The 71,442-nt window shown below is 35.4% G+C and overlaps 8 protein-coding genes and 2 pseudogenes across 8 annotated transcripts; 9 read left to right on the top strand and 1 right to left on the bottom strand.

The window, feature by feature from the left end:
- Nucleotides 1-1,185, top strand: part of LOC120126850 — a 1,357-nt pseudogene extending 172 nt beyond the window's left edge.
- A 20,155-nt stretch (nt 1,186-21,340) lies between these two features.
- On the top strand, nt 21,341-22,104 carry LOC120126928 (F-box protein SNE-like). Its single transcript, XM_039144962.1, has one exon. The coding sequence runs from the start codon at nt 21,505-21,507 to the stop codon at nt 22,000-22,002; it is 498 nt and encodes a 165-aa protein (XP_039000893.1). The 5' UTR covers nt 21,341-21,504; the 3' UTR covers nt 22,003-22,104.
- A 3,534-nt stretch (nt 22,105-25,638) lies between these two features.
- On the top strand, nt 25,639-28,560 carry LOC120127075. Its single transcript, XM_039145079.1, has 3 exons — nt 25,639-25,997; nt 27,674-27,866; nt 28,378-28,560. The coding sequence occupies exons 1-3, from the start codon at nt 25,944-25,946 to the stop codon at nt 28,506-28,508; spliced, it is 378 nt and encodes a 125-aa protein (XP_039001010.1). The 5' UTR covers nt 25,639-25,943; the 3' UTR covers nt 28,509-28,560.
- A 1,982-nt stretch (nt 28,561-30,542) lies between these two features.
- On the top strand, nt 30,543-37,779 carry LOC120127072 (nuclear pore complex protein NUP133-like). Its single transcript, XM_039145077.1, is given in 10 exon segments — nt 30,543-30,841; nt 31,810-31,934; nt 32,028-32,081; nt 32,084-32,866; nt 32,869-33,846; nt 34,403-35,124; nt 35,210-35,362; nt 35,972-36,308; nt 36,674-36,741; nt 37,145-37,779. Coding segments are annotated over 10 exon segments (3,972 nt in total). The 5' UTR covers nt 30,543-30,644; the 3' UTR covers nt 37,700-37,779.
- A 371-nt stretch (nt 37,780-38,150) lies between these two features.
- LOC120127074 (chlorophyll a-b binding protein 151, chloroplastic-like) lies at nt 38,151-39,181 on the top strand. Its single transcript, XM_039145078.1, has 2 exons — nt 38,151-38,323; nt 38,410-39,181. The coding sequence occupies exons 1-2, from the start codon at nt 38,178-38,180 to the stop codon at nt 39,059-39,061; spliced, it is 798 nt and encodes a 265-aa protein (XP_039001009.1). The 5' UTR covers nt 38,151-38,177; the 3' UTR covers nt 39,062-39,181.
- Nucleotides 39,182-42,615: 3,434 nt separating this feature from the next.
- On the top strand, nt 42,616-47,912 carry LOC120126911 (heat shock protein 90-6, mitochondrial-like). The gene is made up of 20 exons (XM_039144951.1): nt 42,616-42,801; nt 43,086-43,274; nt 43,364-43,437; nt 43,844-43,969; nt 44,049-44,142; nt 44,223-44,306; nt 44,391-44,534; nt 44,625-44,738; nt 44,835-44,894; nt 44,983-45,057; nt 45,153-45,257; nt 45,384-45,524; nt 45,619-45,711; nt 45,813-45,890; nt 46,145-46,399; nt 46,494-46,596; nt 46,780-46,954; nt 47,028-47,133; nt 47,211-47,300; nt 47,450-47,912. Exons 1-20 carry the CDS (start codon nt 42,688-42,690, stop codon nt 47,615-47,617), a joined length of 2,388 nt encoding a protein of 795 aa, XP_039000882.1. The 5' UTR covers nt 42,616-42,687; the 3' UTR covers nt 47,618-47,912.
- Nucleotides 47,913-49,096: 1,184 nt separating this feature from the next.
- Nucleotides 49,097-53,201, top strand: LOC120127171 (periodic tryptophan protein 2-like). Its single transcript, XM_039145157.1, has 7 exons — nt 49,097-50,334; nt 50,529-50,780; nt 50,863-50,955; nt 51,171-51,542; nt 52,139-52,483; nt 52,555-52,782; nt 52,860-53,201. The coding sequence occupies exons 1-7, from the start codon at nt 49,129-49,131 to the stop codon at nt 53,028-53,030; spliced, it is 2,667 nt and encodes an 888-aa protein (XP_039001088.1). The 5' UTR covers nt 49,097-49,128; the 3' UTR covers nt 53,031-53,201.
- A 1,160-nt stretch (nt 53,202-54,361) lies between these two features.
- Nucleotides 54,362-57,521, top strand: LOC120126983 (OBERON-like protein). The gene is made up of 3 exons (XM_039145005.1): nt 54,362-54,497; nt 55,199-56,357; nt 56,764-57,521. The coding sequence occupies exons 2-3, from the start codon at nt 55,265-55,267 to the stop codon at nt 57,381-57,383; spliced, it is 1,713 nt and encodes a 570-aa protein (XP_039000936.1). The 5' UTR covers nt 54,362-54,497; nt 55,199-55,264; the 3' UTR covers nt 57,384-57,521.
- A 1,259-nt stretch (nt 57,522-58,780) lies between these two features.
- LOC120126896 lies at nt 58,781-61,053 on the top strand (annotated as a pseudogene).
- Nucleotides 61,054-62,069: 1,016 nt separating this feature from the next.
- Nucleotides 62,070-63,809, bottom strand: LOC120126929 (cytochrome b561 and DOMON domain-containing protein At5g35735-like). Its single transcript, XM_039144963.1, is given in 5 exon segments — nt 62,070-62,335; nt 62,338-62,515; nt 62,840-63,094; nt 63,178-63,716; nt 63,719-63,809. Coding segments are annotated over 5 exon segments (1,167 nt in total). The 5' UTR covers nt 63,795-63,809; the 3' UTR covers nt 62,070-62,216.
- Nucleotides 63,810-71,442: the final 7,633 nt, after the last annotated feature.

The following is a 71,442-nucleotide window of genomic DNA, read 5'->3' as shown; positions in this document are numbered from 1 at the left end:
TTGCCTTAGTAAGCTATCCAAAACTTGGTTGAATGTAGATTCCACAAACTCATATGGAGACATCCTACCTTCTCTAAAAAACTTTGCCAGTCTTACAGATCTTAGACTTTATGGAAATCAATTTTCCAGCCAAATCCCATATAGGTTTGGAAATCTTACTCGGCTGACAATTCTGGATCTTGGAAGTAACGGATTTTGGTGTACTCCGGTTCCACAATCAGTCTTTACTCCAACAAAGCTTGAATTTCTTGATTTAGTGAACAATTATCTCAGCGGCACCTACAATTTAGGATCCTTTCTAAATCTCACAAATCTCAAGGTGCTCGAACTGTCAGGCAATAAGTTTTCATTGGTCACCACACCAGTTATGAGTGCGATTGTTCCCAAGTTCATAGTTTTAACATTGGGTTCATGCAACTTAATTGAGTTCCCAGATTTTCTTATGGGTCAAGACGAATTGGAGTATCTTAGTCTTTCAGATAACAAAATCCATGGGCTTATCTTCTCAAACTCTTCCGAGTTTTATCTTTAAGTGGAAACTTCCTAACAGGATTTCACCAACCAGCTGTTGTCCCTCCATGGACCAATTTAAGAGTGTTGGAGCTTAGCTCTAACAACTTACAAGGATCCCTTCCAGTTCCACCCGCTTCCATTTACCATTACTCTGTTTCAAACAACTTACTGACAGGAGAAATCTCATCGATGATTTGCAAACTGTCTTCCATAAGTGTAATTGACTTATCAAATAACAGCTTCAGTGGCACGCTTCCTCCATGTTTGGGCACTCTAAGCAAATCACTCTCGGTACTAAATCTCCAAAACAACAACTTTCGTGGCCCTATTCCTCAAGCATGTGAAAAAGGAAGCAAATTGAGGGAGATTGACCTTAGCCAAAATCATGGACTTATCCCGACATCACTTGCCAACTGTAACATGCTAGAGTTTCTTAATTTGGGAAATAAACAATTTGAGGATACGTTTCCCTCTTTGTTAGGAAAGCTTCAACAGCTGAAAGTTATCATCCTAAGGCATAATGGATTTCATGGTGCAATTGGGAAACCAAAATCCAATGAGTTCCCCAGGTTGCGAATCTTTGATCTCTCCTTCAATAAATTTGAAGGTGGTTTGCCATCTCATCATTTCCGAAGATGGAAGGCAATGAAAGTTGTTGATCTTGGCAATTAAATTACTTGCAAACAAGTTTCGACTTTCAAGCACCAAATATGTGGTGGAATTATAGCTTCCCTCAAGAGCTAACGCAACTAAAATTCCTTGGATTTTTTTATGTCTCTGGTAATCAGTTGAACGGACCCATACCACAAAGCAAACAGTTCGGTACGTTCGAAAGCAACTCATTTGAGGGCAACCCAGGATTATGAGGGAAACCATTGTCAAAGGAATGCAATTCCTTATTGTATGAAGCACAAGTTTGTATTTGGAAGGAAACTGCAGAATCGGAGTAGGGGAAGGAAGAATTAACTCAATGCGTAGTTATCGGCCTTCCAAATTGCTATGAATAAAGTTATGTTATTTGTTAAGTTGTCACAAGTATTAACGTATTATAAATGAAATAACTAAGGGAGTGTAATTTTTAGAGAAAATAGAAATTTTGATTCAAGCAACTTTTACATGAATACCAAATATGTCATGTTTTCTCTCCCGGCTATTGAAGTTTATCAGCTACATGACGCTGGGCAAATTTTCAGTGTTAAATCTGTTTGAAAATATGGGATTGCAGGCAATAATTCCATTGATATTCAGAAATGTCCTCAACCCACTCTTTCACAGCTAGATTTTGATCTAAATCAAAGAAATATCGCTTCTTATTTTCTTGGAGCCCAAACACTGTACGTTGTCACATTAGTACCCAACCAACCAAGCATGATGAAGACTACTCGCATGATTAATTATTTCTCTACTGATTCACCCAAACACTTTGTTTTTATGCTTAATTTCCCAGCAAACTCATATCAGGATTTGGTGGGGAAAATTAGCTTGAAAAGGGTGCCCCATGTCAGAGTTTCATCAAACAGTAACATTTTTGTCAGTATATTAATAACAGTTTGTAATTTGGATTAGAAGTTTCCTTGCAAAAGTAACCCTTAAAACAAGGAAAGTCCAACCAAATCTCTTAAGCCCTTGGGAAGAACAAAAACCTAGCAAGAAAATGTACAACAAGAACCAGTTGTAGCTGAAATCTTTGAAAACAATGAGGGCATTGAGATTCCATGATGGATCACTTGAAGCTAAGAGAGTAGTTAGGGGAAATATGTCATGTTGTATAAGGGCATTTTGAGTTAGAACCCTAGGTGGGTGTAATTTCATTGTTTGTTTTTTCCAGGTCCTTTTCTGTTTACCTTGGATCTCCTTGTTTGTTTTCTTTTACATTGTTTTCCATTGTTCTAATTTTTCCTCATGGATTCACTACAACAAAATCCAAGTTAACATATACTTACTAGATATTTATGTTTGTTGACCTTGCTTATTACGTTAAAGTTTAAACAATTACATATTTAATGGCATTAATGCAAAGGGGGACCCTTTCCTGCAGAAACTACAGAAAGAACCTGGTCATATATATGCTTTCAAACAGATAAATTTGGTTTGGTTTGGTTTGGTTTTTTTTTTTTTAACTCTGCTTGAAAAGTACTGTGTTTTTGCATGGAAATCGTTATCCTAAACCCAACCCCAATACATCTTGTCCTAAATCTTATAAGGTATAATATCAAAACTAGCCCTAACGTTTGTCCGAATTATCATTTTGGTCTCTATTTTGTTTTTCTAACACTTCAACCCTTAACGATTCAATTTTTGGTTAAAATAATTCATGTTTGGTGGAAATTGTTAACTTCCACGTTTGTGATGTAACATTTTTATATGTGCTAAATTATTGATTTATTATATATTATGTCACCTAAGTAGATGACAGGACATGTGCTATGTCACATCAATATTTAAATACATATAAAAATATCATATTAACAACATACGTTGATCGTTAATCAATTAATGATTTTCATTTAATATGGATATTTTGACTAAAATGTTGAAATGTTGAGACTAAAATGCTTCAAAAAAATTAAAATGATCATTCGGATAAATGTTAAGGGTTATTATTGATAATATACAGTCTTGTAAATAGGCGCAATTACCTAGATACCTCCCACAAGAAGCAAATGAAGAAAACTAATAATCAGATTCAAAAGTGGAGTGAATGGTCAATTTACTGGTCCATATTTTGCAATGAAAGTTGTACAATTTTGCAGAAAGCAGATGAATGTGTGACTTAAGAGAAATGGTGTAAGCTCTTGCGCACAAAAATGTTTGAACATTTAGCCAATGTTTTTTTCCCCCTTTTAAGGACTCAAAGTACAAAATGATAGTAGTAGTCGTTAGGAGAGTGAGTGAAACTGAAAATTTCTAAGCACTTCACTGGTTTCTCCTTGTAATCTTGCAATTATCAAATTCCTCCCACAAGGAATAGGGAACAGTTCCCTCCTCATATCCGTCCAACTATACAGAAACAAGCTTTCTTCACCATTAAAAAGAAAGGTGGCATTTGTAAAATCTAAGGTCAAGTTCAAGCCCTTTTTTCTTAATTATATCTTGATTATATGCTCTGTGTATTAAAGGGATTTGGGGGTTTCCTTTTGTAGGCCAATATCCAAGCCCCTAAAGACAACCACCAAAATAGTAGCCTCCCTCACCCTTGATCTCAGGCGATTTGATCAAACCGACACCTTTTAATCGAATATCTTCATTTTTAGCACCGTTTTTTTATATTTCCCGAAGTGGCACCCTTTCGGCTGAGGTGGCGAAAGGCGTATCTCCGAGGACGCTCTTTACCTGGTTTTACGCTGAATTAGAAGCCACGTGTGAAAGGCGCATCCCCGGTGACGCGCTTTACCTTTATTTTACTGATTCAGTTGCCACGTGTGAAAGGCACATCACCGGGGACGCGCCTTTCATTAAATGTCTTAAATGCCCATCTAATTTTTTTTCCTAACTACCCCTCCTCCTCCCCTATATAAACCCCCTCAACCCCCCTCATTCTTCACACCAAAATCTTCTTTTCATTTCTTATATAACTCAAATTCTCAAAATCTTTGAGTTTTAAATTTCTTATTAGTGGTAAGAAATTTATTTTTCAGTTATTTTTTTTAAATAGTTATTATATTTTATATTAATATAATTATATAAATATTATTTTTTATTAAAATAATATTTATATAATTATTATTTATTTAACTTTATTAATTAATTATTTTTTGTGCTAAGTATTGTTTTTTTTACAGTTATAATGGAAAGTGAAATGCTGCTGCGATTGGATGCTGACCATATCTCCAGACATTTTAGCGATATGGTAATATTTTTTTATAATTAATGTTAATATTTATTGTTATGTTTAATTTAAATTTATTATGAATTTATATTAATTTTAATTTTTTATAATGCAAATTATTTAGGATATTGATCGTATTTTAAAGACATTTATTAAAAGGAGAAAATAACCTCAGTGACAAAAAATGCCTTATAATATACGATTTTAACCAACTTTTTTTGGATTTGCCAAAATGACCAACTAAATCGCAATGCGATTGATAATTCGCAACGCGATCTCCGGTATCGCAAATCAGTTTCCAGATTCGCAACGCGATTCTGACTATCACATTGTGATTTAATCTCATTGCGATTTACGTAATCGCATTGCGATTTTCCTAATTCGCATTGCGATTTACGTAAATCGCAACGAGATTCTAACTATCGCAATACTGAATTTCAAATTTGCAACTCGATTTCTGAATTCGCAACAGGTTTTAATTTCGCAACACAAATGTTTTGGGTATATAAATACGCAGCAGCAATAACTCATAACCTAAATCCCTAAATCGCAACTCATTCCATCTCCATCTATCACTCTCTCCGGCGACATCCGTTCCTATATCCAACGACATCCTTCCCCCATCCGGCAACAGGTTTTAGTTTCGCAGGTCGTTTGTTTAGTAAATTAATTTACAATAATGAAATCATCTAATGTTGATCATGTTTGGATAGATTTGTGTTTTGGAGGGTCATGGGAGAATGTTCATGGTGTTTTACAATATATGCCTTTGCCCATGAATCTTCAACTAAAACTGTCATTAAAAAAGTTAACTTATGAAACTCTAATGTTACGTGTTGCAAATAAATTGAATTTAGAGCCCCTAAGTGGATTTAGGCTATCTTATCAGAGAAATGGTAAAGTTTATTTGTTAACCGACAATGAAGATGTTGAACGATTCATTGCTTACATTAGTGTTTCAAGTGATGATGTTACATTGTATGTTGTTGAACTTAGAAGTAGTGAAGTTGGGTCAGTAGCGGGTAGTAATCAACTAAGTTTTTCAACCCCAGTTTATGGTGCTCAAAATTTAATGGTTACACCACAATTTCATCACCAAGCAAATATTATTTCACCACATTTCCAATACCAAACACAATCTCAAAACCCACAACCTTTCCCAAATCCAAATCCCAATAAACTTTCAGCACCAAATTCCGGTTTTCGTATTGACCAGTTAGACGATGATGAGCCAACAAAAAAATTGTGAGTATTAGTCAGTATTCGAAATTTGATCTTGGTCAATACCCGGACTTTGATCTTGGTCAATACTCGGATTTTGATGATTTTTCAGAAGAAGAAACAGACCCTGCGTGTAATGATTTTGATATTGGTCAATACCCGAATTTTGATGATGAAACAGCCGTTGCCGAGGAAGATGTTGTTGATGATAATAAGGAGGAAGTTACGACTGTAAATGAACATGTTGAACATCCATTCTGTAATTCATATAACACTAAAGAAGAAGAAGAAGAAGAAGAAATCCCCAAAGAAAAGTCCCCGAAGAAAATGCCACAGGAGTATAACTGGAATATGCCAGAATTACTTCAGATACCGGAAGAAGAGTTGGTAAAGATAGCAGTTGATTGTCACACAAAAATTATTCGTATCAAGAAAGATGATTGTTTTGATACAAAGGAAGACTTGAAGATAGCTTTGTATACGAAATGTGTGGAAGATGGCTATCAACTAAAAGTTAACAAATCAAGCAAAGATCGTTTCGAAACAAGGTGTATGATTGACAAAAACTGTATGTGGCGTATGATTGCAAAGAGGATAAAAGATTGTGAAATGTTTCAAGTTAGGACTTTTATTGATAAACATACATGTTCAAGAACCCAAGTTTTCCTCACCATAGACAGGCAAACAAAAAGGTGTTGGGTGGTTTTCTGGCTGAGTTAATTTTTTGAATGGTAGGGTATATCGGGGACATGAAATTATAACTGACATGAATGCTCGGTTCAAGATTAGTATCTCATATTCTCAAGCTTGGAGAGCCAAATGTTATGCCTTGGAATTGTTGAGGGGGTCGCCAGAAGCATCGTTTGCCCAACTGCCAACTTATTGTCACAATTTAAAGCTGAAAAATCATGGGTCGGTAACTCATATCAAAACAGATAGAGATGGACGCTTTGAGTTGCTGTTTATCGCCATTGGTGCTGCGGTTAGTATATCAATATAATTTTGTTGACTCATTTTTGTTAGTTACATGCATTTCATATTTAAATGATTATATTTCTTGTGTATATGATTTTGTAGATTCGTTCGTTTATTAATTGCATGCGCCAAGTTATTATAGTTGACGGAGCACATTTAAAAGGTCGATACCTTGGAGTAAACTTATTAGCAGTAACCATGGATGCTAACAATGGGATACTGCCAATAGCTTACGGGGTTGGAAAATCTGAAACCTCTGATTCATGGACATGGTTTATGGGGCATCTTAGGGATTGCATAGGTCCTATTAGCAATATGACAATCATATCCGATAGGGCAAACTCAATTGACAACGCTGTTAGAAGGTGTTTCCCATATGCTTTTCATGGACTTTGTGGTGTTCATTTGTATAGAAATCTAAAATCAAGGTCTGCTGGTATAAAAAATCACAAATGGACATACTGGAAGACTGTAAAAGCTTATCGGGAAGGGGATTTTAATAAGCATATAAAGTGTTTAAGACGTGTTTTGCCTCAGTGTGCTCAAACACTAGAAGATGTCGGGTTTGAAAGATGGTCAAGAGTACATCAACTTGGAGCAAGATATGGTTTCATGACGTCTAATAGTGCAGAATCAATCAACGCTCTAAGTCGTCATTCCCGGAAATTACCCATTACTATGTTAATGGAGTTTTTTCGAGCCTCTATTCAACAGTCGTACTACAAGAAAAGAAACCATGCAAGTATTATTTCTTTAAATTCGTAACTTATCATATATTTTACTAAGTATTATTTATTTAAATTTACAGGAACATTGGAACATCGTGTTACACCATGGACAGAAAAAAAGATAACGAAACGTGTTGTGAAGTCAACGTCATGGAGAGTTGAACCATGTTCAAACACTTTGTTTGAAGTATTGGATAATAACTTAAATGGGCTTGTCGATCTAAATGCAAAGACGTGTAGTTATATGAAATGGCAAACATCTGGTTATCCGTGTGGCCATGTTATAAAAGTTTCTCTTCATCTAAACCAAGATGATTCAAGCGCATACGCTATGGATTGCTACACTACAGAAGTATATCGACAGACTTATGGCGAGATTGTCTACCCTATTCCACATCTTTCTGAGTGGGACATACCAGATGACTTACAAACAGTTTTGCCACCAGCCATGGACAGAAGGCTACCTGGCCGACCAAAAAGTCACGATCGTATACCGTCTAAGGGTGAAGAGAATAAGAGATCGACATGTAGTCGGTGCAAGGAAAGTGGTCATACAAGGTTGACATGTGGATCACCAGTGCCATCATAATCATCTTTTCCTCTACCAAAATATGGATCCTCACCAAAATCCAAAGCTCATATGGTGTCAAGCAAAAGGCAATCAAAATCGCAATCATCTTTAAAATCCCAATCACAACCGGCTTCACCTTTTGGGACTATTAACTTAGGTGATTTTTAAATGCAAACGTTGTATTATGTGGATTTTATGTGTGAACTTTTAACATTTTCAGTTAGGCATGTATTAGTAACTTGAGTTTGAAAATTGCTATGATCTGTTCAGTTGTTATCACTTATTAGGCATTCATTTGACTATCGCAACACGGAAATGACGTTCGCAATCATCTTAATGTCTATCGCAACGCGGAAATGACTATCGCAATGCGAAATGAAAATCGCAACGAGAGAATCGCAATGCGAAATGAAAATCGCAACGAGAGAATCGCAATGCGAAATGAAAATCGCAACGCGAATTTAGTTTCGCGTTGCGATTTTAGTTTCGCGTTGCGATTTTCATTTCGCATTGCGATAGTCATTTTTGCCTTCAACATAATGCAGATTGAAATCAACAAAATCAACCATTACATTTCAATCAATTAAACAAGCACAAATAAGAATTATGTTCACATCAATTAAACAAATCAACTTTTACAAATCAATTAAACAATCAAAAAATAAGCAATAATTCTTATTTCCTCATCTACTATTGAATTAACTTTTGCAGCCATACATCATTTTCATGCAGCTCACTTCTGAGATTAACCTATAGAAACCAAACATTTGCTCAAACAACACTTTCTACACATCTAAAACCTACAAACAACAAATTATTGAATTCTAGGTACTTAACCAAACATTTTCAAACCACAAGCCTATAAACTTACTAATTGTTTATGGACATTTTTATAACGCTGATGCAGATAGGCAGCGTCTCGTATATATCGATCTAGCCATATAATGCCGAAACCACAAGCCTACTACAGCTCTATCTCTATCGGTGGGAGGTAGATACTTTATACTTCCTGTGATCAAACGCTCCAACGCCAAGCATACGAGAGGACCACAATCCCCTATGGGTCCTTTCGTTTGTTGTGGTGCGGTCTCGTCTCTACTAACTGTAATATTGAGCTTCTTGTTTCCAGAACGAGTCCAATAATTTATCGCATATAAGAATTTAGCCAAATGAGAGCTCCATCCCTTAATAATATCTCTTAAATCAGCCAATGCTATATACTGTATCATGCTGTCATATACTATTGCCTTAAGGGATGGGAGCTGAAGCTCGACGAGAAGCCAATGTTTACGTTCCAAAACAGGGATAAACACCTGCAATCATAAGTAATAATTCATTCATTTGCGCACTTATTTATGAATACCTTTAAACTCAATCTAAAATAAATACCAACCTTACCGACCTCCCACCATGCAGGATAAAGTTTAGCTTGTCCATTGCCCAACGCAAATGATTCATCTCGTTGATTCTTTAAGTGAACGGCGTTAAAAGACGTCGGCATAATTGTATATCGTGTATTTCTTTTATTTTCCTTAAGTTTCCTAATTATTAGAAGACGTGACACCCACGCATCGATATGTTATTTTACAAAAAAAGACATATATTAGTAACTTACATAAATTTAAAAAAAAATCAAATTGAAATATAAGAAAAATATAAGACTTACCCCTCCATCGAAATAGCCATTGTCTTCGACCCCTAATAATACGCCCCACCAAGACCGATCAAGCAACAAATAGATATCATCGTTGAGCTTGCATATATCAGTGAAACACCCATGGCTCCGCTCATGTAGATAAAAATCAACTGCGGTCTTAGCCCAAAGGGTGTTATCCAGAATTGTGTCTGGTAGTTGTCTCTTCTCCACTTCAGATACTGGTATGGTACTGGCCGGTAACTCATACGAGAGCCAACTTGAATCCATCATGTCCGGCACGTCAGAGGGTTTCTCAAGAATCTTACATATGACGCCATGTGAATCGGGCTCTTGAATGGTGGGAGGGACCTCTTCAACGATGACAGTGGCCTCTTGAACGGTGGGAGGGGACTCTCGAGGAATGATAGGGGCCTCTTCAACGATAGGAGTGGACTCCTAAGGGATGACAAGCGAGTCGGGCTTCTTCTTGCGGTGTCTTCGCACTATTGGGGTGTACGGAGACTTAATAGCACGTGCATGCCGTCTGATGCGTGAACTCTGTCGTGCAAGAAAAACCCGACGTAAAGCATCCACCTTATCGGGCCGCTAAATAATTAAATACAAAAATCAGTAAATAAACAGACATGATATTTAAACAGTGAAAACAAAGACAAATATGTTTCAAACTTGCATTAAATTCACTCAAGTCATTATTCTATCATAGTTCACAAAATGCATCAGATAACAAAGGCAAATATGTTTCAAACTTGCAACACTGTCAACTTAGTATTTGTCTTTGTCTATTGGTTGAAGTAATGCAATTCATTCAAGTTTCAATTTACAGAAGAAGAATAGTTTCTGGAACTTAAAATCACAACGTGAAAAATGACTATCGCAACGCGAAATAAAAATCGCAACGAGAGAATCGCAACGCGAAATAAAAATCGCAACGAGAGAATCGCAATGCGAAATTAAAATCGCAACTCGATTATAGTTTCGCGTTGCGATTTTTGGTTTCGCGTTGCGATTTTGTCGTTGCGATTTTCGTTTCGCGTTGCGATTTTCATTTCAACCGAAAGACAAAACAGTGTTACTAAAATATAGTTTCAAGAATAAACTATTTCTTCTTCTTATGCAAATTGAAACTTGAATGGATTGCATTACTTCAACCAAAAGACAAAACAAAGACAAATACTAACTTCAAAGTATTAAAGAATACACAGTTTAGCAGAATTGGTAGCAAACGAACAAATTTACTTTCGACCAAAAGACAAAATAAAGACAAATACTAACTTCACAGTGTTAAAGAATACACAGTTTAGCAGAATTGGCAGCAACCGAACAAATTTACTTTCAACCAAAAGATAAAACAAAGACAAATACTAACTTCACAGTGTTAAAGAATACACAGTTTAGCAGAATTGGCAGCAACCGAATAAATTTACTTCAACCAAAAGATAAAACAAAAGACAAATACTAACTTCACAGTGTTAATGAACAGTTTAGCAGTATTGGCAGCAACCGAATAAATTTATTAAGCAATCTAAGTGAAATGGTTAATCTAAGTGAAATTACGAGTAAATTTATCATCAAGTTAAATATGGAAAATCTTAAACTTACCTCGTTGCGTAGAGTATGAACCTCATTCTACAACGATACTACCATCTCATGTAGAGCGGCAACCTCACCACATAAAGTAGACACCTCCACACGCCATGCACCATTGTTATCGCGTAGAGTACCGATCTCCTCACGCAAGGCATTGACCTCATCACGTAACTCCCTTTACTCATCTCGTGGAGGTGGAGAACAGGGAGATAGAAGTCGTGGTATCTTTGTCGGTCGCCTATCATGAGGTGATGGTGGAGAAGAGGCTCGATGATATGACGGGATAGGTGATGGCTCTCGTTGTAGAGGTGTATAGTCGAGTCGATCAGGTGATGGCTCTGGGTGAGGTGATGGCTCTCGAAGTGGAGGAAGTGGAGGCTGCTCATCATTCGTGCCATCAAGAAAACGCTGACTAGCTTGCCACCAATCAGTGGCAATCTCAGCCTCCGTGGGTGTCAGTCTCATTAATGGAGTGTTGGCCTCCTAAAAATATAAAAACTCAAACAAAGTTAAACGTCTACTATTAATAACTTGTTTATATATGATAGTATTTGTGTTAACTTACATTATTTATTATCGCATATGGTATTAAGTCTTCCCAATCCAACATATGTTTCCTCTTCCAGGAAATAGCCCTAGGAATATCATTTGAAGTTTTTAATGCATATGTCCGCATTCTGGGGAAAGCCTCGAATATCCAAATCTAAAAACAATATAATAACAAACATTAGTAATTGTTAAATAATTAATTATAATTTTGAAAACATTATATAGAAATTCTTACCTTAAAGGCCCAAACAAAGCCTGACAAAGTGTATTTCGACCTATCGCCACGTAAACTTTTGCGGTCATCAAAGGCATACGACAACTTAGTCCAGGTAGATTTCCATATATACGAACCCCACGGAAACAGATTCCATGCATTAATGTCCTCTACCAATAATATTAGCTCCTGAGGAATAGGTTGTCTGGCCTCTCTGCCTAAAAAGCCGGTATACAAAAGTAGTAGAAGGCATACTCGGACAACATCGATGTCATTCATCCGAGTAAAACCATCTTTCTTATTAAACAATTTCTTCAGGTCGTCGACGTGTAAGTTCGGCTTCTCTATTGACTAATTAGGAAAAACCCTGGACAACCATTATGGGCGGGTGATATGACGAGTGTACCGGCCTACATCATCGTGTCCGAATCGTAGACCAGTGATTAAGCAGAACTCATTCCACCCAAAACAAGTATATGCCGGTGGAAAATGAAACCATATCTTTTCCTCACCACGTTGTATACTGTCGGGTAGATCGCTAGTCATGGTCTGAAGCCACAAATGGGTCAAATTAGCATCTCCACCCGGATATTGTACTCTCAGCCATGGCCCGAAGCAGGTTTCCTCAAACAATTTTCTTTGTGCAGGTGAAAGCTTCGAAGCAATTGTAGTGGCTAGGCTAACTTTATTCCTTAATGTCAATGAAGCCGAATTTTTTTTTTACAAAAACAATAAACATACCAAGTTAGATATACCAAAATCTACACTGTGAAGATATACAAAAAACAATAAACATAAATAGTAGTTTATTCTTGAAACTAAAATTTACAACAATGTTTTGTCTTTTGGTTGAAATGAAAATCGCAACGAGAGAATGAAAATCGCAACGCGGAAATGACTATCGCAACGCGAAATGAAAATCGCAACGAGAGAATCGCAACGCGAAATGAAAATCGCAATGCGATTTTGGTTTCGCGTTGCGATAGTCATTTCCGCGTTGCGATTTTCATTCTCGAAACTATTCTTCTTCTGCATTACTTCAACCAAAAGACAAAACAAAGACAAATACTAACTTCACAGGGTTAAAGACTAAACAGTTTAGCAGTATTGGCAGCAATCGAATGAATTTAATAAGAAATCTAAGTGAAATGGTTAATCTATTATTGAAATTACCAGTAAACTTATCATCAATATATGAAAAACCTAAAATAATGAAAAAAATTCAAAATAAAAATAATTAAAAAAACTAACCCTCGGAGGTTAATTTTTCATTTCTGAATGATTGTGAGGGATTTCTGAGTGTGAATGGTTATGAGGGATTTCGCCGGCGATGGAGACGGAAATCTTCGGAGATGGGGACAGATTTCGCCGTAGAGGGTGAGAGATGGAGATGAGACTAAGTGTTGAGATTGTGATTTTAGGTTTGAGGTTATGAGTTGCGATTACTGTGGACGGTTCAGTTTCTGATATATTAAGAAATTAGTGTTTGGAATTTGAAAAAAAAATGAGCGTTAATACGAATGACGCTATGTAAATCGCATTGCGATAGTCAGATTCGCATTGCGATTTACGTATTCGCGTTGCGAATTAGGAAAATCGCAACGCGAATTTGGGAAATCGCAATGCGATAGTCAGAATCGCGTTGCGAATCTGGAAACTGATTTGCGATACCGGAGATCGCGTTGCGAATTATCGATCGCATTGCGATTTAGTTGGTCATTTTGGCAAATCCAAAAAAAGTTGGTTAAAATCGTATATTATAAGGCATTTTTTGTCACTGAGGTTATTTTCTCTATTAAAAATCTACGTATATCGACACCGAAACGTATTTTGCTATTTTTGGCTTCTATCGGGTTCGGATATATTGCAACAATCATTGGCGGTTGTAGACTCGAACCTGTCCTAATTTCTACATTGATTGAGAGGTGTAGGTCCGAGACACACACTTTTCACCTTCCATGTGGAGAGGCTACAATTACATTGGAGGATGTCTCTATGCATCTGGGGCTTCCCGTCGACGGAAATATGATGTGTGGTATGGCGGATGGTGATTGGCAGTCAATGTGCATTGATTATCTTGAAGCTACTCCGCCAGAGTTTAATGGAGGTAGAATAGTTTTATCTTGGTTGAAAGCTAATTTTGAGGTTTTAAATGAAAATGGTTCAGAGGATCAAGCAAAGGCATGTGCTCGAGTATATATTCTACGAAAAATTGGAGGAATATTGACGCCCGAAAAATCTTGCAACCAGGTGCATTGTATGTGGTTGCGGCATCTGATCGATTTTGATGAAGCTGGAAGATATAGTTTGGGCGCTGCAGTTTTGGCATTTCTCTTTAGAGAAATGTGTCGGGCAATGAATTTTAAGAAAACTGCTATCGGTAGATGTCTCCTGCTTCTGCAATCATGGGCGTGGTTTCGCATGTCTTTCTTATGCCCGATCGTGAATGAACCATACATATTCCCATTATTGTTGAGGTAATTATCGAACTAAATTTTGATTTAAATATTTTTAATTAAATAGGGTGATATTTAGTTTATATTATATTTCATAGGTGGTCGATGAAAAGAAAGAACCATAGAAGTATACCTACTGGGTTAGAGGAAAATCGTCTACTTATTGATACAAAAGCTGAGCCTGAGGTATGTTTTTACACCTGTTTAAATATTAATATTTTAATTTAAAATTCTAGATATAATTAGAATATTTTATTTATTTGAATTGTATATTCATATTTCAGTTTCAATGAATACCTTATGCGAGCGATGAAGTGAATGCTTGCATCCCACCCCACCTTGGTGGGTCATTAGAGGTTTGGATATCGGTTATACCTCTTATATGTTATGTTATTATTGAGTGACATCCAGTTGATCGCGTGCTCCGTCAGTATGGTTGTATGCAACATATTCCTGGAACACCTAGGAATTTAGACGACGTGCATAACATAGATAGACGAGGAAAGAAAGATGTTAACTGGGTGGTGAAACACAAAGATTGTATTGCGCTTTGGGAGAACCGGTATGCACAGTTGGCCCCTCGACAATATTACGTTGAAACTGATCATATGGTTACGGATAACTATATGGACTGGTTTAATGAAAATGGGAAGTTGTTTCTACTTTCGGCGGAAGCACGAGGGGTTAGCATTCCTAGGCGCCGAGAAAGACGTCAACCGTCTCAATATCATCGTCCTCCGACGCATGGACGGAGATAAGGTGATATCGGTTCTGCATCAGTCCCACCACAACATCCTTATCCACCGATGCCACAATGGTACATGCTCAGCCCTCCACTTCAGATGCTATCTCCTCAGGGGTATATGCCAAGCCTACCAGTTCATATGTCATCTCTGCAGTGTTATATTCCTAGCCCGCATGGTTACATTCCTAGCCCGCCAGGTTACATGCCTAGCCCTCCATTTGGATCACAGACATCGATGCCAATGTTTCCACAGTTTTCACAGTTCTCGGGGAGCGGTGGGATGGTTACTAGCACTCCTCCTGGGTCGTTATTTTATACTTCAGCATCATCTACGCCAAATGAAGAAAATACCGATGATGATGATAGTGAAGATGAGGAGACTGAAGAACAAGTTCCACAAAGAAATCCTCCGCGAAATAGACAACCACCGCCATGTGGAACTCATTCGAGAAGACGACACCAGTGATCCAGTTGTATTTTAATGTTATTTAAATAGTTATATTTCAGAAATTTATGTAATTTGATTATGTTATTTAAATGTTTCATGGTTGTTACTGCCAATATTTTTAATGTTATTTTTTATTCAAATTTAACATTAAATGTTTAATAAATGTTTTTAAAATACAAATTATAGTATTCGAAATTTAAAATTAAAATGCAAATAATATTATTCAAAATTTAAATTTAAAATATAAATTATAGTATTCAAAATCTAACATTAAATTCAAGTTAATATTCCAATTGTATTCGAAATTAAAAGTTATATTCCAATTATAGTTCACAGTACTTAAATCGAAATTAGATTTATTCATACATATGATTTTATCATTAACATATATATTAAAACGTATACATTAAAATCAATTTATCACTTCACATTTATTCGTAAAAACATGTCGATGCTCATTCCATACAATTTCAATGTCACAATAAACTTATCACTTCACATTTATTCAATTTATACATAATATTTTATCTAATTTATTCAAACTTCACATAACGTTTTAATTTAAGTTATGAACTTAAATTTATCTATATATATAATTTTATCCTTAACTTGCTGAACTTCCAAAAGAAGTTAAATTTTGGTTATAATTTACCTGATTTCACCATCCATCTATAGTTCCCCAGGAACGCGCTTTAAAGTCCCATGAGGAATAATAGGTATTGACATGAATAGTTCCCGGGGGACATAAGTGACATAATAGGGTAATGATAACATATTCTCTGAAAAAATAATGGAAGGCACCCTCCCGGGAACGCGCCTTCACGGTCCCCTAATAAATAATAGGTATTGACATGAATAGTTCTCGGGGGACATAAGTGACATAATAGGGTAATGATAACATATTCTCTGACAAAATAATGGAAGGCGCGCCCCCGGGAACGTGCCTTCACGGTCCCATAAGGAATAATAGGTATTGACATAAATAGTTCCTGAGGGACATAAGTGACATAATAGGGCAATAATAACATATTCTCTAACAAAATAATGGAAGGCGCGCCCCCGGGAAGACGCCTTCACGTGAATAGTACCCCCGTTATAGACACTATTATATGCAACGTATTATAAACTTTCAAAACAAACTTCAGTTCACAAGCTTTGAAATTCTCAAACTCTAAATTTCTCAAAAATCTCAATCCTCTATTCTCTGAAAATGAGTCGTCTTTCTGTTGTTGTTTTGTATGATAGAAAAATTAAACAAGTTAAAGAGGGGTTATTTTTGAGTCAGATCATTATATCCCATTAACCTTGAAGAGAAACATCACTCTTGAGGAGTTAATCACAAAAATTTCGTTAAAGATTCGTGTAGAAGGCCGGAGAAGACTATCTTCACTTCAGTACAGATTTCCTACTGAACTTTTCCCGCTCACGTATACATCATTTCAGCTTTCAAACGATAATGATGTTTCTATGATGGTTGATGCTCATATGGGAAGTTCACAATCTCTTATTGAAATGTATGCGTCTTTTTATTGAGGTTCGTGTTTCTCGTGGTCTCCCATATTCCTCTCACTTTGGCATTGTATTTCAAGTGATCAAGTTGATAGCCCGACACAACTGATCTGTAATGATTTCACATCATTAATGGCGGATCCAACACCAAATGCCATGCCATCAAGTTCAGTATGAAGGCATTCATCTGCAACTGCTTATGATCTCAACCCACGTAGTTTCACCAATAATCCATATGGCAACATCTCTTATACTTCAAGGGGTAGACATTCATCTGCCAATGTTTTCGACTTACATATGGAAATGTCAACGAGACGACAGTCTATTCACATCTCACATGATACAATGGCCTCAAGTTCAAGGGGAGGACACACAAGCAGGAACTTATTTGACCTCAACATTAGATTATCGGAGGAACCATCATCTCCACCAGAAGAACCTTTTCGGGAGCCAGGTGCAGATGGTGCTGAAGCGGGATTATTCGTTGAACCTGACTCACCACAGTTTAACATACATTCTGATGATGACGAGGATGACGTTCCGATAAATACAACACCAGCCGAACTTCCTGCACATATGTATGGGGCTGATTATGATGCAATGTATGAGCCTGAATTTCCGGATCTTCCTGATGTTGGCAACTATGGACTTCAATCAACAGTTAATGACGGTGATTTACATATTGGAATGGAGTTCGCATCGAAGGAGGAAGCAATGATGGCAATAAAGAGTTACAATATTCGTAACTCAGTTCAGTCCCGAGTTGATCGATCTAACACAGAGAAATATGTCTGCTACTGCGTCCAACGTGACAACAGATGTCAATGGATGGTTCGTGTATCAAAGAGGAAGAGGAAGAACAACTTATGGGAACTAACCAGATACAACGGTCCTCATACGTATTGTGCAAGAGATATAAACCAGGATCATCCCAACTTGGACTCCAACATTATTTGCCAAGCAATCATGCCCATTGTGAAGCAAAGCTCTCATATAGCTGTTGCAGTGTTGATTTCTGCTATACATTCACAATATGGGTACACCGTCTCATATAAAAAAGCTTGGTTGGCAAAACAGAATGCCATTTGCAAACTTCATGGAGAATGGGATTCATCTTACAACGAGCTGCCCAGTTGGTTTCATGTTGTGCAAAGACTCAATCACGGGACAATTGTTGAGTTCGAAGCTCAACATCATTACGTGAATGATCGAGTGGTTCATAATCGCTGCCAATTCTACAGTATCTTTTGGACTTACCCTCAGTGTATTAATGCAATCAAGTACTGTAAACCAGTTGTCCAAATTGATGTTACTTTCTTGTATGGGAAATACAAGCAAGTTTTATTACTAGTTGTGGTCCAAGATGGAAACCGCAATATTCTTCCCGCTGCGTTTGCCCTCGTTCAAGGAGAAGACACAGAATCTTGGGCTTTTTTCCTTAAAAATTTACATTTACATGTTGTCACCAGGGAATGAGTATGCATTATTTCAGACCGATGAGCCGGGATAAAAGTTGCAATGGACTCTTTGGGTACAATGTATAGACCTCCACATGTTCAACATCGTTATTGTGTCCGTCATATTGCTGCAAACTATTACGGAAAATACAAGAAGAACGATGAACGTCAATTAGTCGTGTGGATGGGTATGTTACTTTTTCCCAATTTTTCTATCATTTTCGTATTACTTATTTATACTTCATATTAACTATTACATATTCCTAATGGCTTACGTTACGAACTCTTACCTCAAAGGTATGAGTCGATGCTACAAGAGTTGTTTGGCAAAAATAAAAAGGGGTGCGAGTACATTATGGACATCAGCAAAGAAATGTGGACAAATTCGTATAACGGGGGGTATCGTTATGGTCATATGACAACAAACTTGGTTGAAGCAATAAATTCAACCTTAAAGGGGGCGCGTCATTTACCAGTCACGGCATTGATCAAAACGACTTATTTTCGTTTGGGTAAACTCTTTGCAAAGCTCGGTGGACAAGCTCTTACTTGGATGCAAAACGGTCATATTTACCACCCAAGACTAGTAGCTGATTTACAGAAAAAAATGGCTGCATCAAATGGGATGTTGGTTATAAATTTTTCTCGCACCCGTGAATTGTTTCGTGTAACCGAAATGCCACGTCCGTTGCAAGGGATTGAAGCTATCTCTTTCAGAGTTAATCTGTATGAGAGGTGGTGCGATTGTGGTTTCTTTCAAGCACTCAAATATTCATGCTCTCATGTCATTGTAGCTTGCTCACATTCGCATTTGGACTACAAAAATTATGTTGATCCCGTATACCAACTTTCACAAGTATTCAAGGTATATGAATTTGAGTTTCCGCCTATAGGATACGAAAGAGACCCAGATGAGATTCAAACTTGGCTTACAATTGTACCAGATCCATTGCTATTGAGGGACTCAGGTCGTCCAAAATCTACTAGAATACATTGTGATATGGATATTTGGGAGAAGTCAACAGAACAAAAACGATGTGGGCATTGTAGAAACATCGGACACAATAGAAAAAAATGTTCAGCTCTATTATCATCACATAACCGTTAACCCTTATGTAACCTAATATTCTATTTAAATGAATGTTTTTGTTTCTAATATTTAAATGTAATTGCATTTTCTATAATTTCTCAATGTATAATAATAATAACAAATTAAATGTGTAATTATACTAATTTTATTAACTTATGCATCAATATTTTAGTTAAATAATAATAACAGATGACTAGATTGATAATATTTAAATAATTAAGTGATAAAATTAATAGATCGATAATCAAAATAAATAATAATAATATAATCATACGTGTAATATAATAATTTTATATATTTTTCATATAACTACAATAAAATAAAAACTAGTTTTCATCTGTTGTTCTATTAAATTAATGTGGATAATACACTCTACCTTTAACACACATTAAAAAAATACATTCGATAATTATTAAATTATAACTGAAACAATTTATGTAATATATTACTAATTTATAATAACAATAAAAATAAAATTTTTATTATTAAAAAAAATACCGCGTGGCAACTGAATCAGCAAAATAAAGGTAAAGCGCGTCCCCAGGGATGCGCTTTTCACACCTAGCATCCAACTTAGCGTAAAACCAAGTAAAACGCGTCCCCGGTGATGCACCTTTCGCCTCCTCAACCGAAAGGGTATCACTTCGAGAAATATATAACAAACGGTGCTAAAAAAAGAAATATTCGATTAAAAGATGTCAGTTTGATCAAACTGTCCTCGAATTTTACCTAATTTGGTCTCCAGTGAAAAATATACTATTTCATACTAGGGTGCAGCGCTATTGAAATGACATTTTTTTCTAAGTCACTTAATTATAGATTTGATGACAAATATATCATTTTTTTCTAAAAACTATAAACATGTCATTTAAACTAAAATATTATTGCAAACAAATTAAAATTCTGTATGTTCCATCACACCATGCTTCCAGCGGTATTGAAATGACATTTTTCTACCTCTCTTTCATTCTTCCGTATCCAAAGTCTTGGATAAAAGTTTTTGGCCTTTGCATGCACCCCAGACCATAAACAGCTGTACCTCAAATTTCAAACCAGGCTTTTTACTGTCATTTTGTATTTTTGCACTTCTTTTCGTCGGCGATATTTATAAAACTACTATCCTATTTACTTATCAAGACTAATCCTAATCAAATTAGTGTGTGTGCAGAATATAAATATATTATTAGAGTAGCTGAACGTTTAGGCAAATATGGCTGGAGAAAAACCTAACACTGGCTGATCACAAGTTTACCAGTGCTTTTCTTTTCGCAACGGCCCTGAATCAATTGAAGCTAAAACAAAAGAAAACTAATATGTAAAAGCGTTTTGATATTCACAAGAAACAACAAAAACAACAAAGTTGAAAACAATATACAAATTACTTTAAGAAAAAGGCAGAGCATCGGTTCCAGTTCTTTGCCTTGGCTCTTTTCTCTTGGCCTCTTCTCGATACCCCATCTCTCTCATTAACCCAAAATTTTGACTCCCTCCATTTCATACATGCTGTAAATTAAATTACATTTTTCTAGGATTTTAATAAGATTTCATGTTTTCTCGTCGCTAATACTAACGATAATGTATATCCATAACCATAAACAAATACAGAGCAGTAAACGATGGTAATATAAGTTACAGCAAATTCTACCAACTCTTACCAAATTATAATTTACAGCAATATTGTTATTTTTGTTTTTAATTATATGAAATGTCTCAAGAATCCAGAAAGAAAAATAAAATCTTTCTTGTTTGTCTTCAAGTCTGTCTCTGTGTCTCTTTCCCTAATACAAACACAATCTTTTTCTTTTCCCTCTGCAGTCAAATCCCTTATACTTTACGTTACGCATATTTCACTTCTCCTATATATTAAACCACCATTATTTTTTTCCTTTGCCTCTCAACTTCTTAACGCTATCTTCTTCTTATTCACCGTCTCTTTTTTTTATTTATCTTTAACAATGGTGCAAAACCACCACCGCGGCTGCCACCATCAGGACCACCAGGAGATAGTAAGGGAGAACAAGGAAAAAAGACCCAAGTTCTTTATCAACGACCACGTGGACATACTCATAGAAATCCTCAAACGCCTCGACTGCCGTTCCCTCTGCGTTGCCGCCAGCGTCTGCCGTCTCTGGTGCACCATTGCTCGCAACGACTCCCTCTGGGAAAACCTATGCTTTCGACACGTGTCGCCTCCGCCTTCCAGCCTGCGGTCCGTGGTTCTTGCCCTGGGCGGCTACAAACGCCTCTACATGGGTTGCGTGAGACCCGTGCAGAGCCGACTCGGACGAGTCAGGAGAGCTTCTTGGGCTCGGGACGAGGTCCAGCTCTCCTTGTCTTTGTTTTGCGTTGATTACTACGAAAGGCTTGGCGGTGGTAGTAGTAGTAACGGGAGACTCGTCGGGGAGTCCTCACCGTCGTCGCTAATGTTCCTATGCAAGCCCGTGAATGTTTGATTTTCCGTCGTCTTTTATCTTATCTGCATTTTCAATTTATTATACCTTTAAAATGAAAGTGATCATAACATTCTTTATAGTTTTTGTATTATTTTTTGTTAGAAATTTATATGAATTGTTACTATCACTCGTCAGAAATGAATAAGTTACTGCCATTGAGGTTTTATATCTTATTTTCTAACAAGTTTGTATTTATTGTATTCCATATTATTGGCGAGTTATATATATTATAATATATAACATATAAAACTTGACATTTTTTATTGGAAAAAGATTAAGATTTTATTAAAAATAATAGTTTTTTAATAAATTTGAGATAAATACAAGGCAATATTTATTCAAATATTTTAAATCATTTGAACATGAATGTTCATATTTCTAACACACGGCTCGAACTCGAACCACAAGGGATAACACTAAAAAACTAAAAAATAAGTCTTTATAAAATAAATTTATATTTTATTATTTTAAACAATTAATTTGATATTATATTAATGAAACATAGAAAATGATTAAATTTTATCAAATTTTATTTTCATTATTTTGTTAATAAAACACCTTAAATATAATTAATAGAATAAACAAAAATGAACTTAGGTATAATACAAATCTTGATTTTGAACGATAAATTAAAATAATAAAAATTATTGTATTATTTTATTGTTAGATTGAAATTGGAGAATACTAAGAGTTAAATAACATTTGATAAATCAAAGCATATAATTTGGAGAGAAAAAAATATGATTAGATTTAACTCCGAATTAAATGAATTAAGAAGAGTAATGAAGAAATGGATAGGAAATTGAGTAATTTTATGAAATTGGAAAAATTAATAATCTCAATTATAAAAGTAAAAGTTGATATTGAAAAGTTTTGGAACCTTAGGCCGAATTACCTTGATCAAATATGTTATGAACAATCTGCAAGTGCATTTCTTGTCTTTATTTCAAATGCCGCTTCAGTTGCTTCCGATCTTAACAAACTGATAGCTAACTTTTTATGGGGATCTGTATCTGGAAAAGCTATTCACTGGGTTAAATGGGGATTAGAAACCAGATTGCAAAATTTATAAAGGTAAAATGTGAGAATGTAAAAAGTAGAGGCATCAATTATTGAAGTAGAAAACAAATTTAAAACAATTATGAACTTTAATTATAAAGATAAAAAAAAAGATTGAAAAAATTGGGGCCTCAACAATCGCTTATGGTGCTCTCCCTAATACTCAGATTTGGGATAACAACAAATCATTTAACTACCAAGATTATTTGATTCATACACTCATAATTATATGTTTAAACAAATGAGATTGTATATCAATAAAAGTGATTAAGATGTTACTTTAAGTGATTATCTTAGTAGTTTATCCATAAACTAACATAATAAAGTATACAAATGGTTCTCGATTATAGGGTGTTACTTTATTGAGCTTTTTTAATTATTAAACATTACAAAATGATCATTCAACTATTCACATGTTCCAAACCGTTATTTTATGTTAAAAAATCAACGGTCGTCTGAGTTAGACGTTAACCTATTGATTGTAATATAATAAAATCGATCCTAACACTGTTTGAGATGTATTTTTTTATTAAGCCTTCGTTTACACTATTACGTCGAGTCAATGCTTAAAATGTTATGTTGTTGATCCAATACTTGAAAGTAATGACGATACCTATAAATATCATTAAAAATATGATTTTATCATATCTCAGTCAACAGATTAACGTTCAGCTCAGACGATCATCAACTTTTTTAACAGAAAAAGATGAATTTGGAAAATATGAATAATTATGTAATCATCTTGTAACTTTTAATAGTCACGAGACTCAACAAAGAAACATTCCATAGTTGAGAGGGATCATTATTGTACTTCACCCAAAAATTAATAACGAAGGTTCATCTTGTTATGGACTATTGACCTCGAAGGACCAAATATCTTGATGGATCCAGTTCTGTCCCGAAATCAGATACAAAAAGAGCTTGGGCTCAAAATTAAACCCATGACTGGACTTACTATGATCTACTGTCAGCATTATGAATCCATGTTGGATACTGTGAATATCTTGACTACTAAAATTCTCATATTCATATGTTTTTATACGTTGTAGTGTAAAAATGATAAAAACAGACGATGAATGATGAAAACTAGGGATAAGAGGGAATATGGGAGGAAGTAGAGCCTACCAAAATCAATGAAGCAGAGCAGTGTTAAAATTGAGGGGATGTAACAACAAGAAGAGGGCATATCCTAAATGTTGAACACATAATCATAAGTGAGCTACGTACCCTACTTAATTAGAGTCACGGCGTCAAATCCATGTGGTTTGTCAAGTGTATGGTAATAGAGGACATACAAACAAGTGTCAATCAAGGTTGATGGCTGATTAATTGTATTTGGACCACCTTTGCTTTGCTCCTAAAAGATAGCGGGGAACATGTGGTTTGGCATTTATAGTTCAAACCTCTACTCCTTATCCTATGCCGCGCCTTACTTGGCGTATAAATTTACCGAACCAACATGTTGATGACAAAACCCTCACATTTTAACTTATATTCTATTCACATTTGAGTTTATAGGAGACATCTCACAAACTCTCCCCGAATAGTTTCAGATTTTGGATTCAACCTTTTGAAAGATTCTCAATATTCTATTTAGATAAAGATTAATATTCAATTAAGTCTAATAAAATTTTCAGTTAATCAAATTTACAGTACCATTTACCATTCAATACTAAAAAATATTCTAACTACTTTTGTCATCATCTTTAAACATTGTTTTAAGTACGGATAATATTCTAACGACTTTCGACACCCTCTTTATATAAGTCAAAATCCACCCAAAAAAATACCAATTACTATTCTATTTTTTTTCTTAATTTAATACTAGAAAAAAGCTTGAGCCTCTTACACAAATTTAGATAAATTATTTTATTTCATTGTATTGTCTAATCTGAAGTCATTAATTCCAGCTCGACGAACAATTACAGTTGATCTGACCGCTGCGCCATGTACGACACGTGGTGACGTAAAAGTTTGCCATGTCCAACCCTTTATAGTGCAAATGTATTAGTTTTTGATATACATGTATTAGTTTGTCATATGATAAGTGGATCATATGTTCAACCATATAATAATGCTTTTATCACAGCTGATGATAAAGTGTTGGTAAAACACGACCAAAAGTACACAAATTTACAACTAATTAAGTTCGTTAGTGTTAGTTAGGCTTTCGTATAATTTTTTCACAAATTTGATAATCATTAACTACAAATGGGTTGGTCTTATTCGTGTCTTAGAAAAGATAATAAATAAATCATTTTATTAGAAAAATAAAAACTGAAAAGCGCGTGGAAATACTGAGAATAGGATCGCGTAGGTTGGGAGAACATTTTACAAAGCATACAATCAACTTGTCCAACTAAAAAAATAGCGAAATGAGGAACCCATCGCATTCCGAAGTCCACGCTAAAGCTTAAGCCAACAGCGAGAGTACGCAAGCATAACTTGTTACTCGCTCTCACCTTTTTCCTTTTAATAACTTTCTTTATTTGCGACATTGATATATTTTTTCACTAGGTAGAAAAGGAAAAGAAGGTTCCTACCATCTCACTCTATTTTATAAGCTACGCTTTTTCCTTTCCCTTTTCATTCATTTTTCTACTTTCTGTCTTTGCTATTTGTGTTTGCTTCCCTAGAAAAATAAAAAAGGAAGTGAAAATAAAATATGATAGAAGACGGATTTGATTCTCAACAGCTGTCACTCTAACCTCAAAATCTGTAGCTCTCCAGTTTTCCTTTTTTCCCCTCTTCAATTTCCAGGGAATCAAAGGGACAAATTTTCCCCCAAAAAAATCAAATTGATTTTCGTTTTAAGTGGCGGTAAATTTTGATGGGAAATTGGTGGTAAATATAAAATGTGAATTTTTGTTGAAACAATAGAGATGAGCAAAGAACGCCCGCCTGAGCCTCTGGATTTTTTCATTTGGACTTTTGAGGTATATATCTGTACTTTTTTAGTTTTGTTTTTTTTGGATCTTTATTTTTGTAAACTTCAGATCTTGAGTTTTTTCCCCTTTTTCGAGATTTTAGTATTGCTTCTTAAATATGGAATATTCTTAATTGTATTGTAATTTTTTTTCCAGTTTTCCAGTTTGAAGTTCCGATGCTGACATTTAGTCACTCGATTTTTATCAATTTGTTAAGAGATGGGTCTTTGATAGTTGTTAAATTTGTAATCATTCTAATATTTTGATTTGTCTTTGATTACTGTAAACCGTCAGAATGAATTGATAAAAAGATGATAAGTTTTTATTGTTTTCTCTTCATGATCAAAAGGAAAGTTTTGCTTTGGTTTCTTAGTTCACAATTGTTGATGTATCATATATTGTTATTTTAATATTGGATCATGTGGTTCAATCTCTCTTTTCTTCTATCTCCAGTTATAGTATAGATACTATTTGTATTTTGATGAATACGAATTCTGTTGGCCTGCCCTCTTGTTAATATATTACATAGTAGCGAGGCATCAAAGAATGTTTGTTCAGGGTTGCCATTTTCACCCTTTTTTTCTATTGGGATGGTCAGAGTGATTTGTTTAGTTATGGAGTTTGCTGTGTTGCTATTGTTTTGTGGTCATTCTATGTGTTCTAGAGGGATTTTTTTTTTCTATTACAAGATTGTAGTTTAACATGTGTAGCTGGATCTTCTCCGCGTTGTTTTTTGCCTGTATCATTCCTTGCATTTGTGGCAATCATCAAAGTTGTTCATTGAGGTCATCTCGAGGTTGTTTGAGTGGATTAGTTCATATGTGACTAGAAAGTAAATGAACAGTCTTGGTCTAGTTACTTGTAGAAATTGTATAACAACCTTCTTCTTAGCTCATCATGTGGTCTGTTCACACTTCTGAATCTGATAAAGGTATTCTCATACAAGCTTATCGAATTCCCAATTAAAAGGAAAGATTCCCTTTTGTAAGGAAAAGAATTTCCCGGGTGAATCTTTTTTTTGGTAATGTTGGGATCTTGAATTGTATCTTTATTAGCCCCCGTTGCAGAGAACTTTTTGTGGGAAGATGACAAAGAAAAAACTAACAGATGCATCAGGTGGGTCTTCATTGTCAAAGATGAGCTGTTTATTTCAAGTTATGTGACATATTTCTAACCTGTTTGGAGTGTCATAATTAACTTTTTGAAAGTTAGGGTAACTATGTATTTATGAATCTTCATCCTCCTTGGAAGATTTGTCTGTGCTTGTTTAATGTTGAGGGTGGTATTCAACAATTGCCCCAACAACATTCTTTTGGTGAACTGACACAGTAAATGCACTTATTGCTGTGTACTTTGAAGGATAGACATGGAGAAAATAATATGCATGCAACCTTTCTCTTCATTATCATAATTCATAAACTCTCCTATTAGATAATGGAAAAAATAGTGATTTGTCTGACTACCTTTCTGACTAACAACTAATCCCCGAAAGAGAAACGAAAACTATTTAACAAGTCAACTTGTGCATGGCTTGGAACTTTATGATTTTGTATAAACAAACTGTTCTTGAAGCCATTGGTGAAGATATTGTTACAACTTTTCCTTTGAAATTTAACATAGAAGTTTTTCATATGGGTATTTGATTCAGTGACAAACTTTTACTCTGTGGTTTTCTTCTTCTGCAGGATGTTGGTATGTGGTTGGAAGAAATAAATCTTGGTGGCTATCGCCAGATTTTTAAGGAAAATGGTGTCAATGGGGAATACCTGGAAGGAATGTCTATGTTTACAACTGAACAGATTCTTCGGTTTATAAGGCGATGCCATATGAAGTGGGGAGACTTCATCACACTATGCAAGGAACTGAGGCGAATAAAAGGTCGCTCACGTCTTTCCCTCTCTCTCTCTCATGGTATATAGTATATAACATGTATATATAATGTATGTATTTCTGTAAGTAATATTTCTTCAAATTTTCTGTATAAAACATGAGTGCTTTTTTCTATTCTGTGCATTATTTGTCTAGCTTCTAAGCATTGCAGTGTGCATTATTTACCTTTGCAACATAACATTTTACCCGTTGTCATCAAAGAACAGCATATGGTACTCCAGTTCTGTAGGGAGCACTGGCTGTTGTTTAGATTTATTGGAAAACTGGTTGGTTTAGATTTATTGATGCCTGTTTACATATAAGAAGCTGGCTATACTCTTATAGTACCCCATGCCTTCCAAATGATTTACTGATATTTGGGTTGCTCCTCGAAAAAGCAAATTGTCGTGCATTTATCGACAGCCTGGTACTGTTATCTGTTTGTTGTTTTCTCAAACAAGAGGAAGGCATTCCTAGAAGTAGATAGCTTCTTACTGATTGATCTTAATGTATTTTTCAGTGGCTTGCCTTAAAGGAGAGCAAAAAGTCCGCAGGCCGTGGTGGGCTCCGCCTTGCCTTTCAGTAGTCTTTGTCAAGGTGGCAAAGAGCAATCGACAGTCACGCGTCGTTTCCTTGAAGCTGGAACCATGATGAAGAATATGCCTTTTACGGACACATGTCGTGTTTCTCCTTGTCCAGGGGGGCAAAACTGAACCTTTTGTCTTAAATCTGTCAAAGGTATCGCTCATAGTTCGTTGAAGAACTCCTTTATGTATACACAGCCTTTTCTTTTTAACATATTGTTATCTGTTGATTTTCAAGTTGTATCATGCATCTTGTTCAGTAAATGGTGTAATAATTTGGTTCCCTCTTTTTCATGAGGCATTCACTCTTTAGGCATTCCCTTTGAAATGTTACGTTACTCTGTATTCTGTGTAAAAAATTTCCAGATACGATGCAATCTGAAAGGCTCCTAAAAAACAAGTGCTGCTTGTTTATGTTATGAACTTATTTTGGAATCCTCGTATTCAGTTTATCTATTCAAATCTTTATGTAGTTTCAAAGCGTCTTATAAATTTGGACATAACTTATTTTACTTCTTAACACAATTACAATTTACAACCGGGTGATTAGTTTTAAAAAGAGTTACATGTCCTTCAATTATGACCCTCATTTTAAATTGTTCCCTTAACTTTTAAATATTTCAATTTCATCCATAAACTATGACTATCATTCTAGATTAGTCCTTAGACTTTTGAACGTTCCAGTTTCATCCCTAAATTATGATCTTCATTGTAAACTTGTCTCCAAACTTTTTGAACATTTCAATTTCATCCCAAATTATATGTATATACTATTCAAATCCCTTGTTAATAAAATTGTTAGGCTAAGTTATATTATTACATGTTTCAAAAAAATTAAATTTAGGTTAAAATATAGTTGCAACTAGTTACATATTAGGATGAATTTGGGGATGAAATTGGAATATTTAAAAGTTTAGGGATCAATTTAGAATGAGACTCATAGTTTGGAGATGAAATTAGAATGTTCAAAATTTTAAGGATTAATTTAGAATGAGAGTCAAAGCTTGGGGATGAAATTATAATGTTTAAAAGTTCAAGGATCAATTTAAAGTGAGAGTCATAGTTTAAGGATATATTATGCAATTATCTCTTTTAATAATTGATAAGGTCAACACGATCCAACCTTAAATATTTGTTAATTTAAAAAGGGCATAATGAAAAAATTACTCTGTAACATTTACATAAATGATTGTTTTAGTCATTATCTTTTTTTGTCAGAACATTATAACAGCTCAACGTTTTATTTTGAAATAATATATTCTTCAGTTCATGTGAGCTTGCCATGTCAATAAGAAACATTGATCGTTAGTTTATTAAAGATTTTTATTCAACCAAAATATTTTACTTAAAATGAAACTTTAAATGTTAAAATACTTCTAAAAAATAAAAAAAGTAACTATTTATATAAAAACTAGAGTAATTTTATCATTATGTTTTTAAAAAAATAGAACTAACTAGCAATTTTAATAAAACAAAGATTTCGATTACTTCGGATAATAAATGGGTTTGGTTTTAATTTTTTTATCCAATTATGTTAAAATTTTGAGTTTTTAAATTTATTTATTATAATTTAATTATATGATACGTGTATGGGAAAATATTCCGAACAAATTATTAAATATCAGTTAAAATTATGATATTTTTAGATGAGATCTTGATATTTTTGTATTAAAATATATTACTATAAAATGATTAATTGTCAATTCTCTTTCTAATTCATTTTAAAACGTTTTAACTGTACGTCATAAATACAAATATATTTGTTTTAGATAAATTATAATTTATTTTATTTTCATAATTTATTTTAAATATATTTCTAGTAATTTATCAAAATTTCAATTTTTTAAACTTATAAATAGGCATTTATCATATGTAATTTATCAGAGTATAATTCATAAATATTATATATATTTTTTTCAAAAATTAGACCAGGACCGAATATTAGTATTAATTATCGAACGGTTAAGATAAAATCGATAATCAGAACACTATGAAGCGGACCTCATGCGGTCACCCCTCCCTCTGATGACCTAAGTGCCTAAAGCAATTCAAAATTCTCCCACTTCAAGCACTCTTCAAATTGAAAATCTCGCTCACAATTTTCCCCCATAAAAGAAAAACCTCACAAACCCTAAATCAAATTTATCCATTAAAAATAAAATAAAAGAAACGGAACTAAAGCAGTGGAAGAAGAAAAGAGAAAATGTTCTCTCCAGGACTGAAACGAAGCAAATTTAGCTCCCAAAAGGAGAGAAATGTAGGGTCAAATCCAAGGGCACCAGATTCTCCAGCAACTCCACTAACAGAGAACCGTAAATCAGCTGACCAGACTTCGATTCCAGATCGCCCTAGAACAGGCACTCCCGCTCCTTGGGCACCTCGTTTGTCTGTCCTTGCTAGGTACTATTTCCACTTCTCATTTTGAAGTTTTATTCATTGAGCAAGAATCTTCTGGTTTTGAGATAGTTAGGGTTGAATTTGAATTTTAAAATCATGAGCTTGTCTTTACATTTCGCTTAAAAAAGGATTCCTGTATAAGTAATATTTTGTAGTTAGGCTTCTGGAATTAAGCTGAAGAAATGTGGGAATGTGGCAAGCAAAAATTGTAAGTGAATTGTCGAGTGTTAAGAATTGAAGGATCTGATGCTGGGCAGCTTAATAAGGCTAGTATTTGTTTCGCAGTTGAGGTTATTGCATCTTGTCACTTGTGGATGGTGCTGTGTCATTGATGCAGTGACCGCATGCAAATTGTAATCATGCTTTGTAATGTTAGGAAGTTTGAGCCTTCAAGAAAAAAAAGAAACGAGAACAGTGATTAGGGATTGGCCTCGCTCCAATGTGTTGTTTTGGTTTCTCAAGGAATTTACGTGCAGGACTCGTCAAATAATATTTCCAACCTGCTTTTATTTATCGGTTAAAATACTTTGTTTTTTCTGCAGAATGGCTTACATCACAAAATATACTACTATAATTTATGCCTTGTTTTGGTCTGATTTGGGATTATTGTTGAAACTAATGAAAAACAATAGAGGAAAAACATATGGTTAGATGTAGGTAATTTGATGGAAAGAATGCCTAAACCATAAGGGTTAATTTTAGCAACATCCAAACTTAAGAGAACAATTTCGAACTTTAACCTTCATTAACTAAAGCAATCTAAAAAATAAATAGAAAATTATATAGGACCACTGCTTCATTCGGAGTTACCTGATAAAACCCCAATAAACCTATAAAAAATTCCTTCATAAAGAAAGAAAATTGGAAATCTGCATCATAATATTTTTTTTTCATAGATTTCAAGAGTTTATATTTCACTTCCTGTTAGTAAATAGTAATATATTTAACATTTTGAGTCCTATTGCAATCAGAATTCCACCAGCAAACAAGAATGATAAAGGGGACGGAATAGATCCAATCAAGCCAGTTTTTGTTGGAGAGTTTCCACAAGTTGTTCATGATGAACAGACCAGCTTTTTGCAGAGGCGTATACCTGGTCAGTATCGCTGGCTCCTATCATTAACTATATCCAGATCTGTGCAATTCTTTTAAAATGACTAATCGGTTGCTTCCATGTGATTTGTGCCAGCTGATGTTTGTATATCAGGCGGAATGGATAAGGGAACATGCTTATCATGGATATATATGGGAACAAAATTTTTATCTGGAGTTATTTGTCATTTGCAGCTTCTAAGAAATGTGTTACTCTTGAACTTCCTTCAGATGTTTTAGGAAATGGAGTTGGTGGAAGAAATTCCTATCCCCGCAATAATTGGTTGCTTTCTGTTGTCAATTGGGATAGCACCTCGAAAGTAACAAATAGAGTTGCAAATCATCGCTATTCTGCTGGTATTGTCATGTGTAATCAGAAAACACGAGCTGTTTTATATTGGTATGACATCTTTGCAGATGTGGTACCTGCCCCTGTTACCACTTATGCATATCCAGATGAATCATGGGTGACTTCTTCACGTAATGACAGTAATGCCACCGCAAACAAACATGCAATGAGTTTTTCCGGTTCAAGTTCTTTTAACTCTTTGATTTCTTCTGCAATTCCTGGTACCCGGAATACATGTGTTGCCCTTGCATGTTGTTCCAGTGGCGAGCTTTGGCAATTTTACTGCAGCCCAAGTGGTATTCAACCAAATAAAGTACACCAGAACATACAAAGTTTGTCATCCCAAGGCCCTGGCATTGGTCAACTTGTTGGGAGCAAGGGATATCCAAGGTCAATGATATGGCGCCTTCCTAACGTTTCCATTTCCGATTCCAACCACCAATTTTTTCTACTGACAGAAAATGAAATACAATGTTTCAACATCAAGTTTTTTCCTGATTTAGATGTGTCGAAGCTTTGGTCTCAGGAAATTGTTGGTAATGATGGCGATTTGGGTATTAAGAAGGATCTGGCAGGACAGAAACGAATCTGCCTTTGGATCTGCAGGTAGATGATCATGGTAAAGTTATTACCGTTCTTGTTGCCACCTTCTGCAAGGATCGGGTTAGTAGCTCAAGTTACACTCAATATTCTCTTTTGACCATGCAATATATGTCTGAGGTGAACACCTCAGATTTTCATGAAAGGGTTTTAGAGAAAAAGGCTCCAATCCAAGTGATAATTCCTAAAGCAAGGGTAGAAGACGAGGACTTCTTATTCTCTATGAGACTTCGAGTAGGGGGCAGGCCCTCAGGATCAACAGTTGTACTTTCTGGTGAAGGGACTGCAACAGTCACCCATTATCACAGAAATTCTACTCGGCTCTATCAATTTGACTTACCTCATGATGCTGGGAAAGTTCTTGATGCTTCGGTTCTTCCGCCTACTGATGATGGGGAAGACGGTGCATGGGTTGTGCTTACTGAGAAAGCAGGGATATGGGCAATACCAGAAAAGGCTGTTTTACTTGGTGGGGTTGAACCCCCTGAACGAAGCTTGTCTCGCAAAGGGAGTTCAAACGAAGGATCTGCACTAGAAGAGAAAAGGAACCTTATGTTTGCGAGCAATATTGCTCCTAGAAGGGCTAGCTCAGATGCATGGGATGCTGGTGGTAGACAATTGACCGGTATGACTGGGATTACACGCCGAACCGCCCAAGATGAAGAATCAGAAGCTTTGCTAGGTCAATTTTTCCATGAGTTTCTGATATCTGGGAATGTTGATGGATCACTAGAAAAACTCAAGAGTTCTGGGGCATTTGAAAGGGGTGGTGAAACTAATGTCTTTGTACGGAAAAGCAAATCAATTGTTGACACCTTAGCTAAACACTGGACAACTACTAGAGGTGCTGAAATTGTTTCTATGGGTATCATATCAGCTCAACTCATGGATAAGCAGCAGAAGCATAACAAATTTCTCCAGTTTCTTGCTTTATCCAAGTGCCACGAGGAGTTATGTTCTGGACAGAGTATGATCTTGCCAGCTTTTGCTGCTGCATTTCATTCTTGAGTCATTTCATTTTCTTCCTTTTTCCTTTTTTGTTGGAATTTATTTGCATAAAACAGTATGTAGTCTCTATCATGGTACATTTAGTATAAACCCTGACTTGTAGTTTACCCTTTTGGTTGGTTTTGAACTGTTATTTAGCACATATGTTGACTTATAACATTGAGGACTTGGCTGGGCATTTCATGTTGCAATATGTAGTCAAGTTGCAGAGGTGACTCTATGTTCAGTTGTTATTAGTGTGTGGAGGATTACATTGACTTTTTGGCTGCAGTTTAGATTCTTAGCATTTCCTTGTGGTCATATTTGATTTTTGAGTAGTATCTTAGATCTTTCTATGGCTGCAATCAATTTTTTTTTCCATTGCCAGACATTCTCAGGAGTGAACCTTGTGGGCAGGTTCTTATTCTTGATGTTATATGACTGTAAAGGGGAATAATTTATTTCATGTCTATCTTGCTTTCTAATAAAACAACAGGCAAAAGAGAAACATGCCTAATTTATAACTTGTTTGGCAGGACATTCTTTGCAAATCATCTTAGAACATGGTGAAAAGCTCTCTGCAATTATTCAACTCAGGGAACTACAGAACGCGATCAGCCAAAACAGTTCCACTGGAGTTGGCTTAACTCATTCAAGTTTTGAAAATCAAGTTTCAGGAGCTCTTTGGGATCTGATTCAGTTAGTAGGGGAGAGGGCCAGGCGAAATACTGTCCTTCTGATGGACAGAGATAATGCTGAAGTGTTCTATAGTAAGGTCTCTGATCTTGAACAGGTATTTTATTGCTTAGAAAGGCATCTGGAGTATATAATCAGCATGGAGCAACCAGTTGGGCTTCAGATCCATAGGGTTTGTGAACTCTCTAATGCATGCGTTGCCCTATTTCGAGCTGCCATGGACTACAAGAATGAGTATCACCTATGGTATCCACCACCAGAGGGTTTAACACCTTGGTATTGTCAACCAGTGGTACGTAATGGGCTGTGGAGCGTTGTTTCTTTCATGTTTCAGCTGTTAAAAGAAACATCTGAACTTGATATGTCAGCAAAATCAGGATTTTATTCTCATCTGGAAGCATTGGCTGAAGTTCTTCTTGAGGCATCTAGTGGTGCTATAAATGCTAAAGTTGAGCGAGGAGAAGAACAAAAAGGTCTTCTAAATGAGTACTGGAGTAGAAGGGATGCAGTTCTTGATTCCCTTTATCAACAAGTTAAAGGTTTTGTAGAGGCTGGTTATCAGGTTAATCCTTTTTCTGCCCTGTATCGTCTTCCTCTGTTCCTGGTTGTCCAGTTGCATGAATCCTTGAAGTGTTTATTCCATGCAGGACTTAGCTGACAACCCAGAAGAGAGCCAAGAAGAAATCCTTAAAAAACTATCTTCAAGCCTGCTGTCAATAGCAAAACGACATGAAGGCTACCAGACCATGTGGAACATATGTTGCGATCTCAATGATTCAGGATTGCTAAAAAATCTTATGGTATGGATTTGAGTATTTGCTTCGACACAGTTTTCTTGTTTAGGTTCATGGATTTTCTTGAACATATGCTATGCTATGCTGTATCCCCTCATAGGTATGAAATGGCATGCTCTGTCACTGTCCTTGCGTTATTTGCAACTTTTGGACAAATCTCTCTACAGTTTCCTAACCCGTGCTTTCTTCAAGTTGCAATAACAAATGGAACAAAGAAGTGATGTTTTGATTTTTCGTCTTGCAAGAATTTGTAAACATGTTCACTATTGCATTAATATTTCAAATTGTTGTGTTCAAGTGTTATTTTTTGTTTTTTGGGATTATTAGGGTATTTGGTGTATTGACTATTTCAAATTTAGATGCGAGTTTAGGATATGGCCTACCAGTACATATGTTACTAATTGCTTTTAATTATTGAGATATCATGAAGTATTTTGAGTGTTAAGATGTCTCTCCCATTGGTTCTCTTATCTTCCTCTCCCCTGTATTTTTAAAATTTTCATTAAATTCCTCTTCTCTTGCCCCTTTTCTGCCTCATTTTCTATTTATTATCTTTCTCCCTCCTCTTGTTGCCTCACTGCTTTCTACAGTAACTCTAGATTATGGATTATGCAGCATGAGAGCATGGGACCTAGATGTGGATTCAGTTACTTTGTGTTTAAACAACTGTATGAAAAAAAGCAATTCTCTAAGCTGCTAAGGCTTGGGGAGGAATTCCAGGAAGATCTATCCATTTTCTTAAATCATTACCAAGATCTCCTATGGCTTCATGAATTATTCCTTCATCAGTTTTCAGCAGCTTCAGAAACTCTTCATGTTTTGGCTCTTTCTCAAGACGAGGGTTCTATTTCAATCACTGAAGAGGAGATTGATTCTGACCATGCAAATCCAGTTCCAACATTGACTGACAGGAGACGACTTTTGAACCTCTCCAAGATAGCTGCCTTTGCAGGTAATCTATTTTGACATTTGTCTTTTACTTCTTGATTGCACTCTGGTTCTTATTTCCCATTGGTTTTATTCTCTGTTTCATGGGAAAATTAAATCTTTTTTCCATCATAAAACATCGCTTAGTACCTAGTAGAGGTAAATCTTGAAAAAGAAAAGAAGAGTTGAAAACAGAAAATAAGGAAATTTGATGGAGATGTTATGCAAATTGCCGTCTCATTGGTAAATATTTTCTCTTTCCTCCCTCTTTGCTTCTTTTATCATATTCCAGTTTTTAAAAGTTTGAAAACATAATTAAGGATCTCTTACTATTAGTCCTATATGACCTCTCTTCCGTTTCCCATTTATCCATTTATCCTTAATGAGCAGGTAAAGATGCCGACTCACAGGTAAAAGTGAAACGAATAGAAGCTGATTTGAAGATTTTGAGATTGCAGGTTTGTTGCATTCAACGAGAATATATATATATATATATTGTGCTTTTATCTTTAAAGTTCCGTTGTTCTCATTAATGCATGATTTTATCTTGTCATGATCTGTAGTGATTCATTTTAGCTGTTATAGTCTTATAGACCTTCTGAACGTTGGTATAATCAAGCTGAGCTGAATCAAGCTTTTCTAATGCTCAACCATTACATTATAAAAATATTATAAACTGGATCTATCTCACAAGCTATTTGAGCTAAGTATTAAAATTCAGTATTACTGACTGCTTTCTGAAGCATTTTAGGTACTCTGTATAATGAATGGAAGTGTTTGAATTGCACCAGTACACGGAAATACGTTAACCTGTTTTATTCATTTATAGTAAAGTCTGTATCCTTTTGTTGTCTTCCGCAGGAAGAAATTTTGGAAGTTCTACCTACTGATGATACAAAGCAACGTGTTGAAAAGCAGCTCCTTCGCCCCGAGGAGCTCATAGAGCTGTGTCTCAAAAGTGGAAGCAAAGAGCTAGCTCTGCAGGTTTTTGATGTATTTGCATGGACGAGCTCATCATTTAGCAAGAGCCATAGGAACCTTTTGGAAGAATGCTGGAAAAATGCTGTCGATCACGATCCTTGGAGCCAACTCTATGAAGCATCCGTATCTGAAGGTTGGAATGATGAGGAGACCGTGAAACAACTTGGCCAAACTATCCTTTTCAAGGCTTCAAATAGGTGTTATGGTCCGAAGGCAGAAACCATTGAAGACGGATTCAATGAAGTGCTGCCATTGAGACAAAAAAACGCAGAAGTAGCCGGTTTGAAGGATACACAATCATCTGTGGAGGCAATATTGATGCAACATAGGGATTTCCCATATGCTGGTAAGCTAATGCTGACTGCGATCATGCTAGGATGTGTACAAGGCGATGATGTTAAATTAGAAGAGGGGGTGTTTTCCCCAATGGTATGACAGAATATTAGTGCTAATACTGATTACACTTTGGGATTGTCTGTTACATTAGTGGTACATGTATCAGCATGTTTTTCCCCTTTTTTGGGTTCTTATTAAATGCATAAACCAAACATGCCTTCCAAAATTTTTATATATTTTATTTTACGCGTACAATAATCTCGTGCGTAGATTATCTTTCTCTAAAAGCAATGGATCAAGAGATTCCAGCCCAACGTTATTACGGCGAAAAACATCTCTCGACAAGATCTTGTAAATCCCACGTGGCAAAACAGCAGCCTCGGCATCTGTTGGAAGGAAATCAAAATGGGAATCCACATCTAATGCAACAGCCAATAGATTGTTGCTGACCTGTACATTTCCTAATCCGCATCAATCTTCTCATCTTCAATTCACCATTATAATCCAACCTCCCTTGTCATCTCAAACTCCGTATTACATTTACCACCACAATAAAAACAAACCAAAGTCTAAGGTAATGGCAACCTTTGGTATTCAACAATCCGCTTTCGCTGGCCAAACAGCTTTGAAGCCGACCAATGAGCTATTCCGAAAGGTCGGTGCCGTCGGTGGCGGCCGCGTTTCCATGCGCAGAACTGTCAAAAGTGCCCCCACCAGCATCTGGTATGTTATGTTACATCGCAATATCCCACTTATGAGCAAAAAACATTAGAGTGGATTTATTTATGTTCGTGATTACTTGAAAACAGGTACGGCCCTGACCGCCCAAAGTACTTGGGTCCATTCTCTGACCAAATCCCATCATACCTGACCGGTGAATTCCCCGGTGACTACGGGTGGGACACTGCTGGATTATCGGCTGACCCGGAGACATTTGCTAAGAACCGTGAGCTTGAGGTGATCCACTGCAGGTGGGCTATGCTCGGTGCCCTTGGCTGTGTTTTCCCCGAAATTCTTTCGAAGAATGGTGTCAAGTTTGGAGAGGCTGTCTGGTTCAAGGCTGGTTCCCAAATCTTCTCCGAGGGTGGCCTCGACTACCTCGGCAACCCGAACCTCATCCATGCTCAGAGCATCCTTGCAATCTGGGCTTGCCAAGTTGTGCTCATGGGATTTGTTGAAGGATACAGAGTTGGTGGTGGACCACTCGGTGAAGGACTTGATCCGATTTACCCGGGTGGTGCTTTTGACCCACTTGGATTGGCGGATGACCCTGATGCCTTCGCGGAATTGAAGGTTAAGGAGATCAAGAATGGCCGCCTGGCAATGTTCTCCATGTTTGGATTCTTCGTCCAGGCTATCGTCACCGGAAAGGGTCCCATTGAGAACCTTTCCGACCACGTTGCTGATCCAGTGACCAACAATGCATGGGCTTATGCAACTAACTTTGTCCCCGGAAAATGAACAACTTAGATAGATTCGTAGATGTGCCTTTGAAAGCTGTAATATTAATCACTATTCACTATGTATGTGCTATCTGTTGTAGCAAAACTTGAGTACTGATGTAATTTCACTGCTTATCTTTGCAGCTTTTGCATCATTAATGCCTGATCTTCTGTTCCTGAAAAAGAATTTTCATAATATCCTTACAATATGGGTTTTCTGCAGCACATAAGATAAACAACAATGGCATATATGTGCGTGTGTATATATAAATGCGGCTGGTTAATTTCCTGTCATTTCTGTAAACCCTCGAAAGTGATGATGTACACCATACATGAGGATCTAATACCTTTGTTTTTGGTGGACTTAAAATGATGAAAGCTGCTAATGTTCTCCTGCAGAAATTCTGCGCCCAAATATTTTAGAGAACAATTCAGTGGAACCAGAAACTTTGAAAATTATTCCTTCGGATCCTCTGTTTTTTCCGGTCGAAAACAATGAAATAAAATAAATGTGAGAGTTGAAATCAAATAGAAAAAAAATAATGGACAGATGCATTCGAAAAGTGCCAGTGAACGCACCAACCAAGCACCATCTTTCGGAAGCTAACTTGCATTTTTAAAGACAAGCTAACACTTGATTACCTAATCATATATTCCCCATCAATGCTTGCTTCCAAATACTACTCCCAAATCGCATTTGGACTGAATTAAACAAACTGGCTTTTGCCTACCTACACTAGCCCCCACACTCTTCTACTTGGATTTTGCTTCACAGCAGCCGATTCTCCTTTACATTACATCACCCGCAATCATTTCGTATGACAACAAAATACTATACATTATGCTATTGTAAACCCCATTTTACTTTACAGGCATAATGTATAGTATCGTGATCAGCTGTTGCCTATAAATACATCTATAATCTCCTTCAAGCACCAACAATTTTCACAAACCAATCGAGTAAGCAATTGTGCTCCCACAAGGGATAGAGGTTTTTCCTGTAATGAGTAGGCAAGGTGGTGATCCTACTATGGTTAGTTCCTCGATTGCACTTTTGCAAGAAAGGTTTAGGCAGCTGCAGAAGGTTAGAGAAAAGAGAGAAGAGAAAGAGCTTCTGAAGCTATTCTCTGAGCCTGACCGCGCCAAGTCGATCAAACGCTGTGAGCCTAATGGATTGTTATCGACCTTCGAACCCGAGGTGGCTTTACCTTCTAGGCAACCCCAGCAGGATTCACTCGCTCTTGGACTTAACTCACTGAGCAGGCAAACCGATTTCAGAGCCATGGGAATCCCAGCATCAACGAGCTTATGGCGTAACACTGCAGCAACTTCAAGCACCTCAACATATTATGAGAACTCTGATGTTGATACCTCTCTTCATTTGTAGATGAAATTTTTAGTATGTCTCATAATCTCTATGTTAATCTACCTACTCTCACTTTCCTCTTGTTTTTTTGCTCTGTAAGACTGGAAGGGTAATATAGCTATATATTTACTGATAATATACGATTCCGGGTACATCTTCAGTTTGTTCTTTATCATATTTAAGTGTCCAAAACTTATCTTCATCATTAAGAATTAACCGATGTTCAATCCAGAAGCAGCAAGAATCTCAAATATTGCCACTTAAAAGTTATAATGGAAGATGTCAAATTCTCAATCCATGTATCCCTATAACAGGCTGCTTCATTACAAAAATAAAGGTGTTTTCCATCTGATTCTCAGGATTCTGCAAACATTTACAAGCAGGGAGTTTCAGGTTCAAGAAATCTGTCTAATTGATGAAGGAGGTTTTCTTTTTTCATAAGAAAGACGTTTGTTTGTAGTATAATGTGGAGCTTGCTTGTGGTGTAGTGGCTTGAAACTGTTGGAAAAATTGTGCTAAATTGGAAACTTTGAGCTATATTTTCAATAGGTAAAGATGCAGATTTGAATAATGAATTTATTGATTTATATTTTACTTCATGAGATCTTTATAACGGTATCTGATATGCTCAAAACGGCTGAACGATGAATAAGAAACCAATGCTCAAAGTAGATTATGTGTGAATTGTGTAAGGAAATTAGAAAAAAACTCGCATCTCACGTTGATAGGATAACAAGCATAAGAAATATTTATATACACCAATCCACATGTGAATTGTGCTAGCTGATCATCTCGTTGTTGTGTCCTATGAGATAGAAAACCAACTATCTTGAGCATGAGTGGTCGCAAATCTATGTTAAATAAACCGGTAGCTACAACCCTCAATTTGTTTTCAATCTATTAACCTGTCAAAAACCAAATTTTTATTTCTAAACTGTTGTATTCGATTATTAATAATATATATTATAATTGAAACAGAAACACAGGGTTTGGTTGTCGCTTCACATAGTTGAGTGTTCTTTTGTTGCTTGTAAGGTTGGTTGATGCAGCCGATCTTCCGATGTTGCGTTCTTTTTTCTTGTTTGACTCTGTGTGAGTGTGTCTTTCTCATTGTTTTTGCTGCGATGGAAACTTTATCACTCCTTCATGGCATGATTCATACCTACTTTTGTGGTATGAAGTTCAGAGTTGTTGTTTTCGTCGCTAAGACTTTTAGATTTGGAAACAAGCATTCGCATTCATCTCCATTTTTTGTATCATTGCTACCGTCACTATTACTAAATCACGCCGATTGGGTTGCGATCCTACCAATAGTTTTTTAGCTGCTTGCTTCGTATCATTTAATCAAAAGGTCAAGGCTTTGTAGAAAGAAAAAAAAATTATGAATGGGCCTAAGCCCATTCTAATCATCTTTTTTTTTTATTATTATTATTTGAGTTAATTTTGTAAACAGCACACAACGTAGACCCTAACGAACCCAATTTCCGCCATCAGTCTCTAAGAATGCGTTTGGTTCACGAAATATAAGATTACCACTGAGAATGTAAGATTACCAGGGAATAGGATTACTGAGAATGTTGTATTTTGTGTTTGGTTGGCTTAGCAGGAATGTAAGATTACCGTGTTTGGTTAAAGGAATAAAAGATTATTAGAATGTATATTTAATCAAATTGTCCATATTATATATTTGTTTAATATTACATGTTTGAAAATATTTATATTTTTTCTTTAAAAATTTAAATTCATAATATTTATATAATTTTTTTACAAAATTAAAAATATAAAAAAAATTAATGAAAGGGTAAAATTTTATTTTAATCCCTGAACTTTATATAAAATTTTAATTATAGATTTTTTTTTGTAAATCTAAAATAATTTAAAGATAAATTTGTAATTTAACATTCGTATAAATTTTATTATTCAATGACAGAAAAATGATATTTTTGAAAAAAAAAAATTAAAGACATTTTAGTCCAAAACACTGGTAATCCAATAATACCTAAGGAAAGGGAGGTAACGACATTCCCAGTAATATATCTAAAAAATTCACTATTGATAATCTTACATTACTGAGAATGAGATTTTCGAACTAATCAAATGCTCATATTCCCCTATCCAAACACCCCCTAACTGTTTTAAGCTATCTCCAGAAGCTTCCGAAAGGGAAAAAACCCTACTAAAACCCTCGCGCTATAATTTTCATTTAGCTGAGCCTTAATCCTCATCGCACCAATTCTAAACTTTCCTGAAACTCGCTCGCGTCTATCACCTAATCCTTAATGATGCATCGCCTCTCCCGGCGCTCGGTCTCCACCGCCCTCCGCGCCCCTGCTACTCGTTACCGGGTCGCCGTAGCTGCTCCAATCGCCTTCTCCATTCCCATCCCTGTCTCGGTACTCTCTTCCTCTCATTTCTCACTTGTCTAAAAATCTTCGTTCCGTTTGATTGCTACTAAAGGAAAAGTATTTTATCTTTATTGTTTTGTTCCGTGAGTGAGGATTAGTGGGAATCAATGCAAAATTTGAGCTTTTAAAGCATTTTTCTTTACATGTATCCGATTTTTCTTTCTCGATAATGGTTACGTAACTTGTTATTTTTATTTATTTATTATAATATAATTTGTTATTCTAATAGTTTTATCTAATTAGTATTTTATTGGATCGTGACTCGTGAGTAGGCAGAGGGTGGTGATAATAACATTAGGTGGTACTCGACAATAACAGGAGGGAAATGTAACAGGGCCAGATATTCAGCTCAATTGAACTTGAAAAATGATTTGATTTTGGGAAGCCGATATGAGTCAACCGCAACTGCATCTGATTCAGGAAATCCACCTCCACCTGAGAAATATGAGTATCAAGCTGAGGTATGTTATGGCCCTGACTTGAATAAATTTCTTATTTAGAGTTTTGATGAGTTTTATTTATGATGTTACTGTTCCATACACGTTGGCAGGTTAGTCGTCTCATGGATCTTATTGTCAACAGCTTGTACAGCAACAAAGAGGTGTTTCTTCGGGAGCTTATCAGGCATGTTTTGAGAATTCATCCGCTCATCCTTGGATTATTAAAATATGATGATTTCACAGTGACAATAAGCTTTTCAAAATTATTTGACTTATGGTTTTTCGAACATGAGGAACAAACTGAAATTTTAACTTCTTACATTTTAGATAGGCCAATCAGTTCATACTCTTAGCATATATTGTTACCTGCTTCCCTGCTGGATGAAATCCAAGATAACTATGTATGGTAGAGTCAATTTTTTTTAAATTGATTTGAAGAGATGCCAGTAATGCTTGGATAATACAGAGTAGTCTTTACAATAATTGATCTTTAAGCTAAATTTTGTAAGAGCCTGCCTAATTCCATTATGTGATGTTTTGGATCCTTAATTTTTTTTTCTTTCTTTTTTTTTTCTTTTTGGTTTCTGCAGTAATGCAAGCGATGCCTTGGACAAGTTACGGTATCTAAGTGTTACCGATTCTCAGCTTTTAAAGGAAGCTGTTGATCTTGACATTCGTATCCAAACTGATCAAGACAATGGGATAATAACAATTACGTAAGTATATGAGCTGTAAGGTGCTTTGGTTGCGGAATTGTTTTTAGCAAGACACATTTTCTCACTTTGTTTTCTACAGTGACTCAGGCATTGGTATGACAAGACAAGAACTTGTTGATTGTCTTGGAACAATTGCACAGAGTGGAACTGCTAAGTTCTTGAAGGCTGTGAAGGTCTAATAATTATGCTAACAATCATTTTCTGATTCTAGGGTTACATGATATGTGCTTTAACAAAATTTACAATTCTGCAGGAAAGCAAAGATGCTGGTACAGACAACAACTTGATCGGTCAGTTTGGTGTTGGTTTCTATTCAACATTTTTGGTTTCTGACAAGGTATTAATTACTTGTCATTTTAGTTCTCATGAATTAAGAAATTCCTGTAGTAGCAGTTGCTCATGTAGTTTATTGTAATTCTAGGTAGTTGTCTCAACAAAGAGTCCGAAATCTGATAAACAATATGTATGGGAAGGAGAGGCAAATGCAAGCTCCTATACTATTCAGGAGGAGACAAATCCAGAGAATCTTATTCCTCGAGGAACACGCCTTACTCTGTATCTTAAGGTTTCTTAAATAACAAAGAATATTTTAGTACCTATATTTGTTATAGTAACTTGAATTTATCTCTTGTCATTGTTGTCTGTGTGCTTTCAGCATGATGACAAAGGATTTGCCCATCCAGAACGGATTCAAAAGCTTGTGAAGAACTATTCACAGTTTGTTTCTTTCCCAATTTACACATGGCAGGAGAAGGGAATCACTAAAGAGGTCTTTCAACATGATATCAACATTTGCCTTTTTTCTTGACAAAAGGTATCGACTTGTTTATGGGATAACTAACCTGTTACGCTTTGCTCATCACAGGTCGAAGTTGATGAGGACCCAGTTGAATCCAAAGAGACTGGTCAAGATGGAAACGTTGAGGTGGTTACCTTTATGTAGTTTTGTCATCATCTATAGGCTCATTTGCAACATGCATGTGATTGATTGTTTTTCGAATTTGATGTAACAGAAAAAGAAGAAAACAAAAAAAGTTGTGGAGAGGTACTGGGATTGGGAGCTTACGAATGAAACTCAACCTATTTGGGTGAGTTGTTAAGTTTTGGTTTAGAATTGCTCTAGTTTCAATTGTGTATTTCTAAAGTTCTATATGTGATGCTATTACTATCTTTATCTTTACAGCTTCGTAATCCTAAAGAGGTGATGACAGAGGAATACAATGAGTTCTACAAGAAAACTTTTAATGAATACTCAGATCCATTAGCATCATCACACTTTACAACTGAGGTAATGACATTGTTTAGTGGGAACTGGGAAGTTATTTAAATCAACTTCGGGAACACTCTGCACTTTCTTTGGATTCAATTAACACGGGCCTTACATCACTCCTCAAGTTAAACATTGGCTTTGCAGGGTGAGGTGGAGTTTCGTTCTGTACTTTATGTCCCAGCCATTTCTCCAATGGGAAAGGATGATATAACCAATTCCAAGACAAAGAATATTAGACTTTATGTTAAAAGAGTCTTCATTTCGGATGATTTTGATGGTGAATTGGTAATAACATGTCATTCCTTTATACATTTGAGTAATATGATTGATTCAAATGTAATCCGACATGTGCAAACCTTGTATTGTTTTGGTTAAATAGTTCCCTCGATATTTAAGCTTTGTCAAGGGTGTTGTGGACTCAAATGACCTCCCGCTTAATGTATCACGTGAGATTCTTCAAGAAAGTCGCATTGTATGTACTATTTTCCCTATAATTCTTGTTAGATACTGAAATAGTTACTTATTTTTCTTAGTTAAGATTCTTCTGACTGTAACTTTGTGTTTCTATTGAAGGTCCGAATAATGAAGAAACGTTTGGTTCGAAAAACCTTCGATATGATTCTGGGAATATCAATGAGTGAAAATAAAGGAGTATGTATCATATTTTCCCTTTTCTTCTCATCTTCTGCCTCCTTTTCTCTCTCCATCTCTTTTGCAACGTTGGAATTATATTTACCGTAGGACTGAAATAATGCCTTGCTAATACCAAGTTTACATTTTTTATTTTTGTGAGCTAACGAGGCCTTTCTTTCCTATCAAAAAAAAATTTTTTTGTGAGCTAATGAGAATTTATCAGCATGTTATGCTATTTTGCTTTAGCGTGCTAAAATCTGCTTGCATTGTAGGACTATGAGACATTCTGGGAGAATTTTGGAAAACATTTGAAACTGGGATGCATAGAAGATCGTGAAAATCACAAGCGTCTTGCACCGTTGCTCAGATTCTTCTCTTCCCAAAGTGAGGATGAGATGATAAGTTTGGATGAATATGTCGAGAATATGAAGCCTGAGCAGAAGGATATCTATTACATTGCTGCCGACAGCATTAGCAGTGCTCGAAATGCACCTTTCCTGGAGAGACTTCTTGAGAAGGATCTTGAAGTATATCTTTCTTCATTGAATATTGAAATCTATACTGACTAAATTGATCATGAGGCTTCATTCTCAATGATATTTTTTTGGTGCCATCTTCTAGGTGCTCTACTTGGTAGACCCCATTGATGAAGTTGCCATTCAAAGTCTGAAATCTTACAAGGAGAAGAATTTTGTAGATATTAGCAAAGAAGATATGGACATAGGTTAGTCTGTGGGTTCTTAGTCTCATGAAGTTTACATTTATAATAATTGGCTAACTAAAGCCTTTTATTCTTGCTTTTACTGGCTTAATTTGGTCAGTTCCTTGGCAGTTAGAAGGATAATTAGGTTAGTGCAAGTCATGGTTTACCCATATATTTAATATTTTTGTTCGTCTCAATCTGTAGGCGATAAGAATGAGGAAAAAGAGAAAGTAACCAAAGAGGAATTTAGCAAAACTTGTGATTGGATCAAGAAACGTTTGGGTGAAAAAGTTGCCAATGTTAATATCTCAAACCGTCTGAGTTCATCACCCTGTGTTTTGGTATCAGGGAAGTTTGGCTGGTCTGCCAACATGGAGAGGTGAATATCCTCTTGTTCCTCTACTTTTTTCTATAAGTTAGCATTGGTTAACATGAATATAATTCTTTCACAGACTCATGAAGGCACAGACTGTTGGTGACACCTCTACTTTAGAGTTCATGAAGGGGAGAAGGGTGTTTGAGATCAACCCTGAGCATCCAATCATTAGAGAACTGAATGTACGTTGACGAACATTAAACTTAACCTCTACCCCTTTCATTATCATTTTATGAAACTTGTTATACTCTCTCTGCAGGCTGCATTCAGGAGTAACCCAGATGATGAAGATGCCTTGAGAGCTATAGATCTTTTGTATGATGCAGCACTTGTTTCTAGCGGTTACACTGTAAGTTTTCCTCATTATTTTCGGACGATAATATTACATCGTGTCAATTTAGTAAGTTGATCATCAGAAACATGTCACACTTAATTGTGAATGTGTTGATACTCATATTGCATTGTGATGTTGCAATCATCTTGATGTCATTTATGCAGCCTGACAATCCAGCGCAGCTAAGTGGTAAGATATATGAGATGATGGGAATGGCTATTTCGGGTAAATGGTCGGCATTTGACGTCCAGCACTCAGCATCACATACTCCCCAAGCAGAGACATTGGAAGCTGAAGTGGTTGAGCCTGTCCAAGCTGGTGGTCAAAAATGAAAACTGCATGCTGTGTTTTGAACATGGCTCCGTTTGCACATACTATATGTTGAGCAAATATTTCATGGGTTTCCTTAGCAAGTACCGGAGATGTAATGTCAGGGCTTTTTAAAAAAAATGCAATGTAGTGATAAAGTTATGCCATTGGGAGGGGGAGAGTAGAAGTGGTTAAACAAATTGCGAACCCATTGGGAGTGGGAGAGTAGAAGTGGTTAAACAAATCGCGAACCTCCTTTAGTTTTAATTTATTTATTTTTCAGAAGGCAATTACATTCTGGTATCAGTTTCTGATTTAGGTGTTGTTCATCGTGGAGATCTTTACTTAATTTGGCTCGAATTTTGACCTACGTAAAAATGTAAAATTTTTCCTTCTGCTTTCTGCTCTTTTATAAATAAAGGGTGTTGTCAGTAAGACCGAGAAGTTCATGACTTAGCCTAGGGAAGATAACCATTAAGGTTGCATCGTCCGGATCAAATTACTGGTACTTGGACCTAGCGGACTTCACTGCTACTGGGATACTCGCAAAGGTTGCTAAAGGCAGGCAGCTCAGGTCATATTGGTCAGGCTGCCCTTATTCGATCACCGGTACTCAAATGGAATTAGAATGCTACGAAAAATAAGTACATTTTCTATCTACACTAACTTAAAATTGTAATTTTTTTGTCAAATTAGCTCAAATGTATGGAAACCCTATTTTAAAATTTGATTGTATTTTAATCTTAAAACTGTCTTTGCCCTTCAACTTAAGTTTTACGTGGATTTATGTACTGTAGTTTGCTTAAACTGATTACTTGGTTGGAAGTTCTGAAGCTGGAGAACCGGACTTGTGTAAATCCTATTTTGCCGCTAAAACTACCTTATCAAGTCGCGGTGATTGTTTCTGGTGTCTGCTGCCCAGAGGTATGACTTGTTAACATGGTTTCTTGCATCTCAGACATACAGAGATACGTGCTCATTGCACATGTTTATGTATTTTTAATCATCGTTATATTACTTGACATATTGAATTAAGAGTGTCTAAATCAACTATTCAAAGAATCAGAGAAAATTTAAGTTGTGAAATTGAGATACATATCAATTTGCATTTATTTATAATCTATGAAACATGTAAAGCTTATAATATAATATAAAAAAATATAAGTTTATTCATCGTCGATGATGGATTTTTAATAATCCAAAATTAAATAAGAATCTAAGATAAAGTCGCATCACCTCTTCAGAATTCAATTTATATTTAACAAATTTATAAAATAAATTATTGAGATATTTATTTTATTATTATATATTTTAATTACATTTATTTTAATAAAACTTTAATTTTTAGCTTTTTAATTTTTTTAATCTTGATGTGAATAGTTATTGGGGAATTGTAAAATGTATGGGCTAGGTCAGAAAGCCCAAGAAGGGTTTCTCTTTGTGCCTGCATCTCTTAAAAGTTTAAACCCTACTTAAAACCCTTATTCTCAGCGGCACAGAAATTTTCCCAGCGCCAAACGCACCTCACTACCAAATGAATTACCGATTCCAAAACCTCCTAGGTGCCCCTTACCGCGGCGGTAATGCCGTCGTAACACAAAACACCAACCTAATCTCCCCCGTGGGTAACCGCATCTCCGTCACCGACCTTGTCAAATCCCAAACCATAACCCTACCCGTCCAAGCCTCCAGCAACATCCGCCGCATCGCCGCTTCACCCGACGGCGTTTTTCTCCTCACCGTTGACGACAACAATCGTTGTCTCTTCATCAACCTCCCTCGGAGAGTGGTGTTGCACCGCATAACGTTCAAGCATACCGTAAATGCCGTCAAGTTTAGCCCCAATGGGAAATATATTGCTGTTGCGGCAGGTAAATTGTTGCAAATATGGAAATCTCCTGGGTATAGGAGGGAAGTTTTTGGGTTTGAATTGGTTCGAACTTTTGCTGATTGTAACGATAAGATATTGACAATTGATTGGGATAATAAATCAAAATATTTGATTGTTGGGTCCAAAGATTTGACTGGGAGGTTGTTTTTTGTGGATAAGATAAAGGGTAGCTATAAAAAACCTTTTTTATTTCTCGGTCATAGAGAATCCGTTGTTGGTTGTTTCTTTGGTGTTGAGAAAAAGAGTAACAAGGTTGATAAAGCATATACTATTGCTCGTGATGGTTTTATTTTCAGTTGGGGTTATAGTGGCAATGGTGGTAATCATGATATTGGAGATGATGGTCTGGAAGATGAGGAGCCAAAGTCTCCGGGAACGCCGGATAGGGATGGAGAAGGTGGGGAAGGCAGTGTGAAGAAAAGGAAGGATTTTGATGGTAAAGAAAGTTGTTTTGGTGAAGGGTATTTGAGTGGAGGCAAATGGGAATTGTTAAGGAAAGATTGTTTTATGCAGGCTCCTGCAAAATTGACCACCTGTGATTATCATAGGGGACTTGATCTTGTTGTGGTGGGATTCTCGAATGGGGTTTTTGGATTATATCAAATGCCGGATTTCGTGTGCATGCATTTGCTGTCCATATCAAGAGAGAAGCTTACTACGGCTGTGTTCAATGACCTTGGAAATTGGTTGACATTTGGCTGTGCAAAGTTGGGGCAGTTGCTGGTGTGGGAGTGGCGGTCAGAGAGTTATATATTGAAGCAACAGGGACACTACTTTGATGTGAATACTCTTGCCTATTCGCCAGATTCACAGCTCTTGGCGACTGGCGCCAATGATAATAAAGTGAAGGTAAATGAATGTTTGAGAGATGTTTTGAGGGTTTAGATCTTACCTCGGCTTTGTATTTTCATGGTTATGGTTATCAACTTTTAAGAATCTTGTGCTAATGTTCTATGTTATTGTGAACTACATATTTTCTCAATGCTGCTTTTCCTCTCATATTTCTCATTAATGCCTGAAATTTTAGACTTCTCTTGTCATAGGTATGGACTGTTTCATCAGGCTTTTGCTTTGTAACATTCACTGAACATACTAATGCGGTTACTGCACTCCATTTTATGGCTAATAACCATTGCCTCTTAAGTGCATCTTTGGATGGGACTGTTCGTGCATGGGACCTGCTGCGCTATCGAAATTTTAGAACATTTACTACACCTTCTTCTAGGCAGTTTGTTTCTTTGGCAGCTGATCAAAGTGGAGAAGTGATTTGTGCTGGAACTCTAGATTCGTTTGAGGTAAGTTGGCTAATGCTCTTTGATTTAAACATTTCCATATTGATCGCATTTCATGATTTTTTTTCATTGTCATCTGTTACAGATTTTCGTTTGGTCAATGAAGACGGCTCGTTTATTGGATGTTCTTAGTGGTCATGAAGGTCCAGTTCATGGGTTGATGTTTTCTCCGACAAATGTGAGCTAACTTATCTTCACCTGTTTTCTGTGTGTTCGGTTTGTTTAAGTTTCCATTTATCTTCAGTTTTCATCGGTTCTATTCTTTATTCAATGTTGCCTTCTAATATTTCCTATCAACTATTCTTCATCTACCTTCATCTGGCTTAATGTATGTTGTGCATCTCTGATCTTTGAGTTGAGTCATATCTATTGATTTGATTTGTATATTTTTAGGCAATATTAGCTTCATCATCATGGGACAAAACTGTTCGGTTATGGGATGTATTTGAAGGAAAAGGTGCTGTTGAAACATTTCATCACACACATGATGTTCTGACCACTACTTACCGACCAGATGGAAAACAACTGGTTTGCAGCACATTAGACGGACAGATTCACTTTTGGGACCCTATTGATGGGACGTTAATGTGCTCCATTGAAGGCCGTAGGGATATAGCTGGAGGACGACTCATGACTGATAGACGATCCGCTGCTAACTCAAGTTCAGGAAAGTGCTTCACGACCTTATGTTACTCTGCTGATGGGAGTTACATCTTAGCTGGGGGAAATAGCAGATACATCTGTATGTATGATGTTGCAGATCAGGTAAAAGTTTATAAGTACATCTTAGTTCTCTGGATAGATAGTAAGTGATGTACTTTAATTTGAAATCTAAACCATAATATACAGCCATAAGATGCCCTCTGGCCTTTGTTACTCTCCTTCCATCAAACCCCTGAAAAAAAGAAAGTGAACATGAGATGCCCCTCTTATTTTTTTCATCCATTGCTTATTCGGGACTAGTAGGATGAATTTGCATGACAATCTGGTTTTAAATGAAACCGTAGATTTAATATCCTAATGCTTGACTTGAGTTGTTTCCTAGCTTAATTGAGCTTTTTAATCCAAGATATATTTTTCAGTTTGAACCCAAGCTTTAAGCATAAATAAAGCTTTAGTATCCTAATGATTTAGTTTTTACCAAGTAAATGAGCTTAATCAAGTGAGCCTGAATAAACTATTTATCTCAAATCAAGCCTTAGGTTTAAAAGTGAAATTCAATAAGGCTTTAGCTTCTTACAACAAGCTTGTTTGGCTTGATTACATCCTACTTGTACCATGTTCCTGTTTTACAAACTTCTTTCTTCTCTTGTTCAAGACTTGTAATATGCTTTACCCTCATCTTTTCCATCTGAAACCAGGTTCTACTTCGACGATTTCAAATAACTCACAACCTCTCTTTGGATGGAGTTCTCGACTTCTTGAACTCAAAAAACATGTCAGAAGCTGGTCCATTGAATTTAATTGATGATGATAACAGTGATACAGAAGAAGGTATTGACAAACAAACCCGAGGAAATATGGGATATAATCTTCCTGGATCCATGCCTAATAATGGTAGGTCTGTCATCCAAACGAAATCCCTTACAATTGCACCAACAGGACGAAGTTTTTCAGCAGCAACAACAGAAGGTGTTCTTGTTTTTTCAATTGATGACTCATTTATCTTCGATCCCACGGATCTTGACATCGATGTTACACCTGAGGTACTTTCCTAATCTAGATCTTTGAGTTGTACAAAATTTACCAATATCAATTAATTTTCATCGTTTTGTAGGCCATAGATGCAGCACTTGATGAAGATCAGCCAAGTCGAGCTTTAACTCTTAGCTTGCGCTTAAACGAAGATACACTAATTAAAAGGTGTATTTTCTCCGTCAGTCCTGTAGATGTTCCAGCTGTTGTTTCATCAATCCCTTACAGATACTTGCAAAGATTAATAGAGGCATTAACGGACCTTCTTGAAAGGTGCCCACACTTAGAGTTTGTACTTCGATGGTGTCAGGTAGGCTTCAGTTGTTTTTTGGATAATATGATTGTTTTTGTTTTGCTGTTGACCTGGTTCTGGTTGTTCTACCACAGGAGCTCTGCAAACTTCATGGTAACTCTATTCAGCAGAATTCCAGAAACCTTCAACCTGTTTTGAAATCATTACAGAAGGCAATCACCAGAATTCATCAGGATTTGGCCGATACATGTGCTTCAAATGAATACATGCTTCGATATTTATGCTCTGTTAGCCACAAGAGATGAACGGAGTGTACTTCAATTGGCCGTAACTTTGTTGAAAGAAATTTTTTGGAGGAAAGGTATTTACTGCTCGTCTGGTTCTAAAATGGACCCTGATAGCATTAGTTAGCTGAGGAGCATACATGCTATGGTCGGATACATTTGACGTATATGCAGATATGTCGGATGATCGATGGCATTCCGATCAAACGAGATGCCAATTTTTGTTCTTATATGTTTAGAAAAATCAGAAACAAACTCACTTATTTTTCAGATGATATCGTCAAGTGTGTACTGCTTTCTAATTTCATTCTATTGCTGCAGTAACAAAAAAATGTATTGTTTTGTTGTCTCTGTCAACCAATCTTTCATTCGTAATTTACGTATTCGCTAACAATCAATAATTGACAGTGAGACAGATCTTTAAAAAAATTTGAGAAAATATATTTTTAAAAAAGGAAAATTAAGAGATTTATGAAAGTGTGTAAACGACATCATTTCGGTAAAAGAAAATTATAACTGTTACCAAATTAATAAAATATAAAATTTTACAGTCCGGTCACTATAGTCGGGTGATAATGGCTGTAGTTTACCTTCTTTTCGCTAGGCATCCAGAATTCGTTAAAATTAGATTTAGTATAAAAAATAAGTGTCTAGATTATATATATACATTTTTAAGTAGTGTTAAAATTTTTTTCCCGATAACTTCATATAACTAACGTTATAAATGTTATTATTTTAGGTACTTTAGTCATAACAGCTGCCTTCTTTTTCGGTCAATATTGTCTTTGTCATTGCTTATGTTGTTGGGTTCGTGGAGTCGAGCATATGTTGTGATTTTTCCATTCTGTTTATCGATATAAATAGCGATTGGGATTTATTGGTCATGTCGTTGAGTCTCGTGAAGTCGTGCAGATGTGATTTTTTCATTTCGGTTGTTGGATATAAATAGCGATTAGAGTTTATTGGTGGCTGTTTGTTGCATGAGTGGTTATCAAGTGGAGGCACGATTGGGGTAGGTTTAGTCGACGGCAAAGATGACGGTAAAGGCTGACGGTCGACGTGAATATAGGGATTAAGTTTAAGATTATAAAAAATTTTAGATTTTTTTAAAGTATATTTTTTAATTTTTTTAAAAATTACTTGAACACGACATGTGTCAGCTAATGATAAAAGTTAACGTCTTTTTCGGACCTAACACTTAAAGTAGTAACGATTGTAACATTAGAAACATAAATAAAAAAAGAAAGTTAGATACTTTTATAAAAAAAAGTGGTATAATTTAGACATTATCTCTATATTAAACCTTAAAATTACATCTTTATCCCGTAACCACATCAGTTGCAGATCCCGGAAACAACGTGAGCCTTTGGATAAAAAGAGACTATATTTAAAGAAACAAAAAGTCCCCATTTCTCGAACGGCTCTCTGAATCTGGTCATTGCTCAATTGCTCCTTCTCCGGTTTCTGCCGGTTCAATTTCCATTGAAGGTATATACATTCCCGTTACTTACAGTACATTAATTTTAGGGTTTTATTTCATAATTTAGGTTTGGACCTTGTTCGATTAGTGAGATGTGTTAGTTTCTGGTCTTAGGATTCTCGCTTTAGAGACGGTTTCTCAGTCGGCTGGATTTTGAGTTGGGATTTTCTGCTGAGTTTTGACTCAGATTAGAGTTCTGCTTTCTGACCAATGTTTGCCATATAGGCTACTTTACGAGATCGGAATAATTATTGTTTGAAATGAACGAAATTAAGGCGGTTTTGAAAAGTTTCGAGTTCTTAGCTGTTGATATTCATTTGTATTTGGATTTGGATCAAACATTTTGGGTAACTGTATTGGGATCCCGAAGTAAAAACCTTCCCAAAATTTGTCTTTTTGTGGCTTCTAAGGATTGGGACTAAAGTTATGGTTATCTATAATATGGACTCTTTTAAATATAATTTGTTATGAAATTCATGTTCTTAGTTTTATATGGAAAAATTACATGGGGAGAGTATCACTTGTTAAATTGTGAAGCAGATCTTTCACTTTCAACAATGATGATTTGTTTCTTACTTTTTGCTTCTTTAAAGCAAATCGAAAAAAAGTAGAAATCAAGACATTTTTAAATAGATAAAGCTTAAATTTATGCTATTATGTATTCTAAGTTTTGCTAGATCATGACTATTTCAGTTGCTTTTAATTTCAGAGTAATCAGGATTTGTTGATGGGAACACCATCTGGTTCTAATATTAACCACCAGCGTTCATAAAAAATGTTACCCCCACGGCAACAACCTAGACCAGGGTGCTTACAAACTTCATTGTCCTTAGCCTCCTCTGATCCTCACTTGTTACCTGATACCCAAGAACCCAGATCAAACTCACATAAAGTTCATGAGTCCCCTACTGAGAGTGCTAGCTCAGAAGAGACTTGGCCTACTGCTGATGCTGTCACAGCAAAGAAGATGGAAATGGGGAAAACTGAAAATGACTGCCCTGAGCAATCTGTTATCCGTTGTGTTTCTAGTGCTGATAAGATAACTCTTCGAGATATTTCTAGAGAAAGAGTTGATGTTATCTCTGAAAAGATGCATCACCTACCTGATGAGTTTTTAGATGAACTAAAGAATCAACTGAAGTCTATTCTGGAAGGCAATGGAGGTTCACAAAACAGGGAAGAGTTTTTGATGCTGCAGAAGTTTGTTCAAAGTAGATCTGATTTAACGGTGAAGACATTGATTAGAGCACACCGAGCACAGCTTGAAATCCTTGTTGCAATAAATACAGGAATTCAGGCATTTCTGCATCCAAACATCAGTCTATCCCAAACTTCTCTCATTGAGGTTTTTGTGTACAAAAGATGCAGAAACATTGCGTGTCAAAACCAGCTACCTGCCGATGACTGCACCTGTGAATTATGTGCCAAGAGGAATGGCTTTTGCAATCTTTGTATGTGTGTCATCTGCAACAAGTTTGATTTTGAAGTAAATACCTGCCGCTGGATTGGTTGTGATTTATGTTCCCATTGGACTCATACTGACTGTGCTATTCGTGATGGGCAAATCTGCATGGGCCCTTCTGTTAAAAGTGGATCAGGTCCTACTGAAATGGTTTTTCGCTGCCAAGCTTGCAATCGAACATCTGAGTTGTTAGGTTGGGTTAAAGACGTCTTCCAGCATTGTGCTCCAACCTGGGATAGGGAGGCTCTTATGAGAGAACTTGATTTTGTTTGTAGGATATTTCGTGGAAGTGATGACCCCAGAGGGAAGAAACTCTTTTGGAAGTGTGAGGATCTTTTGGAAAAAATGAGGAGTGGACAAGCTGAATCTGCAGCAGCTTGCAAATCGATATTAATATTTTTCCAAGGTATAGTGTGTGCTAATTATTTAATTGCCCTTTCAAAAGATCATGTGATTATTTTTTGTTGTCCAGTCAAAAATGTGAGGTGAAAAATATTGCTCAGTTATGCATGCATTCTTCTTTCAATTTATCCATCAACTTTCTGATGGTCTTGCTTTCCAACAGGTGATCATGTCATGCATTATACTTTCCTTCCTGCTTTGATTACAACCCCAATTTTGGCTAGTGCATTTTGTTTGGGACCTTAATATTTTTTTTTTTAGGAATTAACTAGGGTCCTTGATAGGTTTTATATTAAAGAAAGATCACGAGTTCAGCTATTCCCGACATTTCATCTCTAAAACATTTTTGTTCTCTGAATAAATAACTTTAATTTGCTTGAATTCAAATTATTGTTATTCCTTTTGTATAGAGCTTGATATGGATTCTCCAACAAGTCTGGAAAACGGGGAAGGTGGACGGTTGATATCACCAGATGAGACTATCAATCGAATTGCTGATGTAGTGCAGGAGGCGATAAGGAAGATGGAAATGGTGGGCGATGAGAAGATGAGGATGTTCAAGAAAGCTCGATTGGCTCTTGATGCTTGCGATCGGGAGCTTGAGGACAAGGCCAAGGAAGTGGCAGAAATGAAGCTGGAGAGACAAAAAAAGAAGCTGCAAGTAGAAGAGCTGGAGAGGATTGTAAGGCTTAAACAGGCAGAGGCTGATATGTTCCAGCTTAAGGCAAATGAGGCAAAGCGAGAGGCTGAGAGGCTTCAAAGAATTGCTCTTGCAAAGTCGGATAAATCAGAGGAAGAGTATGCCAGCAGTTACTTAAAACTTCGCTTGAGTGAGGCAGAGGCGGAGACACAATATTTGTTTGAAAAGATAAAGCTGCTGGAGTCTTCACGAGCATCACAGAGCAGTGGAGGCGACCCTTCACTTGTGTATTCCAAAATCCGGGATCTACTCCATGGGTGCAATATCATCCCCTCTAAAACAGACTCTCAGCCAAACGAGCGTGGCGGCTTTAGAACGAATGCCAATTAGAATATATTACAATCCCTAAGTTAGTTTAAGGTTTGCGCTTGCAACTATATTTTACGTGTTCTATATACCTGATGTGAGATTGACAATGCATTTTCAACTATGTTTTTTGCAAGGCTTATATCATAAGTATTCGAAGTATACTATTTTTCTTATTTAGGTACTTAAAATACTTTTTTTCTTGTCAAAATAGGTACTTAAAAGTATACTATTTTTTTTCGTTTAGACATCGACTTAAAGGAGTTTAAACAAAAAAATTATGTATTTTATGTATCTATTTTAAACAAAAAATATATTATAGATATTTAGATGAAAATTAATTTAGATAAAAAGATTATATATTTTGGATATCTATTATTTAATTAGGCCTTTATGTAGTGTGTAACTTCAGTCCACATTTTCAGATAATTGTGGTAACTTTTCCCACACTGATTCATGATTTTCTTGTCAATATTAGAACTTGCATTAATATTTGTTCTTATTTTTCGTCTTCTTAATTACAGTGATATATATCATAATCTAATAGTATCATATCATTAATTATCAAACATTTATGTTGAGATTAACATAAAAAAATTCAAGGATCAAATTGTGAAAAGTTATTTAGGGATTAAAAATTGTTTTACCCCAAAATGTAAAACATTAAATACTAATTCAGTCGTTCAGTGTTACCGATAAAATGCAAATAAGGTATTAATTATGTCATGGAAAAATAAAACAAAATTTTGGGGATTGAGATGTGCTGGGAGAAAGCGAGCAAAAACGTTTGAAATCACAATTTAAAGCACCCCCTTTTATAGAAGCCGTGCCGTCTTCGTTGTTGGCATACGCTATCAAAGCTCTCATAACTTCATCCGCACTTCATCTCCCCCACCCTCTTTTTTTAATGGGAGGCTTATATGACAAGGCAAGGAACTAGAAAAACTGCACCTTTTTCTATTGGCGGAGCTATCCGAATTCAACCTTCTCACCCCTCGAGGAACCTTTTTGATGCCTTAAGATTTGGATTTTTTGAGCTGCACTCGTGTGCATCATCTCATTTTCATTGTTTCATTATTATCGTAACCCAAAAACGTACTTTAAAATCTGGGTTATTTCAATTGGTTTATATCAGGTAATATTAAAATATACAACTTGATAAAACCGACTCTTCTTTTGCTCACATGCTTTCCATTTTCCAGTGTTTTTATGGATTCTAAAAACTTTGATATAGTAGTAGTCCCTTTTTACTTCGATTCTTGAGAAGGATCTCAATAATTTATTAGTGCCGGTTGAAGGAGATAAATGGCAATGAGAAGTGCAGTGCATGTTTGTTGTATTTGCAGCGATATTTAACTTGGTTTTGCAAAGTTTTTTATTTTCTCAGTTTCTTTTGTTTCTTGATGAACAATTAATTGCCAATGGAGGTTTCAAGTTCGAAAGATAGTTCAGTAACTTCGAGTCCTTTCTCCTCACCCAATGTCAGTGCACTTCTGAAGATTAAGATTATTTCATGGTGGAAACATAAATGGCTTTCTAATTCTATGTTTTTCATCATACCTTTGCATTTCAGTCGAAGAAGGCTTCTGATTTTAGTTTTTGATTATTTCAGGTGCCAAGAAACTGGACTTCCTGTTTCGATTCGTGTTCGAGTAGGCGAAAGAACCTTCAGCCTTCATAAGGTATGGCCAAAATACAAATAGATGTAATCGAATTCAATTAGTTTCTGTGAAATTTTTTTGATGTTTTCTATGTATTCTGCCAGCATCCATTGTTTTCAAAGAGTGGATACTTTCAGAAGAGGTTAACCGAATCGAATGAGCTCGAGTTGCCACAAGATTTCCCTGGAGGGCCCGAAACATTCGAGATGATAACATTGTTCATCTATGGCTCCACCACTTTGGTTGACCCTTTCAATATGGCAGCCCTGAGGTGTGCAGCCGAGTTTCTCGAAATGACGGAAGAGTACTGCATCGGCAACCTCTGCCAGTGATTTGATCTCTATTTAAACCAAGTGGTGTTGCAGAGTTGGGATGACACACTAACTGTTCTCTAGAAATGCCAAATGTTGCTCCCATGGTCCGAGGAGCTGCTGATCGTGAGGCGGTGCATCGAGTCCTTGGCCTTTATGGCCTGCATGGAGATTCTCGATCCGGAGAGGAGAAGGGACAAACCGGTTGTTACATTGGAAGCATTGGCCGGCGAGGCTTGGAGCAGCGAAACGGTGAAAGCAATAGCAAGCAAGGACTTATGGATCAAGGATCTGATAGCTCTACCATTTGGATTCTTCAAAAGGATTATTGGTTCCTTAAGAAGGCAAGGAATGAAAGAAAAATACGTAACACCCATCATTGTTTTCTACGCAAATAAATGGGTACTCTCCAAGAAGGCACACCAATTCTGGGAAAACTCAGGTGAGAAAACTGAAGACAGTGACTCAGACAACAATGTTTCTGCCATTTTACAAGGGATTCTTGATTTACAGCCCATTGGGGAAAAGGCCAGTAGGGCCATTCTTGTTGGATTTTACTTTGCAATGCTCTCTAGATCCTTAGAATTTGGTTTAACAAGTGACAGACACGAGAAATTGCAAGACCAGATTGCAACTATGTTACACTTTGCCCAAGTGGAAGATCTTTTTCCACAGATTGGAACAGAGTCCATTTCATCAAGCAGGGAATTGGCCATTATGAAGAACATTTTCTCAGCTTTTGACCCTTCCCCTTCAGCAAGCAACTTCATTGTTTCAGAATTATGGGACACATTCCTTTCCCATGTGGCTTCTGATCCACAAATGGAGCCTAAGAAGTTCATAGAACTCGTCGAGTTATTACCGATATCTTACCGTCAGACGCATGACCGACTTTATAGAGCAATGAAAAGCTTCCTACAGGTAAGTTTTCGATAAATTATCACCATCCTCAAACATTCGTGTATTTACGTCATGTTTAAACCCGTCTTCCACCTTTTGGTTAGGCACATAGAGATATAACACAAGAAGAGAAGGGATCAGTCTGCAAATATCTGAACTGCCAAAAACTTTCACAAGAGGCATGCATTGAAGCGGTTCAAAATGAGTTGATGCCACTGCGTTTGATTGTCCAAGCTCTTTTCGTTCAACAACTGAACACCCACCAAGCATTTAAAGAATGCTCGGACTCGTTTAGGTTCACCAGTCAGTTCTCCGGGAGCCTGCGAGCTCAAGATGTCCAAACTCAAGAAACCTGGAAGAAAGTCCATACAAGGACGCAGTAGAGACGACGAACAGCAAACCATTGAGCTTGTTCCTACCAGATGACCTTCCAACAATAGAGAGAAACTACGAATCAACGAGCTTTAGACTTCAGAACCTTGAACAAGAGCTCATGGAACTGAAGAAGACTCTTGAATGGCATGAAGTGTCAAAGAAAACAGATTCGAATCCGAGCAAATCAGAGTGTATGAAACCGTATGGCTTAGAAAGAAGACCAGGTAGCAAGAGAAAGAAGGCTTCGGGAGATTTAACGGGTTGCATAGGTTCTGTAAATTTTGCTTCGCAAAGAAAATATGCTAGCAGGCTTATTAAGATCTTTCGTAGATTGTCATTGTTTGGGATTAGAAAATCAAAGAGAAAGACAGGAACTAGTGGTCTGTGGGGTAAGTCAATCTAGCATATCAATATGTTTTAATGAACATATGCAATGAAAATCATTTTGAGATCGTAACTAGGAGCCGTTGAGTTTTTTCAAGTATCTCAATGCTCAAATTTTATCAAACTTGGGTCAAGCTCAAACTCCTTACGGCTTGAGTTTTTTAAAGTATATTCGATGACACCTTGAAATCGAAGCGATATCTGTCAAGCTCGAAGATAACTTTAGAACTCGGGCTGCCAGCCTGCAACTAACGCGTTGTTCCTTTCTAATTCGGCAGACCTAAAACGGCAGAACCCCATTCTTCATTTATAGTAGGGAGAGGGAAACAATGACTGATGCTCAAATAAACTCTGATCTTTTAAAACGATTTGCATAAAGACTTCAATTATTTTTAAACCTACTCAAATTACCACTAATTTAATTGAATTTGGTGATATGATACATTCTATATATATGAAATATGGCATAATATCAAAGTTGGTTGAATAAGTAAACTAAAAAGAAAAATAATTATTTAATCTGCATACTGAAAAACATTAAATCGATATTTATTACATGAGCAAACTTACCTCAGATAACAAATAATTTGAATGGTTCAATTTTTATTTAAATAGAGTTGAAAATATTATTACATGAGCAAACTTACCTCAAATAAAACTAACAATGGAAGGTGGTATTTTTAATAATCTTATATAACATTAATTTTATTTATAAAATATTATATTTTATGAATCAAACGTCTCTTAAATTTAATACTATTCAACTAATCTTCATTCATACTTAACAAATTATAAAATATTAATATATGTTGTTTGTATATTGTCTCATTAGCTTTGGTTTTGGTTTAGCCACCCATCCCTTTGACTAATAAAGAAAGAAGGAAGTTGGATAGTGATTGATTGTCATACACTTGACAAAATGCAATTCATGACATCTTATTAGACTTCACCTACAACATTTATTTTAATGTACCAATGGAATTAGTCATGTTTTTTTTTCATGGGAATTGGTCATACTTCAACTTTCCTAGCAGCCCAACGTATATATATATACCAATATTCTACCTTATTATATGAAATTAAATAAAAAATAGTGATGGTATAAGAGTTCATCGTCTATAGTCTATACATACAGAAACCAATAAGCTGCAATAACAAATGTGGGTCATCTAAAAATCCTAAGCACATGGTGTAATAGACTAATAAGACTGAACAAAAAAAAATTATTAGACGCGCTGTCCCATGGCAGTGGCACCATTCATGGTGTGAGGGTGCTTATTCGTCTTCTTCCTCCTGATAACAACGTACCAAGTGAAAGCTTCCAATAACGTGGCCAAAACACCAAAAATATGAGAATCCCAATGTAAATTCTCTCCCATTTGTCATCGGGGTTAAGGATGTCGAAACCCTCGAAGATGTTGACGATGCTAAGGATGATTACACTGTACCCAATCAAATGGTGGTAAATGTTCCAATACAATCTGTATTTATGATCCTTGTTTGGCCTCAGAAGCAAAGCGAATACCTGCCAATATTACAATTAATCATTCTGAATTTGGACTAGTCTTGAAGCCAACAATTTCGAACGCAACCAAGTATATATCCCTGGCGGTAAATAGAAGAAAAGTCTCTTTTGGAATCCTCATAGCCATCGTTTGTCTGCTATATTATTTTTTTAGGTGATTATAATATAATATATATTTAAAAAAATTTAATATATTGACGATATATATACATTACAGATATAATGATTGAATTCGATTTTTATAAAAATAATATTTACTTTTATTGCTAAGTTCACCCAATGATTTGTAGAGTTCCAAAGCAGAAGAGGAGGAGGAGAACTTACCTGAAGAGTTCCGAAGCAGAAGAGGATGATGCCGATGGTCCTGTGGGGATTGTAAGTGACTCCAGAAGAGTCGCTGCCGAGCTTAATACCCGTCGCCCATCCGGCCACGCCAACAACATAGGCGGAAGATTGGCAAGCAACGTGGAGATAAAACCATGCAGGGTCTGCAGATTTGAACACCTTCATATACCTAGCTGTTATGGCTCCCAAAGGCATCAAGATTCCCCAGCTGACAGTGTTCAGTACTCCATGAACCTGGAAATTCAAGCAACCCAACTTTAAAAACCTGGAAATGGATAATATTTGTGTTGGCAATTCTAGCAATTCGATTAACTTACGTTTCTTCTTCTTGTTCTGGAACCTGCTGATGAACTCCCTCCCGATGCTCCCGTAAGGAAATTGATACTTCCAGCGGATTGAACGTTGGCTCCAGTAGTAGAATGAGGCTGTATTTGGCCGTTACTCACCCGACCTTCCTGCCAAACCTGGCTGGTGGATAGCAAGTTTTGGGAGATACTCAAAACGGCAAATATCGTCATTCCGTTATTCTCAAACGTCGCCGAAAGACTTGGAACGGGGAAGCTCAAATCCGTCTGTTGCATGGAAGGCCCCAAGCTATCAATCGAGGTTGTGAATGCCTGAGCCACGCCACTGGAGTTGACGAAGGCAACCAAAGCCTGGGTACCCACCATTCTTGGTCCACTGGGATTGATGCCCCACGCCGACCACTGTGACGAGGTGGTGCCGGTGTGTCGGAAAGCAATCTCAACTGTCCCAGCCTGTTCATTATACGTCCAATGGAGATAACTGTTCAAAGCTGGAAGATCAGTGCAGTTGGCATATTGCCTGTTGTTGGAAAATGTTTGGGAAAGACAGTTTGGGCAGAAGACGATGAAGCCAAGAAAGAAACCAGCAGGCATGAAAACAGGACAAAGTTCCAGGCTTTGATCTCCATGTTGGAACTGAATTGTCTTACCCACCTTGGAGACAAAAGCAAGTTTCCAGGAAAAAAAGACAATTGTTTCCAAGGCAGATTTTGTGTTAAATTTTCCTCTGGGAGCTCAACAACAAATATATATAGAAATCAATTCGTAATCAAGTAGAGCAGCCAGAGAATTAGGAAGAATTTGGCCTTTGAAAGAACGTGTAAAAGAGCTTGTATATTTTGACTATTTCATTTCTACCTAGTCTATATATATATATATATATATAATGTTATCATACTATAATTTATATTTAGTCTTTGATTTTCGTTTATAAGAACGAGGAAGCAGAGAAGAAAGTGCGGCCATTGTGGCAGTATTTAGTTTCTATTTCAACCGGGATCAATTTTCGATTAATTCGAGTAAAGTCAAATAATTTTGAGTTATTTAAGTTGTATTTTACCATTTAAATTTGATTTCAATTTTTTGAGTCAAGTCAATTGAATTGAGTTTTCAAGTTTTTGTTTAAATTTAATTATAAATATTTATAATATTATGATACTATTTGATTCAAATTTAAATAATTTTTTATAACAATATACAATATATATATATATATATATATATATATATATATATTTCATATTTTTCTATATTATACAGATTCAAGGGAATCAACTCAAACTTAAAAACCGATCCACTATATTAAAAATTTTGAGTTATTCTAGTTACTATTTGAGTTATTAGAGTTGTGATTTATAACTCATATTGAACTTAAATTTTTTTGAGTTGATTCGAGTTTATGAAATTACAACTCGAAGTTAATTCGATTTGAGTTTAGTAAAAAAAATAGATTTTTAAGTCAATTCGAATTTTGTTCATCCCTAATTTCAACCACCATTAAAAGAAAATTAATTAATAAATAAGTGTTACATCCTTCTAGGCATCCTCTCAAAATATATTTTAGAAATAATATCTTCGTCTATTATTTATTCAAAGTCTCGTGCTCTCTTGATAATGATAGTTTTATGATTAGACCTCTGACAAACCTATATAATTTATTAGAGACAACATGTAATAATTGTAAACCATCTAGTTTAAATTAACTTATAGACAACTATAGTTATCATAAGTCTGATATTGATTGTCTTATAATCGTGTATTTATATTTCGAGGAAAGATTAAAGGAGGATGTTCTCTCTCATCTCTCATTTGACATCTTTTATCTTCTCCTTTACTTTATTTGTTTCTCTCTCATAGACAATCATCAATCGTTCCAACACTAACTATAACTTTTATTCAAATTAAAAAGGATAAACTATCAATAGTCAGTTGCCATCAACAATAAGATATAAAAAAAATAACATTATTAGCATATTATATGAATTATTCATCTATTTTGTAAATATACAAATATTTGATAAATACTTAGAAGGTCTGTATACAATATGGTTAGAAGAAATTTAGCCCTATACTAATATAAAATGAGCAAAGAAGGGGATATTGAAAAGGTACAATTGAAGAAGATACCACAGTACGTAAATACATACAAAAGGTAGGTGGTTGTTTGCGGTTCACTTAAAATACTGTAAAAAGAACATGAAGATGATCATGATGTGGTGGAGTTGTTTCCCATTGAGTTAGCTGCGTCTGGCAACCAATCCTGAGGGAATAAATCCATGTTCACATTTCAAAGTTTCCATCAATATTATAATTTATTTCGATGCTAAATAAATCAATCAATCAAGAAAACAAAGTTGTAAACAACTAACTCTACCAATAAACGTGGAATTTATATGTAAATAAAACACCGACTCAAATAAATAAAATGGATAAATTTAAGTTAAATTAGTTTAAGATTATTGTTGAGGTTTAAAAATGATTTCGGAAAGTACGGTTTGAAAAAGTATTTTTTAAAAGAGATACTTTTGTTCAATTTCAAATGCTCAGTATTAAAGTTATAAAGTAGGTAAAAAAAAAAGAAATATTTTTAAACATTATGTTTGAAAATAAAATATAAATTATAAATATTTTTAAACTATTAATATAAATTATTTGTACACATAAACTATATTTTATATATATTAAAATCACATAAAATTATGATTTTATAGATTTATATTTATAATATTATATAATTGATATAAATTTCAAAAAATAGGTAAATCCAATACAATTAATGCAAAAGTATGTATATTTAATGTTTTCGTTTTGAAGTAATTGTATTCCCAATATGAATAAAGAAATAAATTATTGCATTTTATTCTATTTTTTTTTTTACGTTTGCTCGCTAGACAATATGGTATTATATAGACGTATTCAAGAATTCAACTACAAATTCTTGCTTGATGACTTTTTCTATATTTAATAGAGTAGACAAAATTAGGCTAAAAAAGCACTATAAACAAAATAAGTTTGACATCGAAACTCATTCTTATTAATTATTTTATCTAATGTCAATTGATTTAAAACCCAATGTTTAACATATTAATATTCTCATAATATCAATTTAAATCTATTTTGATTATATTCAGAGTTCAAATTCGTTATAGTTTTTTTACTAATACTTATTTCGGTAAAAGAATATTTTTATAAAAAAAGAACACAAAAAAATAAATTGCTAACATAACTTGGTTACCATGGCGAGATTGAAGAACTCAAAGAACGTGACGAACTCATCAAGAAATTATTCCACTTGCGTGTAAACTAAAAAGCGGCTTTAAATTTCAGTACAAATGGTATAAAACAAGGAACATACTTGTCTTGTGTGTTTGTAGGGAAAATAGAAGAAAGAAAGAACAATAAATAAGCCACCTCTTTTTGACTTGGGAAATGGTCTATGTCGCCGGCTAGATTTGTCATTTGATTATCAACACTTTGTTATTAGATATGTCTCGTTTTATTCACCGGCAGATGGCCTTTTCGACACCGTCAATTATTCCGTTGACTGTCTAGTTTCTCAAACAGCTCGTTTCGTCCAAAGGTGAAAATTGATAATAACCGAACCTAAAGGTAGATAAATATCTCAATTAGAAAAACGAAAACGTCCTTTAATAACTTATAGTAAGGTTCGTGGAAATCAATAAGAATATACCATTAGTATTATTTGATTTAGGAATAAGAGTCAAGCTCTCATTAAATAACAAATATAATTTAGATATTTTTAACAAATGTTAATATATTTCAAGTCTTTGATTTCTAAGAAAAAGAAGAAGACAAAGTAAACATAGGTAACAACCAACAAATGGCAAAACCATGTAAAGTCTTACTCGTTTAGGTTGAATTACTAAACAATTTTGAATTTTTCCGATTAATATTTTATTAGATTATAAAAATAAATTAATAATATCTTAATATGATTATGTCACACTAAAAATAACACATGTAAAAGAGAGGGAAAGCGCAACGAAATTAAGTTAGTCGAAGAAAGAAAACAATAAAAAGAAAGCAAATAACTGCTAAGTTGTAAAATAAATTATACTCCCACAATGTCCTATTTGAATATATTTTATTGAAAATCCTATACGAACATACTTACTACTCAACATTGATTATTGCATTACTTGTAAATATGGAATTTATAGCTTAAAATATTAATATAAAAGAAAAAAAAACAAACAAAGACCAGAGGTGTTTCTTTTATGTTCTTATTTTTTTTACGTGAGATACGATTTTAAAGAAGGTATTCGAATTATCTCGTCTAATCGACAAGGTCGACCCTGGGCCGGTGCAGGAGGGGCATCCGCTCAGGGCCCATAATATTTTCCATACTGCCTATTAATTTAGAACTACAAGATTTTGCAGCAACAATGCTCCGTTAAACAATTGATTCAGACAAACATCACTTACTTGCAGCTAAATAAAGAAATAAATAGGGGTCCATTTTTTTTATTTCATCCCGGGTCAAAAAATAAATAACATAAATAGATGTTCATTTCTTTTATTTACATAAATAGGGGCCCATTTTTTTATATCATCCCAAGTCAAAAAAAATACCCATAGCTGGCCCTGCTAATGGAGAATGGTGAAATATTAGGGTTTCCATCGGGCTTTGTAGGTGGTTTTATAGGGCTGGCAGTGGGACTTGAAAGTGTGTTAGAAGGTTCTCGAATTTCCCTCCCGCCAAAGAAACTGCCCGAGTTGACTAGGTTAAAAGAGCCTGATTTTATGGACTGGGCCATCGGTTTTTTACAAGCCCGGATGAAATCAGGTTTAACACCATCTTTACTAGATTACTACTTTGACTTTATTAACTCATGCATTTTGTTTATAATCTTTTTTTCTCTTTGGGTACCAAAAAAAAAAAGGCCAATTCCTAGAATGCATTAAAAGCTAGTTAGCAGATCTTCTCATAAAAAGTTGCACCATGTAGATCATCTTGGAAGAACGAACTTATGAACCTCAAATCTGCGTGGCTGCAAAAGATTGGATTTTATGATTGGTTAATGCAGTAGCTTTGGTCAACTTGTCTACCATCAGTGATGGGCCTAGACCGATCGTCAATTTAAAAATTCAAAATTTCATATATTTTAAATATAATTTTATATTATTTATTGATAATATATTTTTATCTTTTAAATTTTTATAAGTTTATCATCCCTTAAAATATAATAAGTTCATTATTTAACATAAAATTATATGTTTGTTCTTGTCTACCACCTTATGAGGTGATTTGAATTTGAGTATTACGCATTTTTAATACTGTATTATCAACCGAGAAAATAAAAAATTGGTAAAAAATGAAGAAGAGAATCTGAAATTTTAGATAAAAAATTTATCTACATTTTATTCACAAGCTCTAATATATCTGACAGAGGCTAGCAACAATTATACAAGATAGAGATTGGAAAACCATATAGAGTACTGGTAAGTGCCATCACTGACTGATCCATCCCCAATAACCATTTGCAAGCGTAAAATCAAATACAAATACCTGCTACAGAAATACTAAGAAACTATTATATACACGCCAATGATATGTGATGTACCTTTACCATCCCATACGGAAATCGATACTTCCAGTGGATTGAACGTTGTCTCCAAAAGTGGGCAGGTTCGGGCAGACGACGATGAATCCAATAAAGAAACGAACTCCCAGGCTTTGATCCCCATTACTTACAAAACAAGTTTCCAGGATCGATATCTTGGAGAAATAAAAAGATTCAGATAAGAAAAAATAGTTTGTATTAAGTCCTCCAGGAATTCAAATTTTAATAAATTAGTATAGATAAAAATGGGCAGAGAATTGCAACGAAGTCGGTCTTGAAAAGACTCCGTAAAAGAGCTTTGTATTCTCTGATTAATTCATCTGTATAATTATACTTAGTCTTGCTTTTGGTTTGTGAAATCTTTGTAAGGAGAAATTATTTTATAGATATTTTCACCACATCTATTAGTAGTCTTAGTTAATTAAGTAGATATATATTAATTTTTTTCATGTCATTCATGCACATAGATTTTATTTTTTAAATCAATTTTTCATTAATATATATCAAAATTGAACTTAAATTTAAGCATTATTAGTACGGTCTTCATTAATACATATCAAAAAGTTTTTATCTCTCTTTATTCAGTTTTTTTTTTCTTTCAAAATTTCTCTTTTTATCTATATTCATTCAAAAAAAAAAAATATGACTTTCTGAATTAAAACACTTAATGATATCATTTACAAAGTCATGATAGTGATCGAAGGGAATTTAAATTTAAAAGCTTTGTTACGTGTTCAGGTAAACAACGATGGTTCACAGCCTGCTTTGAATGCATCGATGGAAGCCAGGCCGAGTGTGGAATTGTATTTGGATGATAATGGCTCTATCAACGCCATGAATTCAGGGTTCGTTCTAATACATCTCCCTCGATGCAAACTAGATTAATGTTTTAAAATTAATTTTGGTTGTCCCTTAGTTGTTTGTCTTCGTGAAACCTTATATAGACAAGTAACAACTTTGATATTTCTCATGAATATTTATTCCACAAATTTTATATGTAATTGATCATAACTTGAAAAATATATCCCTTGATCTATCATTAAATAGTGTTTTTGCGATATCAAGATAAATTGTTAATTGATTGCTAATTTTATTCCTATACATAAATGCCATTATTATTTTATGACATGGTAATTTTAGTTTCGGAAGCCATGGAATCTTATGAATTTGAGGTAAAAATAAAGACTTTGGAGGAAGAAAAAGAAATTGAATAAACATGAAGAAAGAAAATTTGGATAAAGAGAGTTAAAAAATTATATGTATTAATGAAAATTCTAAAATTAATGCTTAAATTTCTGTTTAATTTTGATAATGAAGAAATTGACTTGGAAAATAAAATCCACGTGTGTGAATGATATGGAAAAAAGATTGATGTGGATCTTTTTAATCATATAGGAAAATGAAAAAGGTCTATGAAATAATCTCATTTTTAAGGGTTAAATGATATTTAGATCAATAAAATTGTATTTTATTATCATTTTTACATTTGAGGATTTTTTTTATTATGTTTGTTCAATAAAACTTTTAATTATGATGTATATTATTTTAGTCTACTTTTCAATTAATTTTTTTTTGAAATTAAAAAAAACCCATATGATATTATAAGAACGTTACATTTGACGCTCTTAGAACATAATATATTTACCTAAATTCACACGACCCTTTCCTTAACAATTTCGTTCAATTTCTTGTTTGGTTCAGCCACTACACAACATCATGGATATGTTGAAACTCGTTTAGGAATCCTTAACGCCATCTCCTATGTGATATTACTACCATCAGAGGCATCATGGCTTCGATACATGATGAGATATGTTGCTTAATTACTCTTTGACATATACTTTATTGAATATTCTATTCCAATATATTTTATTGAAAATTCTATACGGACATGTTAACTACTTAACATGATTATTGCAATGCTTGTAAATATGAAATCTATAGCTGAAAATATTAATATAAAAAGTAAAAGGAACAACAAAGGCTAGAAGTGTTTTTCTTGTGTTTTTATTTAGAGTGATCACTAATACATTTCTCTATACTTGCATGTCAGTTTATTCACGAATGCATTATTTTCACTTAAAATAGACGGAGCTCATGCATTAAAAGATAGTTAGCAGATCTCCTCATAAAAGTTGAACCACGTAGATCAACCTGGAAGAACTTATGAACCTCCATCGGCGGCGCTGCTAAAGATTAGACTTCATAATTGGTTAATGCAGAAACTTTGGCCAAACTTGTCCACCACCCTATTACCCTCTCTGAACGTACGAGTGAAGGTGACTTGAATTTGAGTATTACGCAAGTTTATTATCAACCAAGAAAATAAAAAATGGTAGAAAATGAAGAAGAGAATCCGAAATGTTTGATAAAAAAATTGGTCTAGTTTTTATTCATAAGCTCTAATATCTCTAACAAGAAGAGCAACATCTATACAAGATAGAGACTGGAAGAGCATATAGAGTACTGGTAACTGCCTGATCAAGATTTATCACATTCCCGTGCGGAAATTGATACCTCCAGTGGATTGAACGTTGGGTCCAAATGTATAATGAGGCTGCATTTGGCCATTAACCATTCGACCTTGCTGCCAAACATGGCTAGTGGATAACAAGTTTGGTGGGATTTTCAAAAACGGCAAATATCGTGATTTCCTTATTCTCAAACGTCGCCGAAAGACCTGAAACCGGGA

The sequence above is a fragment of the Hibiscus syriacus genome, unplaced genomic scaffold (genome assembly GCF_006381635.1).
Source record: "Hibiscus syriacus cultivar Baekdansim isolate YM2019G1 unplaced genomic scaffold, ASM638163v2 tig00110462_pilon, whole genome shotgun sequence".
Classification (NCBI taxonomy): Eukaryota; Viridiplantae; Streptophyta; class Magnoliopsida; order Malvales; family Malvaceae; genus Hibiscus; species Hibiscus syriacus.
The sequence above is the reverse complement of the archived record's forward strand: the minus strand, read 5'-3'. Positions and strand labels throughout refer to the sequence as shown.

Coding starts and splice junctions, on each gene's coding strand:
- LOC120126928 (XM_039144962.1), top strand. CDS start 21,505: ATGGTGCAAAACCACCACCGCGGCTGCCACCATCAGGACCACCAGGAG.
- LOC120127075 (XM_039145079.1), top strand. CDS start 25,944: ATGAGCAAAGAACGCCCGCCTGAGCCTCTGGATTTTTTCATTTGGACT. Junction 25,998..27,673: donor TTTTCATTTGGACTTTTGAG/GTATATATCTGT, acceptor CTTCTTCTGCAG/GATGTTGGTATGTGGTTGGA. Junction 27,867..28,377: donor GGAACTGAGGCGAATAAAAG/GTCGCTCACGTC, acceptor TGTATTTTTCAG/TGGCTTGCCTTAAAGGAGAG.
- LOC120127074 (XM_039145078.1), top strand. CDS start 38,178: ATGGCAACCTTTGGTATTCAACAATCCGCTTTCGCTGGCCAAACAGCT. Junction 38,324..38,409: donor AGTGCCCCCACCAGCATCTG/GTATGTTATGTT, acceptor ACTTGAAAACAG/GTACGGCCCTGACCGCCCAA.
- LOC120126911 (XM_039144951.1), top strand. CDS start 42,688: ATGATGCATCGCCTCTCCCGGCGCTCGGTCTCCACCGCCCTCCGCGCC. Junction 46,597..46,779: donor CAAAGAAGATATGGACATAG/GTTAGTCTGTGG, acceptor CTCAATCTGTAG/GCGATAAGAATGAGGAAAAA. Junction 47,134..47,210: donor CAATCATTAGAGAACTGAAT/GTACGTTGACGA, acceptor CTCTCTCTGCAG/GCTGCATTCAGGAGTAACCC.
- LOC120127171 (XM_039145157.1), top strand. CDS start 49,129: ATGAATTACCGATTCCAAAACCTCCTAGGTGCCCCTTACCGCGGCGGT. Junction 50,335..50,528: donor CCAATGATAATAAAGTGAAG/GTAAATGAATGT, acceptor CTCTTGTCATAG/GTATGGACTGTTTCATCAGG. Junction 52,783..52,859: donor TTGTACTTCGATGGTGTCAG/GTAGGCTTCAGT, acceptor GTTCTACCACAG/GAGCTCTGCAAACTTCATGG.
- LOC120126983 (XM_039145005.1), top strand. CDS start 55,265: ATGTTACCCCCACGGCAACAACCTAGACCAGGGTGCTTACAAACTTCA. Junction 56,358..56,763: donor GATATTAATATTTTTCCAAG/GTATAGTGTGTG, acceptor CCTTTTGTATAG/AGCTTGATATGGATTCTCCA.